Source organism: Pseudochaenichthys georgianus, chromosome 11 (assembly GCF_902827115.2).
Source record: "Pseudochaenichthys georgianus chromosome 11, fPseGeo1.2, whole genome shotgun sequence".
NCBI lineage: Eukaryota > Metazoa > Chordata > Actinopteri > Perciformes > Channichthyidae > Pseudochaenichthys > Pseudochaenichthys georgianus.
Genome location: NC_047513.1, coordinates 2,214,833 through 2,268,208, shown reverse-complemented (window position 1 = coordinate 2,268,208; position 53,376 = coordinate 2,214,833). Strand labels below are relative to the sequence as shown.

At 42.4% G+C, this 53,376-nt stretch overlaps 1 protein-coding gene across 1 annotated transcript; it reads right to left on the bottom strand.

The window, feature by feature from the left end:
- Nucleotides 1-692: 692 nt before the first annotated feature.
- LOC139434739 (uncharacterized) lies at nucleotides 693-34,750 on the bottom strand. Its single transcript, XM_071204720.1, has 5 exons — nucleotides 34,619-34,750; nucleotides 20,182-20,265; nucleotides 18,898-19,187; nucleotides 5,383-5,438; nucleotides 693-863 (listed from the first exon to the last, which is right to left on the bottom strand). Exons 1-5 carry the CDS (start codon nucleotides 34,680-34,682, stop codon nucleotides 860-862), a joined length of 498 nt encoding a protein of 165 aa, XP_071060821.1. The 5' UTR covers nucleotides 34,683-34,750; the 3' UTR covers nucleotides 693-859.
- Nucleotides 34,751-53,376: the final 18,626 nt, after the last annotated feature.

Sequence of the window (53,376 nt, the reverse complement as noted above, 5' to 3'; positions counted from 1 at the left end):
TATCGGGATGTTAAAGGTGGGGTAGGTAAGTTTGAGAAACCGGCTCGAGATCGCTAGAATTTGAAAATACACAACCGGAGAAAATCTGCCACTTCCTTATAGAGCCCCTCCTCCAACACACACGAACGCGCACATGACCAATGAGGGCACGAGATAAGTTTGTGCCCCGATGGAAGGCTGACAGGCCATCGTTGTACTTTTTACAGTATTACGGCTTCTACAGATGAATTTTTTTTAATGGATTTTTTGTCAAAGCACTTAAGATATTCATTGCTATCGGATGTTAAGAGCATTCCATGGAATATAACAAAAAGTGTATCTCGAGCCGGTTTCTGAAACTTACCTACCCCACCTTTAAGTTACTCCGTTCTCCGCTTGTAATTATGCCGTTACAAGCTTCAAAGTTGTATTTATCATCTGAATTTGCCGAAACAAGTTTATTTTTCTGAAAGCCAAGACTTTGTTTATTTGAAATCAGATGAAAACAAACTGTAATGGACCCTGCCGTGTTTTCTATGATTACTATACTCTTACATTCATAATTTCAGCCGGAGGGAGGGGAAGCGGCGCTGTGGAACAGCAGAGTGTGAGGGAGAGCTGTCATCTTCCCTTTACAAGCTTCAAAAATGTATTTATCGTGTGATTTTTGAAAATAAAAGTTTCATATTCTGAAAGCCAAGACCCCGAAAAACTATTTTTTTACGCAAATCCACGTTTATTTGTTTATTTATTATGAAAGTGAAAACGTTTTCTAAGAATACAAAGAGTCTGTGAACTGTGATTGGCTGAAGGGAGCATGGGTCCTCTGCAGAGGTCAAAGGTAATCGGGGGACAGTGACCCCCTCCAGGACCACTGACATCAGCTGCAAACAGACAAACAGAAAACTCTGATTAGTTTTTTTAAACATCAATAAGGGTTAAAAAGTATGATAATATTTACCTTGATGATGTCACTGACCGGAATAATAATAATTCATTATAACTATTTTGTGGTTTAAAATGTGTCTGTCTACCAGCGCCACCTAGAGGCCGCACACTTCATCACAATAATTTAAAGAGTCTAACATTTATTTAAAGAAATCACAAGTCAAAGAAAAAGTAAGGAGTTTTTTTTTTTAAACAACATTAATGGTGTTTTTTTTTAATTATGTTCAATACAAAAAAACTGGTTATGTCCTCTTTTCTCGAGCTGAGAGACTCTAAATTACAATAATTATTCATTCAAATATGAATTCAACATCTCTGGTGTTTTATTTTCCAAATGCAAAATGTTTTGGAACAACACTAAAATCGTATATTATAATAATAGTTTTTCAAGAACATCGCATAACACTAAGCAGTGCCACTTGAAAATATAAAACTAATTTGATATAATAATAGTACAGTATATACTTTATATATATACACATATACACACCGGTGCATCTCAATAAATTAGATAATCGTGGAAAAGTACATTTATTTCAGTAATTTAATTTAAAAGGTGGAACTCATATATTATATAGATTCATTTCACACAAAATGAATTATTTCAAGCCTTTATTTGTTTTAATCTTGATGGTTGCGGCTCACAGCTAATGAAAACCCACAATTCAGTATATCAGAAAATGTGAATATTACACAATACAAAACTGATTTTTAATACAGAAATGTCGGCCTTCTGAAAAGTATGTTCATGTGTAAGCACTCCTCCATGTGGCGTGACATGGAGGCGATCAGCCTGTGGCTCTGCTGAAGATGAAGGCTCTAGTGGCTGGTATGGGGGGGATCCTCAGGGTGCAGGGCCGCACGGACACAGCGTGTCCCACCCCCCCTTGATGAGAGCCTGGAAGCCCATCTGCTCCCACAGGCAGCAGGATGGGCGGAGGGTAAAAAGCCTCTGCCTTGTGACCGAGAGACGCTGGAATATTTTGATAAAATATTCCGGCTCGGAGCACAGGTGGCTGCAGCGGCGAATAATCTTGGTGTGTTGGGCATTTTCGGTGATTACTCCTCAGCAGGACGCCCCTGCCTCTCCATCTCAGGATCGGAGCGATTATTTGTACCGCAGCATCGGGCAGATGAATAACCTGATCCATGGTGTGGCCGCTGCAGCTGGCCGTGTAATGTCCCTGGTTACAGTGCACGCCACGTCTGGCTGGGACTCACTCCAGGAAGGACCGTGATGATCTCCTAGGGCCCCCCGGCTCAATACCGGCACCCGTGGGGACAGGCTGCGCAGTCCCGACAGGCCTCTGCTCCAACTCCGTGCTGACGAGATGAGAATAATTGTTGGTCATTCTGGTAGCCCCAGGTCGCTGCTCGGCGCCGTGGTACACATAAGTGACACAGATTATGGTGGGCCAGCCCTGGACAGTTCCTCAGTTCCGGGGGCACTGTCTCAGGAAGCGGGTGCCTTAGGGGCGTTACCCACTCTGGGCCAACCTCTCCAGGCTTGGCTCCTGAGAGGGACAGGCTGAGAAGGGGTGGACTGTCTGACAAAGTTATACAGACTATCCAGGCAGCAAGGGCGGGATCCACCACAGCCTGTTACAGGACGAAGTGGTTGGGATTCCTACAGTCACTGGAACTGGTACAGCCGGGCGATTGGTTCACAAACCATCGACCTGAGGGATGCATACTTTCATGTCGAAATTGCTAGAGATCCAAAACACAGGACATATTTGCGTTTTGCCTTCCAGGGGTTAGCATACGAGTACAACAGACTACCGTTCGGCTACTCCCTGTCCCCACACACGTTCAGCAAATGTGTGACCACAGCGCGTCAGCCGCTTCGTTACCACGGCATGAGGATTTTATTTTATCTCAACGACCTCATAGTCATGGCCAGGTCCAGGGAATGGGTAGATGTTCCACACAGCCCAATTGATCTTACACCTAACCAAGTTGGGGGTTTGCCGTCAATTGGAAGAAGAGGAGTCCCAGCAGATGGGGTATCTGGGGATTTTGCTCTAGATGCAGCCCCCATAGAGAGCAAGGGGTACGCCCCCATCGAGAGCGAGGTGTACGCCCCATCGAGAAGGAGGGCAGGCTACGTGCCACCCTGTCAGAGGAGAGACAGACATGGTGCGAGGAAGGGAGTCTCGAGCCTCTGTCCAGTACATTGGGCTCTATTCTATACTGGCTACAGCTACTGGTAGACAAGGGGCTTGCTCATGCCACAGTCAAGGTGTACGCAGCAGCTATCTCATCCTGTCATGCGGGATTTGGCGGCAGACCAGTCTTTAGCCAACCGCTTATGAAGTGGTTTTTTTGCAGGGGGTCAGGAGACAGCGCCCAGTGGTGCAGGTCTCCACCCCGCAATGGGAACTGCCATTGGTGCTCGAGGCTTCAATATTATAATCTGATATTAAATCATTTACCAATATTGCTTTAGATGCTAGAGATCTTATGTTTAAGAGACCACATTTAATATTCCTGTTTTGTTGCACTGTAGTAGTTGTTACATTTACTTTTATTAGGTTATTATGTATGACACATCTATTAGGTTTTACCTTAAATTGTCCTTGGGCAGACACACACCGTTAATATTGGGTATTTTATTGGGTTCGGGATTCCTATGTATGACGGGGAATATCTGTTAGATACGTGAACGGGTTGGTGGGGACCTGCGGGTTTCGCGTTATGCCCCTTCTGAACAGTCACCCAGTCTCCCTGCTGCTCGGAAGTTGCCGGGGGACGGCTAAGAGGAGCTACCTTTTGCCGGTCCGCACCGGCTAACATGGGCTTTACTGTAGCTGAGTTACTTTCTAAGATGCGGAGCCGGGCTTCAATGGCTATGATTCCCGCCTCCAACCTAACAACTATACTACATTTAACACACGTATCGGTACCAGTAAAGGAGGTAGGGAAGTAACCAAACATGAGACAGGTAGAGCAGGAAATAGCACCCGAGGGTGGGGAAAGAGCCATAAAGTAGCTACTGTTAGCAAACCCGAAAAGAGTGTAGCCAACTGTGGAGTTACAGTCGCTAAGAGAAGGAGAGTTGTGAGTGCTTAAGCTGTAGTAACGTGTGATTACAACATCAGGCAGTTGCCGTGATCAAGAGTTTTAAACGATCGATTAAGTTAAGATAATAAGCTATCAGCAACAGAACAGGCACACGGGATACCCGGAGATGACAACAACAACAGGAAGTTACAACATGCTTACCGCAATAGTAGTCTGTGTAGAAAACAGTGAGGAGAAATTCTGACCGTTGAGCCTCTGGAGCTCTGCTCCCTGTAGGCGCTATCATTGAGAGAGAGAGAAGCAAAAAGAAACAGCTTTGCTGCTTGCTTTTTAAAAAAAAAAAACTTCTGCCAAGAGAGTATGCAAGCTGACCGCTCTATCGGTGCACCCGAGTTGCCTTCTGGTTCGTGGTGACCGTAGCAGGGCGACACTCAGACCCCTCTACTTAGGGGCCCTGTCTTTCCTATGCCGCTCGCTGAAGAGGGTGTAGGATGACAGACTGGAGGCTTAGCCGCCTTATATACTGTGGGCCTGCACGCACATTCAGGTAGGCTCGCCCTGATTGGCCAGCTACATTTATACAACTTCAGTGTGTGAACGCTCACGTATCATTGATGAGAGTAGTAGCCATAGAGTCCAGTAGAGGGCTCCGCCTGTGCTTTTAGTGCTGGGGTTACAATACGTAACCCACCGTTTTCTCAAGAGGAAGTTGAGAGACACACACGAGATCCAATTACGCAGACGAGCGGAAGGCTGCTATTGAAGCACCCTGGGCTTTCACCACATCTCAGCAGAGCCACAGGCTGACGGCATGGAGGCGGTAATTCATGCTAAAGGAGGCCCAACCAAGTACTGAGAGCAGAATTTGAGAGCAGAAACATGAACATACTTTCTGTATTTCTGTAATAAAGTAAATTTTTGTAATGGACTAATTTAATATTCTGGGGATTCTGAATTTGGATTTTCATTAGCTGTAAGACGTAATCATCACGATTAAAACAAATAAACCCTTGAAATAATTCACTTTGTGTGAAATGAATCCATATAATATGAGTTCCACCTTGAAAAATGTAATTTAATTAATTAACTTTTCCACAAATGTATTGAGATGCAGCTATATATATATATATATACACTGTACAGTATGTATTCTAGCTTACTTTTATTATGTATATACATTCTCCTTACTCCTCCTTTCCTTTTCTTAATTTTCTTTCCCCATTCATTAGTTTTCTTCTTTCTTTTTAGGGAAACAACAGAGTGACTCTACATAGTTTGACGGACAGGTGATGTGTGTGTGGGTGTGGGTGTGTGTGTGTGTGTGTGTGTGTGTGTGTGTGTGTGTGTGTGTGTGTGTGTGTGTGTGTGTGTGTGTGTGTGTGTGTGTGTGTGTGTGTGTGTGTGTGTGTGTGTGTGTGTGTGTGTCCTCACAGTGTGTGTTGCAGGCTGATCAGAATCATCAGAGTCCAGACGAGCTTCCAGATTTCCTACAGATATTAAACACATCATCAGAGATCATATTTATATTCACAGGGAAATAGAAACTTGAAGTGTTATAATTATTGTGAGGAGAACGAGATTCATTCCCTTATATTTGTCTCTTCGTATCATTAATACAACACAGATCGGTTGGTATATTCTCCTGATTTCGTTATGAAGTTGATCTAATATTCATAAATGCAGATTTCATCTGTTAGGATGTGTTATATCTCTCACAGGCTCCGCCCTCTATTGGACTCTATGGGTACTACCTTATCCTGCGTGCATTCTCCCACTGAGACTTCTATAGACGTAGCCGGCCTAGGGCGGGCCTACCTGAATGCACGCGCATCACACCGTATAAAAGGAGGCCTCACCTCCTGACAATCATCCTTTTCTCTTCAGCAGCGGAAGTGATTCCACGAGGAGCTTTGAGACATTTGAGAAAGTGAAAGTAGAGAGTATGGAGTCAGTACTTGACCATAGGACCTGCCCGAAATGCCCGAACCTGATTGCGGGAGCTGAGCTGCACCCCTTCTGCTTCATGTGCTTGGGGCCTGACCACGCGGTGAACTGTGATCACCAGATGATCCCGCGGCTCACAAGGGAGCATCGTGGGCAGCACTTCCTGACGAGTGATACCCCGCAGGAGGAGTAGGAGGAGCTGGATCTCGACGTTGTGGACGCGGGCGATTCAGGAAGCGAGGAGACATAGTTCCGGTTCTCCCTTCCGTGGGGCCAGGCGGTCCCGGTTCCGATGGAAGACGAGGAGGATGCCTCGCTGTCCGGAGGTCCAACTCTCAGGTCTGCGCGGATGGATTTGCCGGTGGTGATGACTCTGGCGGTGGAGTGTGTAGGCTTACCGCTGCCACCGAAGCCTGTAAACCGCCTGAGATCGGGGTTTTACGGCCCGGTGCATCCAGCGCAGCCGACCTTCGTTTCGCCCCAGCTGCAAGAGGTATGGCAGTGTGTGGAGGCAACATGGCAGCAGCCATTAAAAACGAAGGCCCCGATAGCAGCCATGGCGGGTATCATTAAGGTGGTGGATCGCTCGGACACGACATGTTCAGGTGTGCCCCCCCTCGATGAGAGCCTGGCGGCCCATCTGCTTCCGCGGGCAGCTGGTTGGGCGGGGGGTAAACGTCCTCATGTCGAGGGACGGCCCCCTGCCAGGCGAGTGGCGGAGGGAGAGCAGAAGTGGACCTGTTCGCCAGCGCAACAGCCACTGTGGTTCTCCATGGCCCTGAGCGACGACCCGCCCTTGGGGGTGGACGCGTTTGCACACGAGCCATGGCCAAGGAAGCTGCTCTACACCTTTCCACTGCTGCGTCTTATTCTCCCCCTCCTGGGGAGGGTGAGGCGAGAACGTCTGTCAGTCATTCTGGTGGCGTCGGGGCGCCGTGGTACTCAAAAATTACACGGATGAAGGTGGGCCAGCCCTGGGCGGTTATCCAGTTCTGGGGGGCGATGTCTCAAGAGGGAGGTGCAATCGGGGCGTTACCCACTCTCGGGCAACTTCTCCAGGCCTGGCTCCTGAGAGGGACAGGCTGAGCCAATCAGTGGATTTTCTGACAGTGTTATTCAGTCTATCCAGGCAGCTAGACCTGGATCCACCACAGCCTGTTACAGGCCAAAGTGCGGGCGCTAGCTTGTTATGTGGAGCGCACAGCTCCCCTTAGATGCACTGAACAGCTGTTTGTGTGCTTCGGGGGCGGTGTGATCGGGAAAGCTCTGTCCAAGAAACGCCTGGCAGGCTGGCTCTGCAAGTGCATTGCACATGCATACGGACAGGCGGGGAGAGCCTGCCCCACGGGGATTTGTGCGCACTCCACACGGGCTGTAGCTGTGTCAACAGCCTTATTCAACTGTGTGAGTGTGGAGGATATATGCACGGCGGCGTCTTGGTTGACGCCAGGCCCCTTTATAAAGTTTTATCTCTCGGACATGTCTGGCTCTTTCTCCTCGTCTTTGCTTGCTGGGGCAACACAGGATTTGTAAGGGGGGGGGGGGGGGGATTGTGGGTCAGTTGGCATCTGACCCCCTCCCCGGACGTGATGTGCCTTCGCCCTCTGAGGGTCCCGGGATGGGCAAGGGGTGCGCTGGCCCATTACGGGAAACACTCTGCACGGGGTCAGTGCCTGAGTGTGAGGCATGGGCGCTGGCGCTCTCCCTTTTATCCTTAGGGATTCAGGGAGGCAGGTGCGTAGTAAGCCCATACAGGGGCGAGGGGGCTCTCCCCCGGCACTGTTTTTTTAGCACACTTTCTGCGAGGTAAGTGCAGCAGGGCATGCTCTGTCAGCCGCAGCCCAGGTTTCTCCTCGGTCACAACCGGGTTAAAGGAGAATGTGGGGCAGCAGCTGCTGACCAGAAAAGCCGGTCAGGGGCAGTAGGGTGGAATGGTGTTGTTGGACGACAGTGCGCGTATACATCAGGGCTCCACCCACTGTACCCATAGAGTCCAGTAGAGGGCGGAGCCTGTGAGAGATATAACATTGGGTTATGTATTGTAACCCTTGTCATATTAGCACAGGCGGAGCCCTCTACTCAGGGCACTGTCTGTCCTATTCCGCTCGCTGAAGAGAGGTGTAGGTTGATAGTCAGGAGGCGAGGCCTCCTTTTATACGGTGTGATGCACGCGCATTCAGGTAGGCCCACCCTACATATTTTGCTGTTAGATGATGTGGGTGAATCTAAAATATATAAACTGAAAAATCTTTCTGAAGTTATAAAACAGAGAATCCTCTGGGTGTTTTTCAGTCTGTGAACATCTACATGAACTTGTCCTCCCTCTGTGCATCATGTTCTACGTTATATGTTTTAATTACAGAGTTTAAACGTTTTGATTTAAGGATAAAGAGAGTCAGTGTGTTGATGCTGGCAGAGATCCGCCTCACGTTAATAGTTGATAATTGACTACAGCCGCCCCTCAAATGTGAGAACGCATTTGATAATTCTAACTGATACTGCTCTGGGTAAGGGAGGCATCCTGCCGCTCCATGAGGAGCATGTGTTGGGGTCACAGGGTCAGGATCAGCTAGTTCTGCAGAAACATAGCCAAGAGGTTTTGAGTTGAGGATTCCTTCGATCTCTATCAAAACAGTGTTGAGCACCTCCTGGTTCTTTTCTAGACGGCGTTCCGTCTGGCGTAGGAGAGGCATAACTGACTCTTTAGGGCAGGGGTGGGGAACCTCTGGCCCCCGGGCTGTATACGGCCCGCGAGACAATTTGATACGGCCCTCGAGGTAACACACGCAAAAAATAAAAAAAATGTAAGAAATCTAGACCGCAAAATAATTAAACAAGCGAGTGCCTGTTTTTCCGGGTCCTTGAACACAACACGAGCCTAACGTGTCATCACGTGGTATATGTCTCGTCTGACAGGGGTGTAGTGCTGAAGGAGAGCACCAGAACGCCGCTCCGGACCGGGACTTCACAAATTGCAGTACGCATAAGGAGCCGTACACACGCCACCGTTTTTGCGTGGCTATGTCTTTAGTTGAAAGCCCAGTGGCGATCTGTTCATCTGTCATACTGATCATACACTCCATAACTTTGTTGTTATTAGTATCTGGTTAGCTAGCTAGATATATATATAGCAGTGGTCGCCAACCAGTCGAAAAATAATAATGTTTGAAAAATACGTTTTTCGATGTAAACCTATCATCCACCACCCGTTAGCAGATGCCACTTGATTGACGTATATTTGAGACACCTTAATAATATAATACACTAACCGTGATGTTAGCATCTGGTTAGCTAGCTGCACTAACGGACATAAGGAGCTGTTTCCACAACAAGCTTTTTTTGTGTAAGTTACATTTTTTAATAACTGCATATCTATCAATCTATGTGTCCTTTGATGTCAATCTTTTAATATGTTTTACTTATTCATATATATATTTTTTTTAAATCACACGACCGCCCTTCAAGCTGAGTATCTGCTCAGCTTTTGGAGCAAGTGAGAGCTAGTGAATATTTCGCTCTGCAGCTGGATGAGAGCACGGATGTAGCAAATATTGATGTTTATATATATGAATATAAATATGTTTATTATTAATATTACTGTTGAATATTATATATAATACTATTAAGGCATAAGTAGCTTTCAAAAATGCTAAAAATATTTGTTAATTGTTCATATTACTGTTCAAAATTATATAATATTATAAAGACAGAAATCACTTTAAAAATGCTTTAAAAATATGTTTACTGTTGATATTACTGTTTAATATTGTGTTAAATGTGTTGAATGTTCATAACAGAAGACACAATGAATGTAATGAATGACAAACAAAAGATAAATACAAAAAATGTTTAGAAGAATAACTGATTATTAATACAAATATATATTAAGGAAATGTATTAAGCTGTATGATTAATTTGTCATATTCTCCATCTAAATAAAATTCAAGACTGCCTTAATGACTTAAAAACGTGGATGACCTTAAACTTTTTGATGTTAAACACGACCAAAACTGAAGTTATTGTACTTGGCCCAAAGAATCTATGAAACAAATTATCTAAAGATATACTAACTATGGATGGCATTAATTTGGCCTCCAGTGAGACTGTAAGGAATCTTGGGATTATATTTGATCAGGATTTATCCTTTAACGCCCACATCAAATCAATTTCAAGGACCGCCTACTTCCATCCACGTAACATTGCAAAAATCAGGCATATCTTGCCTCAAAACGATGCAGAGAAACTAGTCCATGCATTTGTTACTTCTAGGCTGGATTATTGTAACTCTTTATTATCAGGGAGTACCAATAAGTCAGTCAAGTCGCTTCAGCTGATTCAAAATGCTGCAGCTCGTGTACTAACCAGAGTTAGGAAAAGGGACCACATTACTCCTGTTCTGGCTGCCTTACACTGGCTCCCTATAGAACACAGGATAGAATTTAAAATTCTTCTTCTCGCCTACAAAGCCCTTAATGGGCAGGCGCCATCTTACCTTAAAGAACTCATTATACCCTACTGTCCTACTAGGGCATTGCGTTCCAAGAATGCAGGGTTGTTGGTTGTTCCTAGAGTCTCTAAAAGTACAATGGGAGCCAGAGCCTTTTCTTATCAAGTTCCACATTTGTGGAATCAGCTTCCAGTTTGTGTTCGGGCGGCAGACACCCTATCCGTTTTTAAGAGTGCGCTTAAGACCTTCCTTTTTGATAAAGCTTATAGTTAGGGCTGATTAGATTCAGCCCCTAGTTTTGCTGATATAGGCTTAGTTTGTCGGGGGACATCTTACTTCTTCCTTCTCTCTGTCTATATCTGTGTACTCTCATGTTCCCATTAACCCAGCTTCCCCACATGTCTTTCTTTTTGGTGTCTATATACGCCGGGATCCGGAGTCATGGATGATCCTGCGGTCCTGTGTCCTGGATCGCGAGTCGTGGCTGTGGTCCTGGATCATCGGTCCTGGATGGATATCCTCGTGGATTCATCTTCCTATTATACACACATGCATTTCCAAACATTTGGACTACCTATGTTGCAAATGTATTATCTTTTCAATTTACACACGGCATCTATTGCACGTCTTTCCGTCCTGGGAGAGGGATCCCTCCTCTGTTGCTCTACCTGAGGTTTCTCCCATTTTTCCCTTTAAACTGTGGGTTTTCTTCGGAAGTTTTTCCTTGTACGATGTGAGGGTCTAAGGACAGAGGGTATCGTATTGTCATACTGATATTCTGTACACACTGTGAAGACCACTGAGACAAATGTAACATTTGTGATATTGGGCTATATAAATAAACATTGATTGATTGATTGATTGATTGATTGATTGATTGATCATAATGTACTCATCATTTAAAAAAAAAATTGCAACAGGGGGGTCCCCGCCAGAGGATAATGCTATATGGGGGTCCTTGGCATGGCAACGTTTGGGAACCCCTGAGCTAAAGGACTCTCTGAGTGTTTAGAACGGTTTTGTCACAAATTATTCAAAAGATTATTTCCGCGGCACACCTTCATATGATCATTATAGTTATACAAACAATAAGAGAATAAATGAAAAACAGGTATGAAATACTATATGGCAGTAAAACAAGAATACAGTTTAAAAGGGGAGTGATTTGTAAAATATCCATAAAGAAAAAGAAAATCTGTTTACAGTTCTGTTTCATATGGGTGCTGAGAGAGGTATCCATAGATCTCTTCACGTTGCTCTCAAAGTGCACCAGATTGATGCTTTCAACTTCAATATTTAAAAATAAATCTTCCCGGGGGAGCATCCCCCCGGACCCCCCTAGAGGAGGTGAGGACCCCCCTAGAGGAGGTGAGGTATGCCCCCCACTCGTAAAAAATAGCACTTTACCCCTGCCTATATGCCGTGAGCCAGGGACGTGCACAGACATTTGGAGGGGCTATTGCTCTAAACTAGAAAAAGGGCCTCCCCCCACCCCGCCGAAAACGGAAGAACTTTTTATAAAAAAATAAATAAAAACCAGGGACATTTTTAGTTTTGTGGTCCATACCTCATTAAGATATCTAACATGTAACTGCTGTGCCTTAAATAAACTCACTAATTAATTAAACCAGTTCAATACGCATTATTCTTATTCTTATCATTCTTTATGAGCGCAGTAACGGTAAGGTATCAAATTACTTATTTATTTAGTATTCCATAACTTAATAACAGAGATGGTCCAACTAAAGTAGAGACATGGCAGAAATCCTACAATGAAGCAGGGCAGTGAAGTGTTCTCCTGTAGGCCTATGTCAGAGAGGGCGATCAAGAAAAGAGAGAGGGTGAGGGAGTTTGCGGAGCAGATGAGAAGACACAGAAAGACAGAAGCACAATAACAAGTATATTTAGGTGTTTGTAAATAACCGACGGTGTCAAGAGGAAGTAAAGTCCCCTGGTTTGTCCCCTATACTCTAACTGCTATGAGAGAACTCAAAATCAATTTAAGCATATTTAAAAACGGGGACATTTCCGGGGACAAATTGATCCGGGGATTTGCCACCAAAGCCAGGCAGGCATTTGGTATGATCACCATAGCCATATGAGGCTGGACCGGACTCTGAGGACTTTCCTTTGCTTTTCAGCTGTCAGATTGTAAACAAAGTCACGTGACTGGGGGCAGATGACTCTACAATACTAATTGTGGGCTTATCATGTTTCTTCGGCCACAACAGAAAAAAAAGACAATCGCTCTCTCCAGAGGGGCAGGCCAGCCAAACATTTCAAAAGGGCCGTTGCCCGGGCAACATTAGCCCGTACCTGTGCACGTCCCTGCCGTGAGCTGATTATAAAGCCTTCATTGTAACAGTAATTCAGATGCAATTAGCCTATATAAAAGGCCTCAAATTGGAAGCATTGTCTGGGCCGTCTTTTTCACTAAATTCTGCAATAGGTAGATCTTGCCTTTCACCTAGGCCGAGGTCAGTGATCTTGGGCTTAAAAAGGTTGGTGACCACTGATATATAGCTATGCTAACGGATATAAAAAGATTTGTCTACAACCAGTGAGGTAAAGGCACATCTTTATATGATCATTATAGTTATAAAAAAACAAGAGGATAAAGTAAATAGTTATAAAAAAACAAGAGGATAAAGTAAACAGGTATAAAATGACAGTAAAATAAATGTGTTATTAATAAACAAGAATACAGTTTGAAAGGGGAGTGATTTGTAAAATATCCAGAAAGAAAAATACATCTGCTTACAGTTCTGTTTCATATGGTTGTTGAGAGATGTATCCATAGATCTCTTAATGTTGCTCTCAAAGTGCAGCAGATTGATGCTTTTTAAAATAAAAAAAATAAAAATGTCCTTGGGGAGCATGCCCCCAGTCCCCCCTAGAGGAGGTTAGGTCCACCCCCCACTTAAATCATGTTCACATGGATAGGAAACTAAATACATTTGCTCACATCTCGTGTCCATATCTTTCTGTTTTCGTGGTCATGCCACAACCGTGCACGTGCATGCATGCGCGAGTCATGTTAAGATATCTGGATTAAGAGGTTGCTTTCTTTGCACAGCATGAAAGAAAGGCAAAATGAATGGGCTGTGATTTTAGTATTTTTAAGCAGAGGTCAATAAATTGTACGATAATAAATTGTACGGCCTTTGGAGGATGTTGAAAAAATTGAAATGGCCCTTGAGAGGAAAAAGGTTCCCCACCCCTGCTTTAGGGGCTTGTAGCTTCTTTGTCCTGTTTGGATCTGGTACTTCATTTATCGTTCTGTAAAGCCCCTGTCACACTGTCCCGAAATTGACACCCGATGGACACACGAATATGGAATTGTGAATTTCGCACCAAGATGGCCCCGAATCACACACGAAGGCAACATTTACATTACATGTAAGACATACAACTGCAATGAAAGTACCAAAAAAAATTATGTTACTGTACTATGATACTGTACTGATATCTTCAGACTTTGTTCTTTACTTTATCCGTCTTTATATGTAGAAAATATTACGTTTTCTCCGTAATGTTGTTTCCATAGCAACAACAACTTCCTGTCAACTCTCCTTCAAAATAAAATATTATATCCTTTTCAGTTTCACAGAACACAAATTGGGTTATTTACATAATATGTTTACATGATTTTGTTGTGCAATAAAACAACCAGATGGACACACGAAGGAAATGTTCAAATTCGGCTCTGATCGTAGCAACATCGAGCCATTCGTGAGGGCATCTTAAGCCATCGTATGACCGCCGGTGGAGTTTCTCAGGCTCCGGCAGCAACTTCGCGAGCGGTGGGAAAATCTTTGGCATGCCAAAGAATTGCAGAAGGACCTTGAGAAGGTTCATTTTCGTGTTGAATTTGTGTGTCAATGTTGCCTTTCGTAAAGCCATCGTGAGGGCATCTTGTTATCATCGGTGCCATCGGGCATTCACCCCGATCAGAGTGAAGGCGAATGCCCGATGGCACCGATGATAACACGAAGATGACACGATTCGACAAGATGCCCTCACGAGTGCCTACGAAGTTGCCGCTCATGAAGTTGCTGCTGGAGCCTGAGAAACTCCACCGACGGTCATACGATGGTTTAAGATGCCCCCACGAATGGCCCGATGTTGTTACGATAAGAGCCGAATTTGAACCTTTCCTTTATCGTGTGTCCATCGGGTGTCAATTTCGGGACAGTGTGACAGGGGCATAAGGGGAGGACATCCATCTGCCATAGTTTTTTAACCTGACGACTGAGTTCGGCATAGGGGGTTCGAGTGGAAGTGAAGAGAATCTGGGGGGCGTCTGATGGCTCCTAAATAGGGGAGGGCCCTTGGAGTGTCCACCCTAGCTGGGTGTGGATGGCTATTTGTGGGCCGAATGAGACTCTTTTGGTTGGGGTAATGAGGTGAGTTATCTGCGCCTATTAGTAGGAGAGGCTGTACTTTGGAGAATGAGGAAAGGGAAAGGCCTTGTAGGTGGCGATAGCGTTTCTTCAGTTTATCTACAGGATAACTCTGGTGAGCAAGTGAAAGTTCGTCAGAGGTGAATGCTTCTTTAATGAGGAATGTTTTCTGGGGATTGGAAGCGGGTGATATTTCAAAGGTCACTGAGACTCCATCTAATGCTTCAGTTTTCTGCCTGATTGTGCGCACGATCAGGTGTTCTTTGAGCCCTGCAAGCCCCAGCTGTTCACGAGCTGATGGTAGGAGCATTGTGCGCTGGGAACCATCGTCCAAAATAGCATAAGTAACTAAGGTGTGATGTTTATGCCGTAGTATTACCTTGACTACCTTTAATAGGACTTGGGGGGAACTGGACTGAGGGTTTAGGTGGAGGACCTTATGGCGGCTTTCCACTACAGCACGGAGCGCGGTTTAAGCGTGCCGTGCCCGGCCCGTTTTTGGTTGCGTTTCCACTAGGCGTAGTTCCGGTTAGTGGGTACTTTTTCACACTTTTTCTGGCTCTCCAAAATCGAGGTTCTTTCCGGGCCAACAACCGGGCTGAGTATGATAAACTAGTGAGAGAATCGCTGGCAATTACAACAAAATGAACATATTTTACCGTGATTTAATTGTAATACACGTTTCAAAATGATGCCGAAGTAACAACATACCGATACCGGTTAGTAAAAACCATAAATTAATGCTTTGACAAGTCTGCAGACAGACGGCAGGCTAAACGCCTTTTAACATGCGTGTTTACTGAATGGAGATTGGCTAAGCTAACGCAGTGAATGCTCCGACCGTCCACACTCACAACAACGGCCTATACAGAGATAAATAAACCAGCGACTGTATTCGCCATGACACAGACAGTCTGTGGTTTGTACTTGTTTCACTTTTGTCTAGTTTCTGAACAGATATGAGGAGCTGTGAGCTCTGAGGGCTAACACCTAACGGCTGTTGTTGGTTTTGTGTTTCGCATTGAAGATGACGTCACGGCTCCGCCTACACTGCGTTACTATACATACTGCCCCAGTTCCTAAACTGTAATGGAAACACAGCATAAAGTGAGCCTGGCCTAACAAGGCCTAACTTGGCCTAGCCATACCGTACTAAGCAGAGCGAGGCCCTGCAGTGGAAAAGCGCCATTAGAGTTCGTCACTCTTTGGTTAGCCTGGCGTAGAACGCCCAGGTGTTTCCCGTTGCAAAGTGGGCATGGGCTTCTTATTATACATTGTAGGGCCATGTGTGATCCCCCGCACCTCCAGCACCTCTTCTCCTGTTTGAGCCAGGCTTTTACATCCTCTGTACTCAGCTCTTTCAGCTCTTTGCATCTGATTATTGAATGGTTATGTGAGTGACAGTATGTACAGGCTCTGGGGTTTTGCCGAGGGTTTCCTGCATGTGATGCAACATAGTGGTTGGGGATAGTGTAGTATAGTGGTGGTTGTAGGGGCATATCCTGGCGCTAACCTTCTAGGTTGGGGTTCCGGATTCAAATCCTTGACTTGAGCGGCCACAGACTGACACTCTGCTTCACCCTGGAGCCATGTAGCGAAACCCACCAAGGTGTAGTGGGTAACTCGAAGGACTGAACAAGCATAGTGTATAAAGTTGGCAACCGAGTCAGCAAACAGCTTACTAAGGAGTTGTTGAACATGAGAAGAACATGAGAGCTCAGCTGCTCCTGCACTCAGTCCCATTGCTTGCAGCATACCCACTAGAGATTGGACTGCAAAGCTGTGAATGGCTTTATAATTGCCAGCTTGGATTCTGGGCAGGTGTAGTACAGTGGATATCGCTCTCATTACTAAATGGTGTGGTTGGCCAAACTGAAGGTCTAAAGCAGCTAAAGATTTAGTAAATGGTTGTGGGTCATGTGCAAATGCAATGTGTCTGCAGGGTACCTTAAGATGGTCCAAAATAATGTGGTACTTGTAGACTTCGGTTTCCCAAGCAGGTAGGAGGTTGGTTAGAGCAGTGTTTCTCAAACTTTTTCATACCAAGGACCACTTAACCAATACAAAAACACTCACACCACCTAACTCCAGAAATATCCAAAAACACATAGTTTTTCTAGAACAGATTACAAATCGCCTGAAACTGGTACAAAGAAGTGGCAACATATGTGATGAAGGTGTTGCACTGGGCTATATGATGCAATTAAGAGTGTAACTTAAGCTTGCTCCATTGCGGAAATATTCGCGCGAGAGTGCGGAAAAGTTAAATGTATTTATTTATTTCAAATGTGACATTTTACCAATATACTCACAGACCACTAGGGGGCACTCACGTGGTCACCAATGGTCCGCGGACCACACTTTGAGAAGCACTGAGAGCCATCTTAAGTATTGCATAGTCGTGGGGGTCTTCCTTGCTGAAGTTGGGTGAAGGAGGGTCCCTCAACCTGTGACCTGTAGTAGCCCTGAGGGGGGAGGGGCATACAGTGACGCGTTTGTGTGTATTGTGTTTGTTTCCCGGGGAAACACTCACAAGAAACACCGGCTGTTGTTATGACAACATGTGTTAACATGTGTTGTGTTGTTATATCTGACGTTAAGTTACCGCTTGTAATTATGCCTTTACAAGCTTAAAAGTTGTATTTATCATCTGCATTTGGCAAAACAAGTTTAATATTAAAAAATATTATTAAAACATATATATATATATATATATATATATATTAAAAACATGACTTTGTTTATTTGAAATCAGATGAAAACAAACGTTGACGGACCCTGCCATGTTATCTATGATTACTATATACGTTTTTCATTCATAATTTCAGGGGGAGGGAGGGGGGGCTGCACTGAGGAACAGCAGAGACAGGCTACAAGTGTCTTAGGTTCAATTTAGACAACTAATGCCTGGGTTAGTGTTCATGACTTCATGCTTATGTCATCTTAATGGTTCATCTTAATGCACACACATTGTCCGTGCTTTCCAATAGTTTAAAATAGTTGTATTCCATTGTTAAATAACCTGTTCAATACAAACATGCCACTTGTAAAAATTAAATAGCATTTCTGTGAACTGATATTTGTTTAGTGAGCTTATTAGAGGATGTTCCCAGCAAGATTGTAAAATGTCAATGAAGATGTCAGACTTAGTATGTTTGTTAATAATTACATACAATACATGGAATGTGTGTGTGTGTGTGTGTGTGTGTGTGTGTGTGTGTGTGTGTGTGTGTGTGTGTGTGTGTGTGTGTGTGTGTGTGTGTGTGTGTGTGTGTGTGTGTGTGTGTGTGTGTGTGTGTGTGTGTGTGTGTGTGTGTGTGTGTGTGTGTGTTCCAAGTGAATCTGCGGCCCCCTGGTGGCCAGTACATCAATGATGTGGCCCCCACCACCATCCAAGTTGCCCATCCCTGCAGTAGACCATCTCTGTAGATGGTGAAGGTGATGGTGATGATTTTAGGGCTACACATAAAACACAAATATAAATCAGGAAGGGCTAAAATGCTCTGGTACAACAATCAAACATTGCTTTGCAGGATAAGGATAAGCCACAAATAAACATCATCACAACTTACTCAAAATATGCATCAATGTTCAGCATGTGAAGAGAACACATGGGGATCAGCCAGCTGCTGCAGACACGGGAGAGAGTCTGAGCACTGCTGATTCAACCCAGTCTCACGGCATTTCGTGTTATAGTCACAACATTTAATCTATTAATTCGTGTTCACCAACACGATTTCCCCCTTTTTTTCATGTCACACAGAACGATTTTAAAAGCAATGTATTTCTATTGGTAGTATGTTTCGTGCCTGCAGCACGTCTTTTTGTCCGTTCACACAATCTGAATTTACTTTATTATTCTATATTGTTTCTGACTTTTCTACATCCAACTCACAGGTTTATCTTTGCTTTGAGAAAAAAGATTATTAATTTACCCCTTTTAGAAGGGAATATATGGTCATTTGTTCTGGGAATGTCGTTTTCAAGACTGAGGCCTGAAAAACAGGCTCGGGGCTCAATTGGTTGAATGAAACTTGGCTGAACTTAGGTTCAACTGAAGTTTAACTTAGGTTTAACTGAACCTGGTTTAACTGAGTCTAACTTTGGTTTAAGGTTACACAGTCCAGTATAAAGAGGTCAGCTGGTTCTCACCAGAGAAACAGGAAGTGATGCGGTGTTACGACCTTTGACCCAACCCTGCTCAGTGGTTACTCGGGTAGTTGCCGTGGTTACAGTCACATCCTGTTCCTGCCAACCCTGCTCCGTGGTTACTCTGGTAGTTGCCGTGGTTACAGTCACATCCTGTTCCTGCCAACCCTGCTCCGTGGTGACTTGGGTAGTTGCCATGGTTACAGTCACATCCTGTTCCTGCCCCCCCGTGTCCTCCCCTTCTTCACCCTTCGTTTCGATGAACTTGTCCAGGTCCTCGATGCTGGTGTTACCTGAACGCACCACAGCAACACCTCCTTTAAAATATTTCATCTGCATCATATTTTAGCAAACATCTAAAACAATCTTTCCCTATTTGTGACCTGCTCCATCGAAATCAGTCGCATTGACCCGAAGACACATTTTGAGTTGTATACACGGTTGGAAAGAGGATATTCCTAGCTTTCTAATGATATCAGGATTGTTTTTGTACTCCAAATATTAAGCGAAATATGTCACATTATATAATGACTGTCACAGAGTCCTCATTTTGAGAAAAAGGCCTTTAAAGTTTCCTCTCTCTGGAATCCATCGATCTGATTGATTATTAGTGGAGCAAATGATCAAAATACTACGGAGGGAAGATATTTTCGTTTGGAGGGGAAGCTCGCGAGTGTGTGTGTGTGTGTGTGTGTTTGTGTATTTTTGCGTTTGTGTGTATTGTGTTTGTTTCCCGGGGAAAACCCTCACGAGAAACACCGGCTGTTGTTGTGCCTGCTGTGGCGTTAAATTACTCCGTTCTCCGCTTCTAATTATGCCGTTACAAGCTTCAAAGTTATATTTATCATCTGAATTTGCCGAAACAAGTTTAATATTCTGAAAGCCAAGACTCTGTTTAATTTAAATCAGATGAAAACAAACTGTAACGGATCCTGCCGTGTTATCTATGATTACTATACTCTTACGTTCATAATGTCAGCCGGAGGGAGGGGGGCGGCGCTGCTGGAAGAGCAGAGTGCGAGTGAGAGGTGCCTGTCTTCGTCCCTTCACAAGCTTCAAAAATGTACTTATCGTGTGATTTTGGAAATAAAAGTTTCATATTCTGAAAGCCAAGACTTGGTTTGTTTAAAATCAAACAAAACACCCGAACCCTGAAAAAATAGTTTTTTACGTAAATCCACGTTTATTCTGAAATGAGCCGTTGCGACTTCCGACTGATTTCGATAGAGCGGGTCACATTTGTGTGTCACATGATACATGTTATATGGTGGAAATGATGTGACTTACTGTAGAAGCTGTACTCGAACGTGGCGCCCTCGTAGTCCTCGTAGTCTGGAGCCGCGGTTAAGTCGTAATACTGCGCCTCGGACACTGAAAACACAAGCAGTCTTTGTGCTAAGATAGGCTAACAGTTTCCCCCTAGACTTTGACTAGGCTTCCATTTCATTTAATCATTTATTTGAAGAGGGACAATGCACATTTATGAATATTTGTAACAATTACTGCTTCAAAATGTAAATATGCCAGATTTGAGCTTTTAGCTAATTTCCATCTGTAGTCCCTCACATACAACTTTTAAGAACATGACATTTATATTAATGCTGTCAAAATTATCGCATTAACGGCTGTAATTAATTTGTTGAATTAATTGCGTTCAAATATTTAACGCATTTAACGCACAGAATGGCCCGCCCCATACATCCCACCAGTGGCAGCGCCAGGGTATGGCTGGGGTATAGGCTACAGCCATACCAAGAAATGGCTTAACCCCACCATGAACAATGATGTTAAAGTAAGCAAAATAAAGTCTGCCAACTCGCGGAGTAATTTGCACAGACAGCAGTTAGTAAGATTGATTTCAGTAGCCACTTGCCTGGAAATACCAAAGACGAGAAACGGTTTTGAAAACTTTTGTCACGTAGTGATCGTCTTCTCAATAGAACATCTTTGATAATGTCTTCTGGCCAATCAGAATCAAGATAATGGCGTGATGTTGTTGCAGGAAGTCCCGACGGAGAATACTTTTGCTGTAGTACATCTCTATACATCGATACAACATTACGTGTTGATAGAAATCAACACGTAATGAAATAAGACCCCACGGTTTGATGATTGATAGGTGTGATTCATTTTGACACACAGAACAATGTTATAATAAACATACATACATACTGTATGTTAAATGGATATATCCGCCTTCTTTCATTTATCTTTCCATTCCCACAACAATATACATACAGAAATGGCATATGTTGGACATAGTTCGAATGGTGATTAATCATGATTAATACATTTTTAAGCTGTGATTAATCTGATTAAAAATTGTAATCGTTTGACAGCCCTAATTTATTTACATAGCAAAAATAAATACATGATATGCAGAAAGAGCATGAGCAGCATATACAATCATTAACCACATGGCAGCACAATATAGCAGCTACGACATATAAAGTGCAAGAGAAGATACAGGGGATATGCAGGAATCCTGAAGTCAAATTTAATACCTTTTAAGACCTTTTTTAAGACCCTTTCCATACATTTTAAGACCTCATCGCAACTTCGAGTTCTAACCGGTTACATTGGCGACACACTTTACCTCACATTTACTATATTGATTGTAAGATAGCACAACTAAACAGAGTGCAGACAGACTACTGAAGCCTCCTCTCCACATGAACTTCAACCTCTCTGTGGGTTAGGGTTAATGCAGTATGCTGCTTTGTTGCTTCTGTACTCTGTGCTCTTTCATTCCAGTAAAACCATCAGAAACCAGTAGAAACCAGTATTTGACCAATAAACAAAACAATTGACAAAACTTTGAACTATGAAATATATTAAACTTTGGTGAGCTTCAGCGGGGTAATGCCATATAGGAGCTCCCTCACAAATACCCAGGGGTTCAATTGGGCCGGGGCTGTCCGGGGCTAAGCCCGGCACATAGGACGATGCTCTGACGTCATCACCCTCACACATTTGTCATATATTTACAAAAAACGATATATATGTTAAGACTTTTCTCGTTCTTAGTATAGACTATATTTAGGGTCGATATGTGTTGACCTTACTTTTAAATAGCAGATCTCTGTGACCGGATATAGTTTGGCTTAGACCCCGGCCCCACGAGGACGCATACAGTAAAACACATACGCAAACGCAAAAAAGTATTCCGTTCAAGCGCATTCGATTCATTAACGTGTCCGTTCACACTAGACCGCTGGAAATGCTGGACACGCTGTAGTACATATGCCAGGCCTGTAAGTGGTGCTGCTGCCGCCACAAAATACACCAAAAGCAGCAAAGAAGACCCCGGAGCATGGTTGCCCTTCTGTTTATTCTCCGCGGTGGACGGCGTGTTCTCCTGCTGTATCTCTCTCAGGTAGTCCACCAGCAGATAGCCCTTCAAATAAGAAGCAGCATTTTATGGCACGCTATACATGGGGCTGCCTTGAGGGGGTTTCCCGACATGTTGTTTCAGTAAATTAAAGGGTGTTTCATGTTGTCGTTGCTGTGGACCTTCTTAATACCTTGGAAAATGCCGTTTAATACCTTTTAATACTTTTTAATAGCCTTAATTTTCGCTAAATTGATTTATCAACTTTTAATACTTTTTAAGACCCCGCGGACACCCTGAGATAAAAGAGCTACATAAAGTGCATGAGAGTGTTTATGCTAAGCTAAGCTAAGATTGTCCTTTGCCCATTTTCCACCAAACCCGTGCCAGAGCCAGTTCCGGGCTAGAGCCTGATTAAGCTTTGGTTCTTTCCACCGCAGCGGAGCCGCCTCTAAGCACCGAAAACCGGTTCTTAGCTGACCCCACTCGGCTGCCTGGCAAGAACCAAGAACCAATACTTCACGCTTACGTCGAAGGGGGGCGAGATTAACCTGATAAATAACAGTTTATGGCAGGACGGCAAATGAAAGTAACAAGCAGTAGCGCTGAGCAAAGTGACTATAAACGCGACCACACACTTATACAAAAAAACACACTTTATAAAGTCAGGCAACCAGGCCCGGCCCGTAGCACTGGCGGTATAGATGTTTGCCTAGGGCAACAGATCTGGGGAGGCGCTGCACTGGTAGAAAAACATTTTTGACTGTTGATGCTCATCCTAATTTTCGGCCTTGATGTAACAACATTCATAATTAATTAAATGTAACACCCTTTTCACCCCGGTTACACTTTTAATTTGCCCTGTACGATGGGCGCTGTAAGTGATGGAAGTGGGGGATGTTAGCTTATCTGGCACCCGCAGCTCACAGCCAAAGGGCGAGTGAGCTTGGGAGAGAGGGAGGGTGCACCGGTACCGGCGCTGTAGTTATTAGAATCTGGTGCTAGCTGCTCTAACGGATATAAGAAGAAGATGTTTCTACAATAATGTGGAGGGAGAGTCCTCTCCAGTCAGACTGAGAGGCTGATGACTACAGCTCAGTGAGGTAAAGGACTGAGTGTTTAGATAGTTCACTTTAGTCTAAGTTATCTCAGTGGGTCTCAAACGTTTTGATCACAATTTATGTAAACACATATTTTCAAGGCACTCCTTTATAATTATTGGGATGAACAGGTTTGAAATCATTCCAATGTATACTATAGGACAGTAACACAAAAATATCATTTAAAACTGGAGAGATAAAAAAATATGCATGAATAAATAAATGTTATCTAGGTAAAATAAGATATATAACAAAAATAAAATAAGTTACATTTATTTGTTATTGGCTATGGTAGGTTATTGGTTATGTTCACATACTTATTTGATTATTAAAATGTAAACCGATCTTTTTCATATGGGTGTTTTAGTGTTGTACCCCCTATCTAGTAGTAATTCTTCACCAGATTGAAGCATTTTACTTTAAAATGTTCAAAAAATCTACCCGGGGGGTATACCCCCGGACTCCCCTAGAGGATGTGACGTCCATCCCCCATTCTATTGTGTATTCCTTGGATACTCTATTGATCTTTATCTTTTCTACTGTACGATTCTCTGGCTGGGGAGCCAGCTAAAATTGATTATTGTGGAGAGCAGGCCAGGCAGACGTGTTCCTGTTGTTTTGAAAAATATGCCGGTAAAATGTGCCTATAGAAAACGGCTTATGCCACAATAGGATAGCAACAAGTAGTCGTAGTCAGATTATCTTCGGTTGCTATGCTAACATCACCCATTTTGTATCAGAGAAACTTTCATAACAGCGTTGTGATGCCAAACAGCATCAATTCATACTGAAACACATTCACTTATGGGGGGTGGGATATTTATCAGCTGCTTGTAGTGTTAATTTCGTCAGCAATTTTTTAATTTAGTTTTAGTTTTAGTCCTGTGTTAAATTTTCTTTTTAGTTTTAGTCATATTTAGTCAAGTTTTAGTCGACTAAAAGTCTGAGCATTTTAGTCTTATTTTAGTCGACTAAAACAGTAAACATTTTAGTCAAGATTTAGTCGACTAAAAGTCTGAGCATTTTAGTCTTATTTTAGTCAAAGAAAACTATTTATTTTTTAGTCATCAGATTATATAGAACATTTCAGTCAAACTAGTCTAGCCAAAACCAATAATTTGTCATTTTAGTCAAACGTATTTCACAATAAGATTATATCTTGTCCTTATTTGATGAAAAACACAGGTTGATTAAAAAGCAGCTTTGCAGAGAGTATCTGGTTTGTGGTGTTTTTATCAGCTGTGCTATGACCCAACCCAGTCTCATGGCATTTCGTGTTCACCAACACGATTTTTAATCTATTGATTCGTGTTCACCAACACGATTTCCCCCTTTTTTTCGTGTTGCACAGCACGTTTTTAAAAGCAATGTATTTCTACTGGTAATGTGTAACCAGACTGCAGCACGTCTTTTTCTCCGGTCGGGTCGTGGAAGACCGGAAGCTGTGTGGTTCATAACAACATGTTCTTACTCAATATCAAGCCACAGTTACTGCTTTTATTTGAAATTGTATAATTTCAGACTTTTGTTGCCGTCTGTGAGGAAATAAATTGGGCTCAGAGCCTCAGGATACTGAAATCTGTATTTTTTAAATCTTTTTTTCCTTCTAATTTGTTATTATTTTCAAAATAACACAATTATCCTTGCTTTTATTTATTGGTTTAATTCCATAATCTCTGGCTTTTTTGGCATCTGTCAGGAACTGAATTTCAAAATAAAAATAACCGGAAACAGACATAGGCATTTCGAGCGAATACCCAAGATCCTCAGCTATGGTTTTAAGCTTGCTGATTGGATGTTTTAGCCGCAATGCATGCTGGGATTTGGTGTTTATATGATATGAAATCCGGAAAACATTTTAAAAGAATAAAATAATACTTAATTCCGAGTGCTCTTGCTTTTCTTTTTGGAAGTCATCACATAACGGTATTGTTATTCACGGTTCGGCTGCATTACACATTACAGATCTGCTGTAGTTCTTTATTTATAGAGCCCTGATGAGAAGACCTTTGGAAAAACTGAAGAAATGCCGCCGAAACTGAATACTTGACGTGGATCATAAATATATCAACAATTAAACAACATCTTCAATTTCTCTTCACACAATACGTCTCCTTGCAATATCAACACTAATTCGGCTGACTTTTACATTTGATCTAATTCGTAGATAGGTTATATTTACACCATAACGGTGCACAGCTGATATAAAAGGACTTGTCGTTTTTAAAGATATTACGGATTACTGAATTGAATTGAATTTTGAATGTAAGAATGTAAATACTGAGTCTGAAATAGTATAGCAATATGCTGTAAAATTATATGAAAGCATGAATCAAACTACACATCTCCAGATGTTGTACATACATAAGTGTCCTACACTAATAATACAAAGTTATTATGACTATATGTACCTTGTGTGCACCGCCTAGTGGTTAAAGCACGTTATTGAATTCTTGTTTTTATGTGTTAAATTTGATTAAAAAAATATTAAGAGTACATACTTTCATAGGAGGAAAGTAGAAGGTCTGTGATAGAAATATAAAAAATCAAGAAGATACTATAAGTGATCTCTACAATAAAACAGTTTAGTGCAGGATGTACAAAGATATTGATAGGAGGAGGTGCAAAACAGAAAAACGAATTAACCTTTATTTAAACATTAAATAACAGATTAAGGTCTTCTTTTAAATAAGAAAAAAACTGTGGGGGTATCTATCTACAGATAAATATTAAGCCTGACAAAGTACTTAACGTCTAATATATTGCTTTCCTGCTATGTTAACTATGTTGAAGCACTTATTTTAACTGATATTATACATATGAATTATACTCTTATGTATAGAATAAGAAATGTGCAGAATATGACAGTTTAACGGTGGAGGTACACACATATTGATAGATGTCTTGTAATGCACTGTTGAGGAACCTGTGACCCAAGATTTTCATTCATTGCATAACTACACCGTAGTTGTATATGATATGTCAATAAACCTTTGAAAATCTTGAAAGGGATGTGCAAAATAGCCATACAGTCTTTAATTAACTATTAGTAGAGAATAACGAGTAATGAATATACTTTATTACTCGTTTCCATTCATGTCAATTGCAAATACATGTTTAGTCTTCTCAAGCACCAAATATCTCTCTTGATTGTTGGCACGTGACAATCACCTTACCTGAATTTTACTCAGGTGTAACTAAAGTCTGATTTAAGGGTTGTTTATATTTCACATAATTAATCAGAATCTGCAAAGTAACTCAAATAAGTGTAGTGGAGTAAAACTACCAGGTTAACCTCTGAACTGTCATGGAGTAGAATTACAAAGTAGCAATGAGCTGTCATGTGGGTATATATTAATGCTATATATTAATGCTGCACATTATGGACACAAGCGATTTTCACCCATTTATTAATTATATGTTTTACATTTGATAACACCCATGTGTTTAATACTGGCAACTTCTAATTGTGGGAAAAACGAAAACGTTCAGTAGAGATGTCTCATAGAACATTTTGCGAAACACAATAGCCAGCATGTGTAGTTCTGGGGGGGCATTCGATTCCAGTTTTGGATAGTCTGGCATGGTTTCGTTCCATTTCACACAGCTGCTTGACGCTCTGCGTAACCTTACGGGGACTGTAGTACTAAACCAGGGATGGGCAAATGGCGGCCCGCGGGCCGCATGCGGCCCCCACCTCCTCTTTTTGCGGCCCTCAGATTAATTTATAAACAACGTAATTAATAAAAAAAAATTCAAAAAAATTGTTTTAATATATTTTTAATTTGTTTTACTTGTAGTTCTGATACCGTCCACTAGACTCCTAGTTACGTCGCGAGCTACGTACATGATTTCAAATACCGCAAAATAATCTGTGACGCAGTATTGTGTTTGTTTCCCGGGGAAAGCCTCACAAGAAACACCGGCTGTTGTTATGTCTGCTGTGACGTTAAGTTGCCTCCTGTAATTATGCCTTTACAAGCTTAAAAGTTGTATTTATCATCTGAATTTGGCAAAACAAGTTTAATATTCTTAAAACCAAGACTTTGTTTATTTGAAATCAGATGAAAACAAACTGTCGCGGACCCTGCCGTGTTATCTATGATTACTACGCTTTTCATTCATAATTTCAGCGGGAGGGAGGGGGAGTGGCGCTGAGGAACAGCAGAGTGCGGGCTGACAGGTGTCTGTGTTGACATTCCCCTTATTGTGGAATAAGGGGAATGCAGAGACTGGCTACAAGTGTTTTAGGTTCAAGTTAGACCACTATTGTCTGGGTTAGTGTTCATGACTTCATGTTTATGTCATCTTAATGGTTAATCTCAATACACACACATTTTCCGTGCTTTCCAATAGTTTAAAATAGTTTTATTCCACTGTTTAATAACCTGTTCAATACAAACAGGCCACTTGTAAAAATGAAATAACATTTCTGTGAACTGATATTTGTTTAGTGAGCTTATTAGAGGATGTTCCCTTTGATTGTAAAATGTCAATGAATATGTCAGACTTAGTATATTTGTTAATAATTACATACAACACATGGAATTGTTGTGTGTGTGTGTTCCAAGTGAATCTGCGGCCCCCTGGTGGCCAGTACATCAATGATGTGGCCCCCACCACCATCAAAGTTGCCCATCCCTGTCCTAAACGATAGCTGGGGATTATGGGTAGTGTAGTGTCTTCGGCCATCATAAACTCAGAAATGTTGACAATCGCAATGATGCTCGAAATGTCCCTTATAGGCCTACGTCTGTTTCCGGTTATTTTTATTTTGAAATTCAGTTCCTGACGGACGCCAAAAAAGCCCGAGATTATGGAATTAAACCAATAAATAAAAGCAAGGATAATTGTGTGTTATTGGTGAGTAAATAACAGTGTGTTATTTTGAAAAGAATAACAAATTAGAAGGAAAAAAATATTTAAAAATACAGATTTCAGTATTCTGAGGCTCTGAGCCCCATTTATTTTCCTCACAGACGGGAACAAAAGTCCGAAATTATACGATTTAAAATAAAAGCAATAATTGTGGCTTGATATTGAGTAAGAACATGTTTTTATGAACCACACAGCTTCCGGTCTTCCACGACCCGACTGGAGAAAAGGAAGTGCTGCAGGCACGAAACACATTACCAGTAGAAATACATTGCTTTTAAAATCGTACTGTGCAACATGAAAAAAAGGGGAAAATCGTGTTGGTGAACACGAATCAATAGATTAAAAATCGTGTTGGTGAACACGAAATGCCATGAGACTGGGTTGTATGGCCACAAAAAAGCGAATGCATTGTTTTATCAGAAGGGAAGCACCCTTCTGATAAAACAATGCATTCGCTTTTTTTCTCCGCCTCATTGTAGCGAAAAAGGGCCCAAATATCACGTTGTTTCATTCTCCCAAGCAGTGGTGGCTTTAGACTTTTTCGTTGTCAGTCATTTTGACGGACAGGATCGTGATCCATGATCCATGATGATTCATGATCCAATTATTATCCGTCAAGTGCACAATTTATCAATCACTCGTGCTGACGGGGGGGTATTCGGTTAACGCGAGTGCAACCACTGCTCCCAAGCCATTTTATTTTATGTTGAATAAGGTTAGTTAGACCATGAGTTAGATCCGAGTCTCCCTGACAGTTCATATTTTGCCGCTGCCCGGTGTAATTCAAATCTACCGCCGCAGGCAGCACAGACACACAGCTGCTGCCCAGCGCAGCACCGGAAATGGAACTGCTGGGAGAAAAACTGACTATCAGAGATGTAACGTTATCGTTGATAATATTTCGTCTCCTCATATTTCGTCAACGAAAGTAAAGAGAGATGTTGGCATAGTTTTTATTTAGTAAACTACATTTTCGTCTCGTCACTTTTCGCCAACGATATTGCATGATGATTTCGTTAGTTATTGTTTACTGCCGTCGGTGCCGTCTCGTCATTGTCTCGTTTTCGTCATGGAAAAAAAGGTCATTGACGAACATATTTCGTCAACGAAATTATGCAACAACTAATCGACGACCAAATGAGTTGCCAAGTAATTCAGTCGTCGATTGGTTGGGTCTATGTTGTTACTCTCTGTTTGCGAAGCTGGCTACATCACTCGAAGAAAAAAAACATTAGAAAGATTGCGGAACCGTAGAGAAGCACGGTCCGACTAAAATCTTCAACAGCGTGGGTGCACTTTACTTTAAACAACAGTAAAAAGTGTGTTACCTGCAAACTGTGTAAAATCGATGCGGGAACATCTCAAACGTAAAAAAAAACACGATCCGATCAAGATCCCTCCGCTTCACGTCGGTCTCTGTGATCCAACCCAGTCTCACGGCATTTCGTGTTATAGTCACGACATTTAATCTATTGATTCGTGTTCACCAACACGATTTCCCCATTTTTTCCGTGTCACACAGAACGATTTTAAAAGCAATGTATTTCAATTGGTAATGTGTTTCGTGCCTGCAACACATCTTTTTGTCCGGTCGGGTCTTGGAAGACCGGAAGCTGTGGGGTTCATAAAAACATTGTTTTTATTTTAAATCGTATAATGTCAGACTTTTTGCCGTCAGTGAGGAAAATAAATGGGGCTCAGAGCCTCAGAATACTGAAATCTGTATTTTTAAAATCTTTTTTTCCTTCTAATTTGTTATTATTTTCTAAATAACACACTGTTATCCTTGTTTTATTCTCTAATCTCTGGCTTTTATTGGCGTCCGTCAGCAACTGAATTTCAAAATAAAGTAACAGGAAACAGACGTAGGCCTATAAGGGACATTTCGAGCATCATTGCGATACACACCCACTGAACTGATTACCCAAGATCCTCAGCTAAGGTTTAAGCTCGGTGATTGGATGTTATAGCCGCAATGCACGTTGGGATATGGTGTTAATGCGATATGAAATCCGAAACATTTCGGAGTTTAGGATAGCCGAAGACACTACACTACCCATACTCCTCAGCTATCGTTTGGGAATACAGTCCCTATGCTTGAAAACCCCGTGATTAATCCTCAAACTCTGGGATTGGATGTTGGAGTGGCAGTGCGCCAAGGTTACGCCGAGCGTCAAACAGCACTTTGAAATGGAACGACACCACGGCAGACTATGCTGGCTATTGTGTTTTGCAAAATGTCCTATGGGACGTCTCTACTGGGAACGTTTTCGTTTTTCCCACAATTAGAAGTTGTCAGTATTAAACACACTGGTGTTATCAAATTTAAAACATATAATTAATACATGTGTGAAAATTGCTTGTGTCCATAACGGGCAACATTAATATATACCCACATGACAGCTCATTGATACCTTTTAATTCTGCTCCACTACAATTCAGAGTGTAGTGACCATGATATCCATTTGTTTGCCGATTCATAAATGCTGATAAAAGTGAAAAATAATCAGCAAAATTAATGAAAATGAACTGAATGGAGCAGCTGTGGCAAATCTGAGTCCAAATGAAACCCAAATGGAGGGGGATGATGTTTCAAGCCTGCGTTTATCCAGACAAGCCAGATTGGGACATTTTACGTGCGGAAGAAACAATATTAACCAGTTTAGCCCTGAGCCTGTTTTTCACGTTTCAGGCTCGAAAATGACATTCCCAGAACAAATGACTATCTTCCCTTCTAAAAGGGTTAAATTAATAATCTTTTTCCTCAAAGTAATGATAAACCTGTTAGTTGGATGTAGAAGAGTCAGAACAATATAGATGTTTTTTATTTTAAAGAAAATTCAGATTGAACATAGTAAAAAACTGTAAATTATAGTGTCCGTCCAAAAATAATGTTTTACTTATAGTGAAAACTACCCTTGGACTAAAAACTAAAAGACTAAAAAGCTTTAGGAATCCAAAGTACAACATATAATAAGTACCCTGTATCAAGATTGATGTAAAACAAGTGACATTTGATATTTTTAGAGAGGTTTAGCCAAAAAATTTCACCTCTGAGGTGATTTGGGTGGAAATGGGGGTTTTACCATTTCTCTGGAACCCATCGGTCGATGTTGGTGATTGACATCTCTTTCTGACCGTTAGAGCCAATAGAATCGAAGGGGAATCTCCCCACTCACACACATGGTAAAACAAAAAGGTGTGGGCTTCGCGCACACAGTTTTGCATGAGAGTGAAGCTGTCTCTAGCTCTGACATATGGAAACCGAAAAGCAGATGTATTGCTCATGGATTATCAGAAATCATTCGAAGGGACACAGACACATTGGATTAACCTATGGATTAACTTCAGCAGCGTTTTTATCGTTGTAATACCATTGAAGACCACGTTTGACCAGACAAAGACACAGGTGAGCCTTATTAGCATTTTTAGCTACCTAGCGCCACATGTTTTGATGTCTGTTTTTGTTTATAAAGTCGCGATTTAGTATAATTGAGTGATAAAGTATGCACCCTTTGATTCTGTGTCATTTCACGATGTGAAACGATGGGTTGGATGTGCAGAATGGATAAATAATAAGGTTGTGTGAGTGAATTTCGGTGCAGTCATTTTTCGCTCATTGCTAATTCAGAGGCTCAGCGTTAGCATTGTGGGTTTTATTTTAAAAGAATTAAAATAATGATCAGTTGGATGAGTTTCTTCCCGTTACATGTATATAAAACATTCATAGTTTATTAAATGAACATGCCCTCAGACACTGTTTCCTGCAAGATGTTGCAGCAGTGCCCCGGTACCGGGGTCTCTCGGGCTTAACAGGTTAAGGAGCTAACGGAGGACCGCATGAATGCGCAGTTCGTACGTGCTCGGCTGAAGTCTTTGCGGTGTCTGGTTCCAGTCTGGCTCCAGTGCAACACATGGCCAACACGCAGGAGAACACGCCGACGCAACAGCGTGAGCACTGAGCAGAGATAGACTGCACAAAATATACAGATAGCAGGAGACAGAGGACAGCCACGGTCAGATAGGAAAACATTCAGGATCTGGATCAGTCTTATGCGACAACTGAACTAAAGAGAACATTTGAAACTTTAGCAGTCTGCGTGATCTGCCTGCAGGGAGGGGCGGGCCGGCCCTGCGAGTAAAGTAACGAGTAAAGTAACGAGTTACTTTATGTAGAGAGTAACGAAGTAGTGTAAAGTAATATGTAATATGTAATATATTACTTTTTTTTAGTAACGACCCATCTCTGGTCGCCAGCACATAAAAACTGCTGGATGCTAACTTGCATGTATTGGGTCATTTGCACAATTAGCATAAATTGCGTTAATTAGCATTAATTATATCCTATGTGGACAATAGTTAAAGAACTGCCACTTTTTATCTTGTAAATGTCAGAAATGTATTCAGCCTCCTGATAACCCCCAAAACCACTCCGAAATTGTCCAAGCTATTTGTTTTACTGGTGTCCCCTATAGGCTATAATGGTAATTAATGCTACTTAACGCAATGTATGATAATTGTGCAAATTGCCCAACATATGCAAGTTAGCAACCAGCAGTTTCTATGTGCTGGGGACCCTACTATACATTTCTAACATAACACTTTAGTGTACTGAACATTTCCGGGTTCACACAGACTATTATTTATTATTTACAGTACTGTTACTTTACTTAAATACAGTACTTTTACTATTCTTAAATACAGTACTTTCACTTAAATAGAGTACTTTTACATATATACAGGATGTTGCAGTGAAACAGCTGCTGGGCGTTCATCTTCAGCTTTTATACTTAAACTCAAACCTGCAGGTAACAACTTCCTGCTTCTTCTTGTCTGTTCCCTTCACACACACACACACACACACACACACACACACACACACACACACACACACACACACACACACACACACACACACACACACACACACACACACGCATGCACACACACACACACACACACACGCACGCGCACACACACACACACACACACACACACACACACACACACAGAATGGGGTCATTCTGTGATCTGTAAATTCTGATGTGTCAGCGCCTCGTTTGTGACCTTTGACCTCAGACGGCTAACATGTTAGCATGAGGCTCTTGTCCTGTAACATCATCTGCATTTTTTTTCTGGTCTCAAGAGATTTGGGTGAACTGACCCTTTAACACCATACTGCTCTGAAAACACACACAGATACCCCCCCCCCAAAACACACTGGGGGCTGATGTGAACTAAGGGGGTGGGCTGTTAATTGTTACCAAACAGGAAGTGTGTCATCTCCAACAGACTGTCAATCACTGAGAGTCCAGGTGAAGAGAAATGAGGGAGAATGAAAGGAACAAAGTGGAGGAGAGTAAAAGGAAGTTAAGAAAATAAGAGCGTGGGGGGGCAGTAACATGTGGGGGCGTTTGTTGGCAGAGTCACATGACTCTCAGGAACACTTTACAGAAAGCAGCTGTGCATCAAAGCTGAGCCCAAACAGAGACAATGACGTTTCCTACAGAGGACAGGAAGGAAGGAGAGGAGGAAACACTTCCTCTCCTTTCCTCTACTTCCAGGTTCTTTCTGAGCCTTAGTTGATTTTAAATTACATTTCAATATTAGTATCCGTGCTGCAAGACAAATCTGCAAAATCTCCTCTTCTGTGACATTTATGATATAGTTCCAGACAAAAAAAAATCCCCATTCAATAAATAACAAAGTAAACAACTCACCGTCGGAGGCTCATTAAAGTCAGCTGACCAGATTCAACTGCTTTCATCATATTTAATACAGATTGATGATCATTTATTTAACCATTTATTAAATGTGTGAGAACATTTCCTCTTGGACAGCAAGGTTCACGTCCCGTTTAAAACAAACAGCATAGATTCATTTTGACTTTACCCCTAATGAAGCTCATTTAACCCAAACAACAATCTAAACGTGTCACTTCTAAACTAACCAAACCATGTTATTGCATAAACCTAGAGAAGTTATTTGGTTTCATATGAAAAATACAACATTCTAGCAGTTTCCCTCTGATCCCATGCTATATGCTACGCTAACTAGATCACTTTAGCATGAACTTCTAATTGATCAACGTTTTCTTTAAATGTTATTTTTAACTAATCCAATCTACAACAGTAAACATTAGCTTCAAATGTTTAATAGTATATAGTATATGTATATAGAGAGATATAGTAAGAGAGAAAGGGGGGGGGGGGGCTCCAACATGGCCACCAGTCTGAGGGGCTACACATGTCATGTTACAGTTAAACTGTAAAATACATTCACCATAACTCTCACACACACTGAGTGAACAGGAAGTTGAACAGATGCCACACACACACACACACACACACACACACACACACACACACACACACACACACACACACACACACACACACACAGTCAGAGGACTCACCAGCAGTCAGCAGGATGAGTGAGGCTCCGCTCAGATAAACAGACAGCAGACTCACACTGGACATGATCAATACAGAGAGACAAAGAGAGGGAGAACTGATGGCTGATCGACTGAGACGTGAATGAACACACAGAGGGGGAGAAAAGGGGAGGAGAGAGGGAGAGGAGAGAGGGAGAGGAGGAGGAGGGTTCTGGTTCTCTGCCAAGTTTGTTCCTGTTTGCCAAACATGAGCAGAGACAAAGAGAGGGAAAGGAACAGACAGTGAAAAGAAAAGAAGTTACAAAATAAAAGAGAAAGAAAAAAACCTACTTAATTGTATGTATTGGAATATGCTGCATATTTAGGATCAGTTAAAGAAAGGGCATACGCCCAACAAACTCTGTTTAGGTTTTGTAATAAAATGCATCTTTAATGTGCAAAATACAATCAGCTTAACAGAAGGAAATACAGCAGAGTGACTTTCAGAGTCTGAAAGTAAAGTGACTTTTCTTTGTTTTATTTAATGATGATGATTATATCTTATTAACTCCACCAAGGAGGTACTTTCAGCAGACAGGGCACTGTGTTACTGAAGATAAGTAGAAGAATGTGGGCCGAGGAAGAAAATGCACGGATCTGAATCACAAGGTAGAAAAACAAACTATTTCACATTTCATTCACATGCAAGTTAGCTTGTGCTGCATTCATGTGGTTTAGGAAAAATATGTTTCCGACTGCTCTGTAATTCGACACATCTACTTTGTACTGTCCCCATTAAACTCAAACACTGAAGTTAGAAAAATGACTTCCCAACTCTGTAAAAGGGACAATCAGAGGAGAACCTGAATGCACCATCGTCCTTGGAGCGGGTCTCTGTCTCCAGATACTCATGGCTTTGGCTTCCCTTAGATAAGATTAAATTCTACTTCGCTGCACAGAGGACAAACACTCAGACAATGAAACGTTGTTTAAACTGAAACCAGAAGTGCAGAATAATCCAAGAGAAATCTAGCATCTAAAATTATCAATACAAATATCAAAAAACTAGAGTGAACTGTAAAAAACATAAAGGGAAGTAGCTCAGACTGAAGAGACTGGGCTTGGGAACGAGTGTAAGTCATGGTCACTGCCGAGGTGTCCTTGAGGAAGGCACAACAACAACAAAATGGGCTAACTTTGGTTGACATTAGCTTGCTACTGGATGGACATAGAGCAGCTCTCACGGCTGATTTAAAATCCTCATTCGAGTCTCTGACATCTACCCTGGACAGCATACACTCCACTATCACAGGCAGCGTATACATTCTCTGGAAGCTAATGCTAATGAAGTCGACCAACGTCTCCAGCAACTTGAGAACGCATGCTCCGCTCTGAAGGGGGACAACGAGACACTCAAAACTAAGGTAGCAGATTTGGAGGGACGCAGCAGACGCCAACATCTTCGGATTATTGGCCAACCTGAATCTATCGAAGGTCCCTGTCCGTCTGCCTTCTTCTCTCAACTCCTCGTTGATACCCTCGGCACGGAGATTCTTGCTTCGCCCCCCGAGCTTGACCGAGCTCACCGGAGCCTCGCGCCCAAGCCTGCCCAGGAGGGAGACCGAGACCTGTAATCCTGCGCTTCCCGCAGGCAGGGTGAGCTGAACTACAAAGGCCATAAGATCCACTTGTACGATGACTACAGCCCCGACGTGTTAAAGCAGCGCGCCGAGTACAGAAGCCCCATGGCTGAGCTGTACAAGTGTGGGTACAAGCCGGCGCTCCTCTTCCCAGCCAAGCTGCGCATCACCCTGCCTAACGGAGACCGGACATATGTCCTTTTCAATCTGGTTTCCGTACTCGCCACAGCACAGAATCTGCCCTACTCAAGGTGACCAACGACATTCTCCTCTCTGCTGACTCTGGTTCCCTCTCAATTATCATTCTCCTTGACCTAACAGCCGCATTTGACACGATCAACCATTCCATCCTCATCAACCACCTCCAGTCTTCCATTGGCATTACCGGTACTGCCCTCTCCTGGTTTAAACCCTCTCTCTCCATTAACAACTCCAAATCCCCCACAGCCCCCATCAATCATGGCGTCCCTCAGGGTTCTGTACTTGGTCCCCTTCTGTTCATCATCTACATCCTCCCAATTGGACAAATCCTCCGTCAACACCAACTCCAGTTCCACTGTTATGCTGATGACACGCAGCTCTACCTCTCAACACAATATATTTCTCCAACAACACACTCCCAGCTCAGCACCTGCTTCACTGACATTAACATTTGGATGCAAAACAATTTTCTAAAACTTAACTGTGACAAATCGGAACTTATAATCATTGGCCCAAACTCACTTACCCGCTCAACCCAAAATGTTTCTCTTACCATCGATGGCTCCATTGTCAACCCCTCCACTCACATCCGTAACCTTGGCATCATCCTCGACCCAACCCTCACTTTCCTGCCTCACGTCAACCAGGTCACAAAAAACGCTTTCTTCCATTTAAAGAACATCGCCCGCATTAGACCCTCCCTCTCATCGACCGCTGCCGTAAATTCAATCTACCTAAGTCCCACTTCTTCAGATATTTACAAGTCCGAGATTTTATTCGTAATCGTTTTCCCTGTTCCCCTGCTATTCCTCCTTCTACCTGGGTTGACACTATCTTAATGATTCTTGTAAAACACCTCACAAACAACAACATGCCTTTAAAGGTGGGGTAAGTTTGAGAAACCGGCTCGAGATACACTTTTTGTTATATTCCATGGAATGCTCTTAACATCCTGATAGCAATGAATATCCATAAAAAAATGTAATCTGTGGAACCCGTGATACTGTAAAAAGTACATCCAATACGTTTAGCCGGGCCGGCTAAACGGATTGGATTGCCACCCTGTCTGTCAGCCTTCCATCTTGTGCACGCACAAATGTATCTCATGCCCTCATTGGGCGTGCCGTCATTGGGCGTGCATTGCAGCAGTACTTCAATGACTCGCCAGTAACAGGCGGCCACTTTCACCAGTCTGCTGACGTCATGTGCGCGTTCATGTGTGTTGGAGGAGGTGTTCTGTAAGGAAGTCTGAAGGAAGGGGCGGATTCTTTTCGGCTGTGTACTTTCAAATGTTAGTGCACTCGAGCCGGTTTCTGAAACTTACCTACCCCACCTTTAATTATACGGTATAATTAAAGCCGTTTTTAAATTCAAATTAAATATATTATATTTATTGAAAAATACGCGATTTAAATATTGTTTTACTAAAATACCCTGCTGTGCCTGTACGTTAACATTATGTGTGGATTATTTGTATTTCTATGTTATTACTGAAACAGTTCGCAAATCATTTACTTTGAATGGCTCCATGTAAAGCGGAAACGGCCTCTGGTATAGCGACATTAGTCTGACGGATGTATCTGTACGTGATTGCGTCATAGACAGACGTCAGGAGTTGCAGCCCTATTCTTTCCTATCAGTGGAGCAGCAGACTCACCATGTACTGAGTTAAGTTATGCAAGATGTTACAGTCACACACTGTACCAAACACACCGGAGCCCTCTTTAACACTTACACTGGCGGAAAGGGTATTTAATTAAAGTTACCTGTACTACAATGTCCACATACTTTGTTACATACTTTGTTAATGCAAAGAAAAAATGCATTAGTGTTATTCAGATCATTGAACTAATATGTTGCATTCTTGTAAGCAGATGGTACAGTATGTCACAGTAGAGCAAAATTACAATAATAATAAAAAAAGATTACAGCGTTTTTAATGCTTAGGGAAGACGTAACTTAGGAAACCAGGGACAGTTGTAACACGGGACAGTTGTAACACCTCCAATCACAAACAAGCTAGAGTGATGAAACTCACTCTGCACATGCTCAGTTAGATCGAAAGGACGCTGTGAAAAAAGGAGCCACGTTTAAATCTCTCGTGAAAGATATCAGCAAAAGTGTGTTTCTGAGGTAAATAATGTTAAATGATCTGATGTATTTTTTGGATACTGTCTTGAGTTCAAATGTCTAGGAATCAAAAGTAGTATTATTAGAATCACTGTTTTGTAAGCTTAAAATATAACTAGCTAAATATGGGTCAAGCTAGCAATCAGGCAGGTTCAGGCACTATTAACCCTAACCTCAAGGGCACCATTTCAAAGCTATACAATACTCTTTTCACATGCCACCCTCTGCCCTCTGATAACTTTCAAACTAATTGGTCAGAGGACCTCAATATAGAGATAGGGACTGAGGTTTGGCAGTCTATTTTGAAATGTGTCCACACATCATCCATTTGTGCCCGGCACGGGGTTTTACAATGTAAAGTGGTCCATCGAGTGCACTGGTCCAAAAGTAAACTAGCTCGCATCTATCCTACTGATCCTAACTGTGATAAATGTCACCTAGGACCAGCTAATCTCGTCCACATGTTTTGGACTTGCCCCAACCTATCTCAGTTTTGGAAGTCTGTCTTTGACTCACTCTCAGCTATCACGTGTGTTACCATCCATCCCTCACCCTTAATTGGCCTGTTTGGTGTCTTACCCGTTGACCATTTACTGCCATCCTATTTCGCTGAACTTGTAGCTTTCCTCACATTGCTGGCTAGGCGCGTTATTTTGATGCATTGGAAGGGTCCTCGTCCCCCATCTCATACACATGGGATAAAGGATGCCCTGTGTGTGTGTGTGTGTGTGTGTGTGTGTGTGTGTGTGTGTGTGTGTGTGTGTGTGTGTGTGTGTGTGTGTGTGTGTGTGTGTGTGTGTGTGTGTGTGTGTGCGTGCGTGCGTGCGTGCGTGTGTGTGTGTGTGTGTGTGTGTGTGTGTGTGTGTGTGTGTGTGTGTGTGTTCGTTGGAGCTATGTGCAACTCAAGGCATATGCTCGAACGGGAGCTGCCTGGACGCTGCAATCATGTTGCACTATCCGATCCGAGTGTGCTGACTTCTTGTACAATGTCCCACTGTCTGGCTTCCTGCATCAAGTCAAGTGCTCGGCGCAGTTGGTTGCGAAATGTCGCTCCTCTGTTTTCATTTAAACAGCTCCTTATATCCGTTAGCGCAGCTAGCTAGCACCAGATGCTAACAACAACAATACACGTAAGGTCTCTCTCTCGCTCGCTCGGGCCACACATACACACACCCTCCCGGTCCTCCAGATGGCCAGTCAGTGCCTGTCAGTGAGCGTGGAAGTGTGGTCTGCCACAAGCGGACAGCAGGAGCGGGGCTGTCAGCATCAGCTTGTAGATGGTATTTTAAACTCGATGCGCTCTGAAACTACGGGGCGGCCGAGGAAAAATACACATGCGTTAATCGCGTTAAAATAATTAGTGGCGTTTTTTTGTTGTTGCGTTAACGCGTTATTAGCGCGTTAACAGCCCTACTATATATATATATTGTATTTGTTTTAATTATTATCATTATTTTTATTTTGTATTTAATTATTACATTAATGTCTAATTGTAACTGATGTATTGGGTCTTGGGGTTGTTTTGTTAGAAATTGCAGGGGTAATGCATTGTATTGCTGCTCTCTTTGACAATCGCAAAAATAAATCATATATAAAAAAAACGGAGGTTGCTTGGTGTAAAATGAGACGACAAAACGTCATCACGCCCAAAATTAGCCTCCTTTAGCTTAGAAGTCACGTGACAGTGCTGTAGTTCCTTTATTGCCCAACCTTAGCCGCCTTTATCTTAGCAGTGGTGACGTGAAGTCATGTGACCGTGCTGTAGTTCCTTTATAGCCCAACATTAGCCGCCTTTAGCTTAGCGGTGATGACATGAAGTCATGTGACCGTGCTGTAGTTCCTTTATAGCCCAACATTAGCCGCCTTTAGCTTAGCGGTGGTGATGTGAAGTCATGTGACTGTGCCGTAGTTCCTTTATAGCCCAACATTAGCCGCCTTTAGCTTAGCGGTGGTGACTTGAAGTCTTGTGAACAGGCTGTAGTTCCTTTATAGCCCAACATTAGCCGCCTTTAGCTTAGCAGTGGTGACATGAAGTCATGTGACCGTGCTGTAGTTCCTTTATAGCCCAACATTAGCCGCCTTTAGCTTAGCGGTGGTGGTGACATGGAGTCATGTGACCGTGCTTTAGTTCCTTTATTGCCCAACATTAGCCGGCTTTAGCTTAGCAGCGGTGACGTGAAGTCATGTGACCGTGCTGCAGTGGCGAACCGTCAGGGCCTTCAAGGTACTCAGAGAATACCCTGGAACACTCAGATAAAACAAACAAAAAATCGATTTAATTATATAAATAAAATGTATATAAAATGAATAAATGAGAATGGTATCTGTGTTGTTGATCTGTAATATCACAGTGTTACTTTGATTTGTTTGTCCTTCTCGGACCATGCTCTACGCATTTCAGTGGTTTTGTGTTAGAAAAGAAAGCAACCAATCAGATCTTGTTCTGGGTCTCTGGGTAGAATATCCTTCAACCAAGAGGCGCATTCACACCGCAGTACTTTTCCCACAAAGGTTCATGAGAACTCTTTTGTCGCGTGCACACCAAAAAGAGCCGGTACTCAAATTAGTTCATGAGAACCTTTTTAACCCCTTTTCAGTCCCAGGGACTTTCGTGGGAGAAAAAGGTTCCTATTGCTGATTGGCTGGGCGGATTGCAAACCACGCCCGTAAAACTCCCAAAAAGTTTTGTGAAGCCGCCATTTTATTATCCTTGCATTAGCATTATTAGCATTAGCATTAGCCCAGCGCAGAAACGCAGAGAGACTAACTTATGGCAACACAAAATAAAACATGGGAGCGGTGGAGATGAGGAGGTGTCGGCGTTCTGGAGATTTACTCGGAAGGCGTCAGGAGAAGCTGCTGGGACTCCCAGCAGCTTCTCCTGAAGCCAGTCCCCAACTCCGGGGACTTCCGGCCGGGGACTTTGGGCGGCAGTATACGCCGTGAAGTGGTTTGCGGCCTGCCAGTAAACCCAAAGCAGAAGAAGAAGAAGAAGAAGAAGAAGAAGAAGAAGAAGAAGAAGAAGAAGAAGAAGAAGAAGAAGTGACGTCAGCGGCTTCCTCCCCCAGGGAGTTATTCCGGTGTGAACGCGATCTGTACTTAGTTCATGAGAACTAAAGAGTTCTCATGAACCTTTGTGGGAAAAGTACTGCGGTGTGAATGCGCCTAAGGTATTCTACATCCTTGATCGAATGCCCTGGCCATTGCACTGAATGAGAGCGTACGTTTGGACTGACAGTTTGATCAACCAATCATATTGCAGCCAATGGGCGTGTTCTTTCAGAGTTTCCCTCGGTTACAGGGTACTCTAGAAGGCCCGCTAGTTAACTGGCTCGAGACAGAGGATCTAAATCAGGGGTCGGCAACCGCACGCGGCACCGTAACCAGTGGCATAAGGGTGCAAAAATATTTAAATTGTATTTTCGGATCCTGAACGAGACTCCCAACACAACAACGTCTCCCCGTTACCTGCAGATGGAAGCCATGCACGCAACTCAGCCCCGCTGTCTTTAACTCCAGGCGACTTTCTGCCGCTTTCCTCCGTGGTGCTGATCGTCTCACCACGGAGGAAAGCACTTCACTAACTGCAGTACCCATAAGGAGCTGTACACATGCCGCAGTTTTTGCGTGGCTGTGTCTTTAGTTGAAAGCCCAGGGGCGATCTGCTCATCTCTCATCGAAATAATATGCTACAAAGGGGCGGACTGGCCATCTGTGTTGAACTTTCCTGTCGGCTCCCAGACCGTAGTCGAGGAGGGCAGAAGCAACAATCTTCAGGTTCAATAACCCACTTTAGCTTCAATGACTGGAGAGAGGCGAGCTCTTCTTGGGAGGCCGTTGCATTGATTTAGCTGTTCTTCTGTTTCACAAAATACATCACAGACCTCTGTTTTTCTGCTTCCTCGTTTCACTTCCAGAAACATACACACGTTCCCTCACTGTCGCTCTACCATCCACACACACACATGCACAAGCCACACCCCTCTCTCTCTCTCTCTCTCTCTCTCTTAAAGGGACAGCGATCTCATCTCACTCTGCATGACCCTAATATCATAACATGTGTGTTCTGGAGAATCACAGAACGGACGATCGTCCTTATTATTATGCCGTTTAAATGTGGTTGTTAAATTCGGCATCATGTAAGTTTCGTTGACAGGTCCACACACTGCTCCCCCCGCCCTCCAGCTGATAGGTCACGAGTGTCAAGCTCCTCAACCCCCCCCGTTGATAATTCTGGATCGTTGGCACGCTGATAACAATTTTTTTTTTTAAATGGCACTTCATTTCAAAAAGGTTGCCGACCCCTGATCTAGATGAATGCGACGAAGCAATTCATGCCGTTTTATTGTTGTTAACGTTGAAATAACAAGTGCAACAGGTGAAAATGAAGTTGTTGCGGAATTGTTGTGAGTACCCTTTTCAAGACGACAATTCTGCGAAAAGACGGACATTATAATGCCGCGGGGGGTGTGTGTGTCTACAGAAGGTCCAGTTGTGATAGACACGGTTTGCCACTGCCGTGCTGTAATTCATTTATAGCCCAACATTAGCCGCCTTTAGTTTAGCGGTGGTGACATGAAGTCATGCTTTTTACTTGAGAAATCATGTGTTAACATGTGGAAATTATCCTGCTGTAATAAATGTGTAAATATCGTAAACGTTTGTTTGACACAGATTATTTTCTCCAATAATCCCAAATCCACATAGAAAAATCCCATTCGACCAAGGAGATGCTGCCTTCAGGGACGCATTATAGAAATCTGTCATCCCCGCAGCTTTCTATACAAACGGGAGTGTTTAAGAGAGTGCGGCCTGCTCTTATAAACAGTTCTCCTGTTCCTGGACCAGAGCTGGATTTAAAACAATGGACTCAAAGTCTGTTTTCTATTTACAGTCTCAAAACATCACAAAACACCAAATAAGTGAGTCAGTTTCCATCAGTGTGTGGGAATCAAAACAACCGCAGGAAATCCCAGATATCTTTTGTTTTGAACAAGTGACTGAGAGGCTATTTATTGTGGGATTTTTGTATGAACCAGGACATATTTATACTTCAAATGTTGCGTGTATGGATCTTCTATTCGATTATAATTAGGTACGCATAAATTAAACGCATCTCAGGACAAGTCGACAGTAACATGCTTGGCCCAAAATGACTAACTTTTTATTTTTATTATATTTTTTATTATATCATAACTTTTTTTAACTTTTTAATGCATGTAATATATGTAACATTAAGCTGTATGTGGCTCTTTTCCTGCTGTAACAACGTACATTTCCCCTCTGTGGGACTAATACTAAAGGTATTCTGATTCTGATTTAATGTGAAAATCGGTTTAATCCATTTATAAACGTGGCGTATGCGTACGCCAATTTCTAAGCAATCTTCGCGATTTATAAAAAACAAACTTGAAGGGAAAATGTACCGTCCTCCATGGACACTCTGAGCCATCCGTACGCACAAAAACGGGAGAGATGAGAAACTGCGACACCGTTAGCAGAAGAAAGAATGGAGAGAAATATGTGGAAATAATACCATAAATAAAATGTTACCTCTCATTTATCATATGAAGAATTCATTTTCAAACATTGATTAAAGCCAATCTTAAAATGATTAAACAAACGCCTGTTTGTGACTCCTCAGTGCACACAAAAACATAACTTGGAGAAATAAATAAATACGGATATGTTATTTAAAACCACCTCGAACATGTTGTGTTAATGTTAAGAAATGTTTTCTCATAAATGATGAGGTAAGCAGGAGGACAGAATTACGTCTAAACTGACGCTGTTTTGCATTTCTATAGGTTGTAGATAAGAGCATGGTTTTATATACTATCACGTTTAATCGTGTTTTATGCCGTTTGCCAAGACTTGATAAGTCGCTCGTAAAACACAGGAGGTATGGAAACTAAGAACACTATATATTTGGTAAATTGTACAGCGAATATAACACAACACATTAGTTTTATTACACTTAAAGGTGGGGTATGTAATTTATTTCAGAAACACTGTTTGTTATATTCCATGGAATGCTATTAACATCCAGATAGCAATGAATATATTAAATGCTTTGACAATAAATCCATAAAAAACGTCATCAGTGGAAGCTGTAGAAAGCACGACCAATCATCTGAGCCGGCCCGGCTAAAGTAACTGGATGGCCTACCTGCCTGTCAGCCTTCCATCTGTGCACAAACTTATCTCGTGCCCTCATTGGTCATGTGCGCGTTCGTGTGTGTTGGAGGAGGGGCTCTGTAAGGAAGTGGCAGATTCCAAAATGACCTACCCCACCTTTAACTGGTAGATAGAGTTGGGGGGGGGTTGAGGCTGCAGTGGAGACGCTGCGCACAGCTGATCGACAGCTGGGACACAAACCACCAAATACAAACAAATAATTCAGATCCAGTCGTCATGACTCCACTCCGGAGGGATTCCCCGATCATTTCTTACAGTTTCTCATCAAGGGGGGTCTCCTGTCCCCGGTGCAAACACACTGCCTGAGGAGGGCTATGTGTATTGTTTTTGTCATTAACCTTTTTCGGACCACTTATTTATTTATGTTGGTGACGATCCGACCTCCTGCTGCTACTCTGGTTCAGACTGCATCCACCAAACAATAGGATTTATCTTGACCTCCCCAAAATAACCAAAATCTGACACGGTGTGAGACGTCTGTTTTAGCTGTTCTGTCGTCATTTCCTGCTCTTCTTCATAAAGTCAGTCAGGATGAATGAATGAATGGGCGTTTCTTTGACTATTTATTGGCAAATGTGGGCGTTACGTGAAGCCTGCAAAAGCTGCGCCGCATTTCGATTGTGATTCATAAAGGGAAACCGGCGTATTTGTGTGCGTATTTACTTGCTTTGTCCTACGTAAGCCACCTTCTCACGTGAATCCTACGCAAAGTCTTATAAATGAGGCCCCTAATCTGGGGTCGGCTTTGAATCTGCTCAGAAACACCAGTTACACTCACAGCAGGAAAGGATTCATCTGAACATGTCTGCAAACATTTTTTGTTTTTAATCTGCTTTAATCTGTCTGTCAGCAGATTACAGCCTGAACTGTCCTCAGGATTTCTCCTCAGTAAAATACCATTAGCTTCATTGATCCCATGCAGGGAAATACTGTAAATGTGTCTCTCAGCAGCAGAGTTAGTCCAATTCAGGACTAGGACTCGTATAAACTCTGAACTGTATTATCTTTTCAATTCACACACGGCAACTATTGCACATCTGTCCGTCCTGGGAGAGGGATCCCTCCTCTGTTGCTCTCCCTGAGGTTTCTCCCATGTTCCCTTTAAACTGTGGGTTTTCTCCGGAAGCTTTTCCTTGTACGATGTGAAGGTCTGAGGACAGAGGGTCTAAGGACAGAGGGTGTCGTATTGTCATACTGATATTCTGTACACACTGTGAAGACCACTGAGACAAATGTAACATTTGTGATATTGGGCTATATAAATAAACATTGATTGATTGAAATAGTAAATTATTAAAAAGGTTTAGTTAATATACGTTTTTCTTCCTAAAGTAGTTGAAATTGAACGTAAACTATATCAAACACCACATCCATGGCAATTAACCTGGTTTTGCCCGCTATTTAAATTGACTTTGGTTGAAGTTAATACAAATATTCATATTATGTAGCATATAATTGATGCAGTCTTTCTGAACACTTTTAAAATAAAATACTGAATGTGCATGAGAGCAAAATATGAGCGTTAGATAGCAATATGAGAGCAAAATGCATGAATGTGTGAGTGCAAATATATACGTGTGTGAGAGGGAAAATGTATGTGTCAGGGTTTGAGTTGTGTTGTGTCTAGTTGTGGGGTTATTTCGCTGTTCTGTTCTCCCTGTCATGTTTTCCTCCTGGTTTCTTGTCTGGTCCTTCTCCCTGGCCCTTTCTCATTTCTCTATCTCCCCTCCTCGACTCCCCTCCTTGACTCCTATCCTCAATACTTAGTCCCGCCCACAGGAGATGCGAGCGGAGGAGCCGAGGAGGGGAACCGAGGAGAGAGGAGGGGAAGCAGCAGGCGGTTAGAGAAATGAGAACTCCTCTCCTCTGAGCGGTCATTTTAAAGAGACGTCCATTAATGATGACAGGAGGCACAGCAGCCTCTGTCTGATGGACACATGTGTTCATGACCACTTCTATATTTACTTTGATTCATTCACAGTGCGGTATAATGAGACTAACAGGCTACAGATGTGGACACACACACACACATAAATATATACAATTTCAGAATCAAACAGAGCACTCTCATAATAACGGAACACTATCAGTGACTGGATATATCCCCCCCTCCCCCCTCTCCGGTCGCTACAATGAGGAAAATAAATTACGGCCAAAAGTTTTATTTACAAGTATTAAAAGTAAGCAGAGGACACCAAACCAACTGAGACCTGTCTGTCCGCTGCATCTACGCACTATACAACACACACACCTACACACTGTACCACACACACCTACACCACACACACGCACATACAGTTCCTAAAACAGGCTACAGCCGTTGTGTATTTTATTGTGTGAAGCACTAAATGGTTTTAGAAAAATATCGACTCTTTGTTTGTAGATATCTACTAAACTAAAGCAAATAAAAAGAGTAGGCCTGTTCTACTGAGTGATATATATTATACACACGGCTCTGCTTTCTGCACGGACCTCACAGCTGTTCTCACTGTAAACATCGCGTTGCGATGAAAGCAGTTAATAAAATAATATCCAGGGGATGCATGTAGAGCTGTCATTGGCTGAGATAAGTCCGGCCGTGCGTCACGACTCTTTGAAACATCTCTGTTGCTGGAAATGCATCCACGAATGAGCCGTGGAGGACCCATCAGTGTATCCTTGGTTATAGCTCCTCCAGAGAGCCTCCTCGACGCTCGATCCTTGGTCCTCGAAGTGCATTTAGGGAAATGAGATGTCCTTCGACATGGCGTGCTGAAATTCATTTCCGGGTCACTACCGGAGGACCGAGGAGTCGAGGAGGGGGATTTGATGAAGTGAGAAAGGGCCCCTGTGTTTTCCTCCCTGCCGTTAGTTTCCCTGGTGTGTCTAATTGTCTGATTGTGTTCACCTGTGTGTCTCCTCCCCTGCCCGGCTGTTTCTCGTCTCGTGATTACCCCTCCCTGTATTTAGTCTCGTCTCTTCCTGTGTTCGGTGTCGGTTCATTGTTTGTTTTTCCCGTCTCCCTCCATGTCAGCTTTTTTGTAGTTTATCTTCCTTGTGCTTCCTTTGTGTTTTTGTAATCAGCTTTTAAAATAAAGCTTGCTTTTGTTTTTCTAGGCAAGGCAAGGCAAGTTTATTTATATAGCACCTTTCAACACAAGGCAATTCCAGGTGCTTTACAAAAATGAAAGACATTCAGACAAAGGCATTTTAAAAACAGTAAAAGATAATAAAAGAAACATTAAAAGAAAAAATACATGAATAAAAAGTTACAGTGCAGTTTAAGATATGAATAGTTCACACAGAATTTCCACTTTACTGATGAACACAACGGCTCAGTTTCAAATAAAAGCAGCGACAAAAAGAAAAGTCTTCAGCCTGGATTTAAAAGTAGTCAGAGTTGCAGCGGACCTGCAGGTTTCTGGGAGTTTGTTCCAGATATTTGGAGCATAATAACTGAACGCTGCTTTACCATGTTTAGTTCTGACTCTGGGGACAGAAAGCTGACCAGTCCCTGAAGACCTGAGAGATCTGGATGGTTCATAATATAGCAGGAGGTCAGAAATGTATTTTGGGCCTAAACCATTCAGTGCTTTATAAACCAGCAGCAGTATTTTGAAATATATTCTTTGACACACAGGAAGCCAGTGTGAAGACTTCAGAACAGGAGTGATGTGATCCACTTTCTTAGTGTTAGTGAGGACTCGAGCAGCGGCATTCTGAATCAGCTGCAGCTTCCTAATAGATGTTTCATTGCAGTAGTCGAGTCTACTGAAGATAAAAGCATGGACAAGTTTTTCCAAATCCTGCTGTGACATTAGTCTTTTAATCCTAGATATGTTCTTTAGGTGATAGTAGGCTGATTTAGTAATTGTTTTAATGTGACTGTTGAAACTCAGGTCAGAGTCCATGACTACACCTAGATTTCTGGCTTTATCTGTTGTTTTGAACATTGCAGACTGAAGCTCAGTGCTCACTTTTATACGCTCTGCCTTGGCTCCAAAAACCATTACCTCAGTTTTGTCTTTGTTTAATTGGAGAAAGTTCTGACACATCCAGTCATTGATTTGTTCAATGCACTTATCAGTGTGTTAACTGGAGAATAGTCTCCTGGTGAAATGGTTATGTAAATGTGTGTGTCATCTGCATAGCTATGGTAACTTATTTTGTTGTTTTTCATTATCTGAGCCAGTGGTAGCATGTAGATGTTAAAGAGAAGAGGCCCCAAGATGGAGCCTTGAGGAACCCCACATGTCATATTTGTCAACTCAGATGTATATTTACCTATAGAAACAAAGTTGTTTCTGTCCTTTAAGTAGGATTCAAACCAATTTAGAACTGTTTCTGAAAGTCCCACCCAGTTTTCTAGTCGGTCTAGTAATATGCTGTGGTCAACAGTGTCAAACGCAGCACTGTGATCTAATAATACTAACACTGAAGTTCTGCCACTGTCTATGTTTAAGTGAATGTCATTAAAGACCTTTACAAGAGCAGTCTCAGTGCTGTGGTTTGGACGAAAGCCTGACTGGAACACATCCAAACAGCTATTTAAATGCAAAAAATTACTCAACTGTTGAAAGACTACTTTTTCAATGATTTTACCTAGAAATGGGAGGTTTGATATGGGCCTGTAATTGTTCATTACTGAAGCATCTAGATTATTCTTTTTTTAAGAGCGGTTTAATGACTGCAGTTTTCAGGGCCTGTGGAAAAATACCTGAGTGAAGAGACTTGTTTACTATATGAAGTAGATCTGAGGCCATGCAAGGAAAAACATTTTTGAAAAACCCTGTTGGAATAATATCAAGGCAGCAAGAGGAGGATTTCAGAAGTTGTATAATGTCCTCTAGGTTTTTATCATTAATCTGATGGAATTGTGTCATAGTGTTTGAATTGATGTTAAGTGGACACAGAGACAACACATTTGCTGTACCTGATTGTTACGTTCCCACTTGGCTAGGGTACAAACGGGAAACGACACGACCAGATTGGATTTGGTATATTTGTTACCGGTGGTTTTATTGTTACTGAAACTAAGTAAAATGATGGACACACAGATTGGCCCCACAACGGGTCAATCTGTCACTATAACACAACACAAAGGGTCTCCAAAAGAGAGTTGCCCTGCTATACAAAGAAAAGAAAATCTCACTTCTAAAGTGGAAACAAACAATAAACAAAACGGGACTGTGGAAATACACACAGCTGGTGCGGGTCTACAGGTGCTAATCAACCTGGCTCTAAGCAGTATACACACACAGGAATGCTGGTCTACAGGTGCTAATCAACCTGGCTCTAAGCAGTATACACACACACAAAACCCTACGCTAACACAGAACCCTACTAAAGACACTGCTAATCAGTGGAGCTAATACTAAATACACACTGCTAGTCAGTCTACAGAATCCTCAGAAGTCACAGAAGGAAGGCGTTGTCACAAGGAGTGGTTTGAGGCGTCTGTCACAAAATACAGACCCTTCAGAGTGTTGTCCGTGCTCAGCCTTTATACTCCTCCCCCGGATGACGTGGCAGACGCGAGTAGGGATTGGATGACGTCTGGCCAATGACAGCAGGGGAACGGCACAGCTCATTTACATACCCAACCATACTTAAGGACACAAGGTAGCAGCGGCTGAAACACTGATGCAGAGGCACTGACTGCTTGTCTGATTTTCTGAATTTTGTCATTGAAAAAGGAAGCAGAATCATTGCACGCCCTGGTGGATAGAAATTCAGAGGCTACTGACACTGGGGGGTTAGTTAGTCTGTCGACGGTAGCGAACAAGGCACGTGCGTTGTTTTTGTTTTTGGTAATGATGTCAGAGAAGAAAGACTGTCGGGCAAATTTCAATTCCAAATTATAAAGGCCAAGTCTCTCTTTAATAATTTTCAAAGTGCATCTGGAGATTTGTTTTTCACCACCTGCGTTCAGCTTTTCGACACTCTTTTTTCTCTGTTCTCACGGTCATGGCCTTTCTCCATGGAGATATTTTCTTCCCAGTCACTTCCTTTACCCTAGTTGGAGCAATGGCATCTATAACATTTTTCATTTTTGAATTAAAATGATCTACTAGCTCATTTACTGAGGTGTTAGCAGGGGCAAGTCACCACTGCTAAGCTAAAGGTGGCTAATGTTGGGCTCTAAGGAACTACAGTAGGTGGGTTGTCACTGAAAAATGAAAAAAATGGCGTCGGCAGGTGAGGCAGGTGTAGTCACGGCTCTCTTAATATATGTATTACTTTCGAATTTATTAAGACCCGTTGACATCAATCTGCTACAAAACATATATGCAAACAATGCTGATCTGCTGCACCAGCAAACTCACCAAAATCATGGAAACTTTGGACATGGGAAGCACACTCTAGCAGAGTCTCTCATTTTCCCGTCCCTGTACAAACGACTGAAAAAAAAATACAAAGCCACCAACTCGACTTCAACAAAGCAACGCACTGTTCATCACAATCTGTCTGCTGCTTTCTGGAGATATTCATCCGTGTCCTGGTCCAAACCAAGCTGAAGCCAACATCACCGCGGTCGGCCCACTCAATACAACGTTCCCACGGAGTGATGGTTGGCTTACCCCGGGTGTCGGGAGAGCAGCGGAGGTCGAGGCGGCTGGCTGTGGGCTGAGCGGAGCGGCGCTGTTCGGGGTTCAACGATGGACCTCCGTGCGGGGCGAGGGGGACGCTGCTGTACCACCGCATGACACTCAAAATAACACTTTCTCTGGCTGTAATAATCCACGTGCATTTGGAAACATTAACACTCCAAATGTAAACAGGAAGCAGGTAAACCCGGCAATCAGAAAGAACCGGAAGCGGAAATTCTTTCAGACCGTCAATAACTCAAGAACAATCTGGGATCCCAAAGCTAAGCCTACAGGCCTTTTAGGGGGACATCTGAACATAAGAAGCATCAAATCTAAAAGTGAGCAAGTCCATCATCTTTTAATGGACTCCAATTTAGACTTTTGTGTTTATCCGAGACCTGGCTTCATGAGTCCACCCCCACAGCAGCCTTTCACGTACCGGGTTTTAACATTTACCGGAGAGATAGACGCGGCTCGAAAGGAGGCGCGGGGTTATGATTTATGTCAAGGACAGTATTCCCTGCAATGAAATACAGTGGTCAAATTGTAAAGGATTGGAAAATATCGGTGTTAATATAACTCTGTCACCACAAATGTCATTTGTTCTTATTGTAATTTATAGGCCTCCATCTTCAAATAATCTTTTGTATGAACATTTTAAGAAGTTATTAAGAGAATGTAATTTCAACAAAGAAGTTATTATAATGGGTGATTTTAACATTAACTGGGAGGATAAATCGGCCAGAAAGAATCTAAAACAGATAACTGATCATTTTGACCTTGTGCAACTGATCAGTGGACCTACAAGAATAACAAATTCAACCAGCACTCAAATTGACTTAATATTTAGTAACAGACCAGAGAGAATTTTTAAATCCTTTAACTTGTTAACTGGTCTTTCTGACCACAATATGACTTTAGTCGCCAGGAAACTAACCAAAAAGCGTTTTAGGCCTTCCGTCAGGAAATATGAATCTTGTGGAATCCCCAAAAACAAATATGAGACCTTTACAAATGCTGTTGAACATATTAAATGGGAAGATATTTTGCCTGGAATAGACCATGAAGAAGACATTAAAATGTTCTCAAAAACGTTAGAGAGGACTATTAACAACTTCAAATGCAAAATCAAGCATAGAAATAACAAACACACTGTCCCTTGGATAAATGAGGATATGTTCAGACTAATGAAAGAACGTGATCTAGTCTTAAAAACTGCAATCAAAACTAAATTAAGCCATGACAGAAGTCATTTTACTATGCTTAGGAATACAGTTTTAAAGAAATTAAGGAAAGCTAAGGCAGATTTCTTTTTAACTATAATAGACAAGGCAGGAGGTAATTCGAAACTGATCTGGGACCAGTTAAAAACATTAACTAGTCATCAACATAGGGAAAGAAAACAGTTTGAACTTAAAGGAGACCTATCATGCTATATTTAAATGATATAGTGTATGACCATACCTATATAAGGTATATTTATACATTTTATTTTTCAAAATACCAAACAGATCATTTTTTAGACATGCCTCGTTTCGCTCATTTTCGCTTTATTCCAAGCCCGTCTTTGAAAATTCTGAGCAGCAGCTGACCACGCCCCCCTGCAGAAGAGCAGGCATGAGCCGGCGAGAGTCACGTTACCGTGCTTGCTGTGATTACGAGTGTTGAATAAACATGTCATCTCAGAGCAATGCATGTGTTCAAGCATACTATCAATTTGATCCAGAAACTGACCCTGAAGCAGCGGAGGTTTTGGTGGAGGTGCAAAAATCTCGGTTGCAGCAGGACGATCTGAATGGTTAGCTGACAAGCTGTTGTCCCTATTTATTTTACTCTGTTACGATGCTTGCTCCTTATTCCGTTCATATTTTGGCTAATTAGCAAGAATGCAATGTGTACAGTTTGTAACGCAAAAACAGCGATATATATATATATATATATTTATAAAGGGAGACATTCATATTTTCAGCATATATACAATGGCCTCATTGCGTTTATTAATAGTTTACAGTCCTTTTCTTCCAACGTCGTGCAACAACCGTTGGAAAGTTGAATAACTTAG

Excerpts from the sequence above, each read along its gene's own strand:
- LOC139434739 (XM_071204720.1), bottom strand. The coding sequence starts at position 34,682 with ATGTCCAGTGTGAGTCTGCTGTCTGTTTATCTGAGCGGAGCCTCACTC. Across the intron at positions 19,188-20,181 it reads GTTCGAGTACAGCTTCTACA|GTAACACCAGCATCGAGGAC; the intron begins GTAAGTCACATC and ends TGGTGCGTTCAG. Across the intron at positions 5,439-18,897 it reads CATCACTTCCTGTTTCTCTG|GAAATCTGGAAGCTCGTCTG; the intron begins GTGAGAACCAGC and ends TAATATCTGTAG.